At 34.8% G+C, this 59,204-nt stretch overlaps 11 protein-coding genes across 14 annotated transcripts; 6 read left to right on the plus strand and 5 right to left on the minus strand.

Annotated features, from left to right (window-relative positions):
• Positions 1-565: 565 nt before the first annotated feature.
• On the minus strand, positions 566-3,814 carry LOC126673720 (nucleolar protein 56-like). 2 transcript variants are annotated; one of them, XM_050367961.2, is made up of 8 exons: positions 3,506-3,814; positions 2,905-3,119; positions 2,634-2,791; positions 2,352-2,539; positions 2,015-2,267; positions 1,644-1,792; positions 1,415-1,549; positions 566-1,103 (listed from the first exon to the last, which is right to left on the minus strand). In XM_050367961.2, exons 1-8 carry the CDS (start codon positions 3,708-3,710, stop codon positions 772-774), a joined length of 1,635 nt encoding a protein of 544 aa, XP_050223918.1. In that variant the 5' UTR covers positions 3,711-3,814; the 3' UTR covers positions 566-771. The 2 variants fall into 2 exon arrangements, with proteins under 2 accessions (XP_050223918.1, XP_050223917.1); XM_050367960.2 differs by having other exon boundaries at positions 566-1,106; positions 3,506-3,813.
• Positions 3,815-4,020: 206 nt separating this feature from the next.
• Positions 4,021-7,577, plus strand: LOC126673721 (uncharacterized). Its single transcript, XM_050367962.2, has 2 exons — positions 4,021-5,664; positions 7,273-7,577. Exon 1 carries the CDS (start codon positions 4,154-4,156, stop codon positions 5,534-5,536), a length of 1,383 nt encoding a protein of 460 aa, XP_050223919.1. The 5' UTR covers positions 4,021-4,153; the 3' UTR covers positions 5,537-5,664; positions 7,273-7,577.
• A 997-nt stretch (positions 7,578-8,574) lies between these two features.
• On the plus strand, positions 8,575-12,950 carry LOC126673719 (probable inactive leucine-rich repeat receptor-like protein kinase At3g03770). The gene is made up of 7 exons (XM_050367959.2): positions 8,575-10,611; positions 10,712-10,845; positions 10,971-11,214; positions 11,599-11,810; positions 11,898-11,923; positions 12,280-12,394; positions 12,491-12,950. The coding sequence occupies exons 1-7, from the start codon at positions 9,252-9,254 to the stop codon at positions 12,698-12,700; spliced, it is 2,301 nt and encodes a 766-aa protein (XP_050223916.1). The 5' UTR covers positions 8,575-9,251; the 3' UTR covers positions 12,701-12,950.
• On the minus strand, positions 12,715-15,865 carry LOC126672928 (probable adenylate kinase 7, mitochondrial). Its single transcript, XM_050366878.1, has 7 exons — positions 15,796-15,865; positions 15,560-15,703; positions 14,363-14,787; positions 14,062-14,202; positions 13,838-13,919; positions 13,713-13,753; positions 12,715-13,049 (listed from the first exon to the last, which is right to left on the minus strand). The coding sequence occupies exons 1-7, from the start codon at positions 15,863-15,865 to the stop codon at positions 12,879-12,881; spliced, it is 1,074 nt and encodes a 357-aa protein (XP_050222835.1). The 3' UTR covers positions 12,715-12,878.
• On the minus strand, positions 15,722-18,544 carry LOC126673058 (protein ROOT INITIATION DEFECTIVE 3-like). Its single transcript, XM_050367017.2, has 8 exons — positions 18,197-18,544; positions 17,862-17,975; positions 17,519-17,652; positions 17,270-17,414; positions 16,971-17,173; positions 16,606-16,727; positions 16,227-16,456; positions 15,722-16,132 (listed from the first exon to the last, which is right to left on the minus strand). The coding sequence occupies exons 1-8, from the start codon at positions 18,419-18,421 to the stop codon at positions 15,884-15,886; spliced, it is 1,422 nt and encodes a 473-aa protein (XP_050222974.1). The 5' UTR covers positions 18,422-18,544; the 3' UTR covers positions 15,722-15,883.
• Positions 18,545-18,691: 147 nt separating this feature from the next.
• Positions 18,692-22,259, plus strand: LOC126673059 (cycloeucalenol cycloisomerase-like). Of its 2 annotated transcripts, none has more exons than XM_050367019.2 (8): positions 18,692-18,805; positions 18,885-19,027; positions 19,412-19,495; positions 19,631-19,672; positions 20,795-20,905; positions 20,982-21,173; positions 21,475-21,572; positions 21,885-22,259. In XM_050367019.2, the coding sequence occupies exons 1-8, from the start codon at positions 18,793-18,795 to the stop codon at positions 22,078-22,080; spliced, it is 879 nt and encodes a 292-aa protein (XP_050222976.1). In that variant the 5' UTR covers positions 18,692-18,792; the 3' UTR covers positions 22,081-22,259. The 2 variants fall into 2 exon arrangements, with proteins under 2 accessions (XP_050222976.1, XP_050222975.1); XM_050367018.2 differs by having other exon boundaries at positions 21,475-21,549.
• Positions 22,260-24,769: 2,510 nt separating this feature from the next.
• LOC126673060 (cycloeucalenol cycloisomerase-like) lies at positions 24,770-28,269 on the plus strand. Its single transcript, XM_050367020.2, has 8 exons — positions 24,770-24,940; positions 25,028-25,170; positions 25,440-25,523; positions 25,637-25,678; positions 26,426-26,536; positions 26,616-26,807; positions 27,168-27,265; positions 27,817-28,269. Exons 1-8 carry the CDS (start codon positions 24,934-24,936, stop codon positions 28,007-28,009), a joined length of 870 nt encoding a protein of 289 aa, XP_050222977.1. The 5' UTR covers positions 24,770-24,933; the 3' UTR covers positions 28,010-28,269.
• Positions 28,270-37,768: 9,499 nt separating this feature from the next.
• LOC126673107 (ribonuclease J) lies at positions 37,769-45,818 on the plus strand. Of its 2 annotated transcripts, XM_050367092.1 has the most exons (17): positions 37,769-38,144; positions 38,437-38,665; positions 39,034-39,157; positions 39,689-39,745; positions 40,051-40,242; positions 40,321-40,398; positions 41,060-41,242; positions 41,365-41,445; positions 41,896-41,961; positions 42,047-42,139; positions 42,659-42,784; positions 43,012-43,125; positions 43,497-43,592; positions 43,677-43,774; positions 43,857-44,305; positions 44,686-45,143; positions 45,398-45,818. In XM_050367092.1, exons 1-17 carry the CDS (start codon positions 37,988-37,990, stop codon positions 45,488-45,490), a joined length of 2,694 nt encoding a protein of 897 aa, XP_050223049.1. In that variant the 5' UTR covers positions 37,769-37,987; the 3' UTR covers positions 45,491-45,818. The 2 variants fall into 2 exon arrangements, with proteins under 2 accessions (XP_050223049.1, XP_050223050.1); XM_050367093.1 differs by lacking the exons at positions 37,769-38,144; positions 38,437-38,665 and having other exon boundaries at positions 39,040-39,143.
• A 436-nt stretch (positions 45,819-46,254) lies between these two features.
• Positions 46,255-47,127, plus strand: LOC126673108 (putative calcium-binding protein CML19). The gene has a single exon (XM_050367094.2). The coding sequence runs from the start codon at positions 46,579-46,581 to the stop codon at positions 46,999-47,001; it is 423 nt and encodes a 140-aa protein (XP_050223051.1). The 5' UTR covers positions 46,255-46,578; the 3' UTR covers positions 47,002-47,127.
• A 487-nt stretch (positions 47,128-47,614) lies between these two features.
• On the minus strand, positions 47,615-50,649 carry LOC126672929 (receptor-like protein EIX2). Its single transcript, XM_050366879.1, has 2 exons — positions 48,008-50,649; positions 47,615-47,705 (listed from the first exon to the last, which is right to left on the minus strand). Exons 1-2 carry the CDS (start codon positions 50,647-50,649, stop codon positions 47,615-47,617), a joined length of 2,733 nt encoding a protein of 910 aa, XP_050222836.1.
• A 1,983-nt stretch (positions 50,650-52,632) lies between these two features.
• LOC126673917 (conserved oligomeric Golgi complex subunit 2) lies at positions 52,633-57,785 on the minus strand. The gene is made up of 12 exons (XM_050368234.2): positions 57,284-57,785; positions 56,731-56,937; positions 56,282-56,618; positions 55,661-55,822; positions 55,412-55,511; positions 55,117-55,332; positions 54,936-55,044; positions 54,629-54,829; positions 54,321-54,425; positions 53,275-53,400; positions 53,057-53,191; positions 52,633-52,967 (listed from the first exon to the last, which is right to left on the minus strand). The coding sequence occupies exons 1-12, from the start codon at positions 57,740-57,742 to the stop codon at positions 52,854-52,856; spliced, it is 2,271 nt and encodes a 756-aa protein (XP_050224191.1). The 5' UTR covers positions 57,743-57,785; the 3' UTR covers positions 52,633-52,853.
• Positions 57,786-59,204: the final 1,419 nt, after the last annotated feature.

Raw genomic sequence — 59,204 nt, forward strand, 5'->3', positions numbered from 1 at the left:
GAGATACTTTACTTACTTTAATTTGTTTATCTAATAACTTTTTTTAAAATTTCTCAAAAGAATAAAAAAGTCATAATTTGATGGTATTTTAACTTACATTTTATGAATTAAGGTTAGTATTACCTCAAATAAATCATCAATTGTTATATATTTCTTTAAAAAAATCTCTCTAATAATTAATATTCATGTAGAATATATTTTAAATTTTATTAATTATTAAATAATAGAATTATTAATTATCCGACGTGGAACGAAGTTGGTTCTCTCAATTTTCTATTAATTATTAGAATTATTAATTTATAAAATATTAACTATTAGAGGGTCGACTGTAGTCAGTTTAACAGCCCAATAATAGTGCATTAGTTTAATACAAAAACGGAGTTAGGAGTGCGCATTAGTTTTCAGTAGTCAAGCTTCGATATAACATTTGGTTGTTGAGAGTGTAAACCTACCACCAACATCCTCTACCTGCCACTAAATAATGATAATGCAACGGTTATCATATGCCATTCATGGCACCATAATCCACACAGCCCTATGTTGTGGATCAAAAAGCACATCAAGATTTGCTAGGAATGCTTCCAACAATAATTTATAGCAATCGGAGAATAAATTAAACAGTCGGCAACATTTTACAGTTCTTAAAAGATACCCTAACCTTTTCATCATATCGTACTAAACATATAACATAAAAACACAGCTTCTACAATCAAAATTCTGCTCCGCAAAACAGTTTTTACTGCAGCTAACTCGGATACATCGAGTCATGTTTCACTCGTCGTCTTCGGTTTTCGACTTCTTCTTTTTCTTCTTCTTGATTTCACTAGCGGGCTGCACATCCTCGACTTCTTCGTCTTTGCTCTTCTTCTTTTTCTTTGTACCATTTGACTTCTCCACCGTCTGCTCTTGCTCCAATTTCCTCTTCTCTTTCTTCTTCTTTTTCTCCGACTTAGCATCCTCAATATCATCTCCTCCATTTGTAGTAACTGTCAACTTATCCTCGGCCATTGCTTCACCATCCTCTGCAGCTTCTGATCTAGCTTTCTTTTTCTTGCTTTTCTTTGCTGAAGGCGCAGGAGTTGCTTCTTCTGTTTCCATATCATCATCTGCAGCAGAAAACAAGACTATTTAAACAAAAAGAAAGAACCATCAAGTTAGGTAGCACAGACTGACACAGGGAAATGGGACAATTGGACACAGAATACAGTTTTATTTTAAGGTTTACTTTGTTAGAATGAAGTTTCTAGTCCAAAATGTCAAATTTCCAGCACATTTCCAAAACAAGAAACATTGATTGAAATAAGTGCCGGTGCATTTAATGCAACAAAACTATCTGCTTCACATAATAACCAAGCTACTCGGGTTTGAATGGAAAGATAAAGAACCATAATCATTTTCACTAGTGTGCACAAACCTTTAGCTGCAGCACCTTCAATTGCAGCTTTCATCACATCAATGTTTTTACGAGGTGCAACTCCCTTGTCATAGAAATCCAGTCGTTCCTCAACTTGTTCTCTCAGCTTTTCTCCAAAAATTGTACTGCCACTGTCTGCAGAAATATCAAAGAAAATTCTAAATCCTTAAGGCTAATGAAGAGAATTGAAAGTAAAAAAGACAGACTAACAAACAAGTTGAGGAAATACCAGCAAAACAATCAATTCGAGATGCCATGGAACATTTGTTTGCAAGATATCGAGCCATACGTCCCTTGTTGCGAGCAGATGCTCTTCCAATAAAGGATGAATGGAAGATCAAACCATATTTTGGTGTGTTTCCTCGGGTTTTCAAAGCCCTAAAGACAAAATCGAAGAAATGAATCTGTAAGCTCAAAAGAATATATAGAGGAATAGATAGGGAGGGGGGGGGTTCATAAGGACACCCATAAATACAACAAGCCTAATGATATGAACACGAGACAATTTTCTGATGAACAGTGGATGCATGAGAGACTCTAAAATATATAAGCTATCAAGAAAAGTTCTTCTTAGTTGCAAGTAAACCGATGCCAACGCACCTGAACAATGCCTTTTCTGCACCGAGGATTTGTAGTGTAGAAGAAGGGCATTTAGCAAGGTTTGTGAGACTACCAGCATGAGAAATCAAACGAGCCCCAACAACTTCGCCAATCAAGGAAGCCAAATTGGGTGCAATGTCATTCATTTTAGTAACCAGATAATCATACAGATTCTTCCTATATTGAGCGAGATCCATTACCCTCTGAGCAAACTGTTGGACATTAATCAAATCAATTGGAGACAAATCCTGACCTGAAAGTAGGAAAGGAAATAAATGAAAAATTGAAGTAAAGATCAAGAAGCAGTCAAAAGGTAAATAGAGATTTAAGAACATACCCATTGATGCTTTGGCAGCTTCTACAACTTCTTTTGCCTTATCTTCATCTCCAAGTATTTCTGTTAACTCGGGAACATTCTCTTCAGACAACTTTGACTTGTCCTCTATGAATTTGGCAAGTTTTGCATAGAGATAGTTGTCATTGACAATCTTCACCAACTCGGGGAAATGCCAAGAGTACCATTCTCTGCAATAAGAGAGGAATTGCAGGAATTCAGAGCAAATTACAATTTTAATATTAGTTCTAATAGCACATGCATGCATAAAAAACCTCAACAGACCTGACCCTCATAGAGAAAGAATTGACGTCCTTGTCAAGAGTATCAAGAAGAAAGATTGCTTGAATAACCATATTATCAACTCGGTTGACATTGAACTTGACCTTTGCCCTGCTGTAACTGTGTCCCAGACCAAGTTGGGCTTTCTCCAGATCACCAGGCTATGAAACAATAGAATTGTATAAAATATCCATGCCATTTTTTCAAAAAACACTATAGATCTAAATTAAATGAACTTTTTTCAAAATAACAAAACTAGTGAATAAATGCAAACCTTGAGGTCCTTGATGAACCTTTCAAAATGCAGACGCACACCACGAATAATCTCAAGAACAAATTCATTGCTTTGGCAAGGTATTTTAGTAACTTCAAAAATATGTGATCCCAACTTAGGCTCAGATACTCCTAAACTGAACTTTGCCTTCTTACCCTCTTTGACTTTTGGAAGATTAAGCTCTAAGAAGTTTCTCAACTCATCGGTCATGAGCCCTGAAAACCCAAATAGATAAATACTGCATTAAGCCAAAGCTCATAACTAAATGTTAATTAAGTAAACACACCGCCTAATCAACAAAGTAGGTAATCAATCAACCATTTTAAAGAATGCAACAACTAACATTTTCATAAGATAGAAACGAATAAAAAACCACGTACGCCATAACAAAATCCCATTTTTTCACTTCAACAGCTCAGAAAGTAATTAAACCCTAAACCCTAAATTCTAAACATACCCTCTATAAAATTAGATAAATTTAGATTAAATTTAAAATGCATCACTAACTTTACAAATGAAAACACAAAACACATAGAAGAAATGAATTATATAGTAAACTCAAATATCTAACACTCAAATATATAATGAGCAAATATATTACCTTCAGTGAGCGAGTTACACTGAGTGAGCGCATCTAAAGAAGACTCAAAAGGAACAAAGGCGGTTAACTGCACCACTTTACCGAAACGGTTAAGATCAGAGATAGAGTTACGAACAGCTTCAGTGTTCTGCCCAATTTCATCGATACCGTTAGCTAGAAACAGACCGTAACCAGACGCCGACTCGTACAATAAATACAGCGCCATGGCTCCACTTTTACTTAGACAATTTTGGTGCTGTTCAGCTGTAATTTATCGGCTGAAGGAGAATGAGTAGAAAGGAGGAACTGGGGGAAGGGTTTTGGCGTTAGGGTTTTATAATATAGCGATTTTATTTTATTATAATTTTGTTGAATTAGGGTTCAGGTTTTGGATTTTGGATGATGGATCAAGTTGGCCCGGTGTATCCCCAATAGATTTCAGGCCTAATCTTTCAAGAGGGCTACGGCCCATACACGAGCAGTGAGCCCAGTCCAGTTTTTCATTTCCTCATTAGGGAAATAATGAAATCGATCAAAATTCAAAACAAATAAAAAAGGCAGAGAGACAGAAGCCATAGCTAGAACTGAATCAAACTCAATCCTCAACAACAAATCCAGGTAACCCTTCATTTCTCTGCTCCCCATTAATCTCTTTACTTCCCCAGTTCAATGATTCGATTATCTTATAAAAAACTGTCACAATTAAGACACTACAAACCCTCACTAACTACACTAACCAATGCTTATTTATATCCAACACAATCATCAAGATTCATCACCAACTTCTCTGATTCCAACTCCTCACGGTCTCTTACACTTTCCTACCTCCAAAAATCATGTGGGCTGTCCTTAGAATCAGCAATTACAGCTTCTAAGAAGCTACACTTAGACTCCACAGAGAACCCTGACTTGGTCCTAAAATTGCTTCGAAACTACGGTCTGAATCAAATTCATATTAAACATATAATCTCTACTCGCCCATTGTTGCTTTTAGCTGATATAAACAATACCCTTAAGTCTAATTTGGAGGTTTTTAAGTCTTTGGGGATTTCTGGTACGACTCTTGCTAAAGTAACAAGCAAGGAACCGAGAGTGCTCGATGTCGATGCTAGGGCAGTGGCCGAGTTCTTTAGAGAGAATGGTTTTAGTGATGAGCAGATTGTTACTTTGACTATGAAGCGGCCGGTTTTGTATTTGTATCATGCTCATAAGACTTTTAAGCCTAAGTTGGATTTTTTCAAGTCTTTGGGGTTTTCGGAGTTTGATATTGCGCATATTTTGTCATCGGAGCCTTACATTTTAGAGCGGAGTCTTGAAAAGAAAATTATGCCCTGTGTTCAGGTTATTAGGCGTGTTGTTGGGCACAATTTAAATGTTATGAAAGCTATCAAGGCTAACTATCGGATTCTAGAATCTAATGTGGAAAAGGTGCTCGAGCCTAACATGTTGTTAATGGCAAACCATGGGGTGCCGGACTCATTGATATTGAAGATATTCTTGCTTCAGCCAAAATCCTTGCTGCTGAAGACTGAGCAACTTAGTGAGATAATTGTTGAAGTTAAAAGAATGGGGTTTGATCCAACGAATTTGCTCTTTGTATTAGCTATTCGTAGCATGGCAGTAATGAACAAAGCACTTTGGGAGCTTAAGTTGGAGGCCTACAGAAGTTTTGGTTTGTCAAATGATGAGATTCTTACTGCATTTAAGATGCAACCCATGTGTATGACTACCTCAGTTAAGAAAATAAGTAAAGTATTGAACTTCTTTATGAACAAATTAAACTTTAGTCCTTCTAAGATATCCAAAAATCCAAATCTTATGCTTCTTAGTCTAGAGAAAAGAATTTTACCTAGATGTTCAGTTCTGAATATTTTGATGTCCAAGGAATTGATAAAGGAAGATGTTAACCTTCTCCGTATGTTTACAATGACGGAGGAGATGTTCCTGAAGAAGGTACTGACTAAGTATCAGGATATGGTTCCTGAAATTGTTGAGGCCCATCAAGGCAGGATAGAATTTCAAGGCTTTTCAAGAGATCTAAAATCTAATTGATTATTGATCCTGTTGATTGAGTAGGAGCACCGAAGGATTCTTAAATTGCACATATCATTTGAAGGCAATGGACATGACTATCAGGCATCGGATCTGATATCAGTATAGATGGCGTCAATATTTTAAAGGTATGAGCTTATTTAATTGTGCTTTGGTGGTCAAGTGTTTTTGTTAGTATATTGAGAAACCTTCAATACTTCTGAATGCGAATTGTCATGACTCTGGTATAGAACTAGGTCACGTCGAATGAGTTCAATCTCTTTCTCAGTTAAATAAATTGGTTGGGAGGCTGTCTTTCTTCGTTACACATATTCACTTGAAGTCTATTGACGATGAGTATTTTGTGAGTCTTACAGATTCTAAGAACTATCATGAAGTGCTTAGCTAATCTATTTCAGATGGTCAAAGCATCAGGTCGGTTCAGGTCCTTTAGATCTTCATAGTATTTGGTAATTTACTAAGAAATTAGATTATTAGTGTCAGACATTGTTTGGTCAAGGTTTTAATGTTAGTGTTAGTCTTTTATTTCTTCATATTAGGACCATTTATTGAAGATAGAATATTATTATTAGATTATAACCTTTAATGTGTCTGTTGGCATTCCTTTGGTTTCTTGGTATAGTAATTATAGAGTTGGGTTCTTGTACTGTAGAAAGAATTTAAGGTACTACTTAAGCAATGTGTTAGTATTGCCTTTCAGCCCTTCACAATCCTCCTTGCAAGCTGCAGCTGACAAAGAATGCAACTTAGAATTGTCAGCTCAGCAGCATCTCAAATTAGGGGTGTACAAAACCAACACGAAGTAATAAACTCAGTTTGATTTGACACTATGAAAATATTATCTTTCCATTTGGTTTTAAAAGTAAAAAATTGTCAGTTTAGTTTTGAACCAAACCAAACTAAATTCTTTGGTTTTGGAAAAAAAATCAAAATTTCCGTTGGGTTCGGTCCGGTTAAAATCAAATGCACACCCCTACCTTCAATATTCAGACTCATTATAAGATAATTTATAGCTTTAGCATATAGGTATGGAAATTTATTGTTTCAGCACATTTTTAATTCGAGTTCCATCAAAAGACAATGCCACTTTGAGTTAATATATTGATGTATGTATAGCATCCAATCTAAAGCAGTTAGTGGAATGGATTGTTGGCTTAACTGTCTTTAAAATGTCTTTAAATACCTTGGTCAGTCATTGTATCCCTATTAGACTGTAGTCATGTTATCAGCTTATTGATCTGGACATTACAACCTCCTGTGCATATTTAAAATGTCCTCAAATGCTTTGTAGATGCTGGCTGGGCTGGGCTGCTTTTCTATAAAAATTCGTTGTTTTTAGGGGTAATGTCATATAGATTCACCAACTATACACGTTTTCTCAATTTAATCATGATTTATAAAACGTTTCAAATATATGCACAAACTTCCATTTTGTGTCAAATTGATACATTGGTTTACAATCCGGTGTAATTTGCTGAGGTGGCAGCCGAAAAATGACTTTCACCTTAGCAAATTACACCGGAGAATGACTTTGACCTCAGCAAACTACGCCGGGTTATGAACAAGTGTATTAATTTGATACAAAATGAAAGTTGGTGTAGTCGGTGAACTTATATGAAATTATCCCTTGTTTTTTTGTGTATTTCCTTGTGGATTATTTATGATAATCTGTGACTAAAACTACTTGGCTACTTTCTGTACATGCTTTGTAGTAGTTAATTGTTCTTTGATTACAGGTTTAGTGATGCTCGGGCACAAGAGGGCATGCATGAATTATGGATGCAGAGTGCCAAATCATTGTCATGAGGGTCCTGCCAAATCATCAATTTTGACATTTGATCTCAATATTAGGTTTTCTATATTAACTTTATGTTAAATTTAAAAAGATAATGCTACTGGTATGCTTTCATAATGTGAATCTGATTCTATTGCATGAGTCATTTTGACAAGGACATGCCATGATAAGCAATGAATTTGTAGGCCCTTCTATATACTATGCCAAAAGGAAAGGGCAATGATCTCTGGAATTCCTTTTCTTTAATCTTTGGTTATATGATTGGGATATAAATAAAGCACCTGAATTAAAAAACAATTTATCACTAGACTGAGAGGGGTAAGATATTTTTTTTTTTCAAAGTTAGAATTCATCGAAGAATGTTAAAATAAAAATATAATAAGTGAAAGTTGTATTACAAGATGTAAATATATGACAAATACTAAGAAACACCAAAAATACAAGCAAAATGTAAATTTATGAAAGTAAAAAATATGTGATTTATTTACCCTATTAGACATAAATTATAGGAATCAATTATACATTAAGAAGATATTATTAATTATATGCATTGCATTTAATTTAAAAAGAACATAATAAAAAATGATCAAGTGGCACATATGCTAAACAAATCAGACAGTGAGTTGTAGGACCATTATGCTGTGACCACTGACCATATTGCATTTTGATTCAGAGTTGTTGCAACTTCATTGTAATATTAAATGATGTTTGCATTATTAACTTAACCTTAGTCGGTGGTCAAATTAACCCGAGAAATCAGGGTTACTCTACAACAAGTAGTCATAAATTATACTAGTCTTTAGTCCCAGTCATTGTTACAGTACAGATTTTTTTTCCTGCAGGTAGAATTTAATTACGTCAGCCGTTAGTAGTTAGATGTCAAATTGGTTTTAAACCAATCAATCCTACTGATATTCGAAACTGAGACTTTAAAAATACAATCCGAGGACCTAGCACTTCGGCTAGGCCTCACCGGCTTTCTGTTAATTGTGGAGCTTTCATATGTTTTTCTCATTCGTAGTTGTCAGCAATCTTTATACTACAAAGCTACAATCTTTCTTTCTTTTTGCAAAGCAAGAATCCGTGTCTAAAGTAAGACATCAACTTCATACTCTTAAATTTGTTAATCAATCACTTAACTTTAATTCTAATTATGATCTCATCAGTGTCTTAATGCATCAAATATTGTCTTCTATGCCACAATTTTCAACTTTTCAATTTCCTTTATGTTTACACAGATTTCGCAAAATTTAAGAGATTTAGGTTTAAAATATTCCAAATTGCCAATACCTAGAAGCTGGGTCTATCAGTAAACAGGTTGCCCACACTTAAATTATTGCACTACACAATTGCATGCCCAATTGGGTATTTAATAATATTGCAGACAGGCTGTCCACTTTATAAGCAAATTCCAAAGACATTGCATTATTAACATTCTTACACTTCATTCCCTAGTCGCAAATGAGTCTCATTTGGTAAGACGTTCTTTTAATTTAAATAGAGTTACGGTTTCAAATTGTATTCATGCACTCAGCTGTTTAAAAATTGGAGTTAGAGCTTCACTCGGTACTCTCGAATGAACATTGATCTAAATATAAAAAGTTTAAAAATATGTCTTATAGTTTAGAGTCTTTAGACTCATTTAGAACATACTCATACTCATGCACAATATATAAAAGAAAACACTCTGCTCTTTTCACTTCTGTAGTAAAAATATTTCAACTTTCAACTACCAACTGTACTATTGACTGAAACTCTTTCCATTAATGTTGGACAAAGTTCACATCTACTGTTGACTCAACTCAACCCTCTTCTGTTTTTTTGTTTCTGCATAATGGGCTGTTCTTAACTTTTTCAGCAGATCAACTTCACTTCAGGTATTTGCTGCAAACTTTCTAAGATCAAAGATAGTTTTTTTTCATGGGTTATTGTAGCTGGTTTCTGCTTTCATGTCTTACATGGAGTTTTTTGATCTTGGGTACATTTCAACTACAATCTTCACAAACACAAGTTCTTGTTCAACTGAGGAAGCACTTAGAATATCCTTTTGAACTAGAGATTTGGAATGATCATACTGTAGATTTTTGCTATTTATCTTCATCCACTCAAGTGAATGTGACCTGTCAGGACAATGTTGTCACTGAGCTGAGAATTATAGGAGACAAGCCATCCCATGTTGTTGATAATAACTTTGTTGGGTATGCAATTTCAACTCAAACTTTATCAGAAAATTTCTCTATGGATTCTTTTGTTGTCACTCTTGCTAGGTTAGGTAACTTGAGAGTCCTTAGTCTTGTGTCTCTTGGCATTTGGGGTCCACTGCCAGACAAAATTCATAGATTGTCTTCACTTGAGTTCCTGGATTTAAGTTCAAATTATCTCTATGGTTCTGTTCCTCCCAAGATTTCAACAATGGTGAAGCTTCAAACTCTTGTTCTTGATCACAATTTCTTTAATGACACGGTTCCTAATTGGTTCGATTCGCTGTCTAATCTTACAGTTCTAAGATTGAGTAACAACAAATTGAAAGGTTCATTTCCATCTTCAATTTCAAAAGTTGTTACTCTTACTGATCTTGTTTTGTCTAGCAATGAAATATCTGGGAAGTTACCAAGTCTTGATACCTTAACTAAATTACATGTACTGGATTTGAGTAACAACAATTTAGATTCTAATCTGCCATCAAGCCCTAAAGGATTGGTCATGGCATTCCTAGGTAACAACTCGTTTTCAGGTGAGATTCCGCGTAAGTATAGCCAGCTAAGCGATCTTCAACACCTTGATCTTTCATTCAATGAACTAAGTGGAACACCTCCTGCTGCTCTTTTCTCACTGCCAAACATCACTTACTTGAATTTGGCATCGAATATGTTCACCGGTTCTGTTGCAGATCATCTAAGCTGTGGCAGCAAACTTCAGTTTGTTGATATTTCGAATAATAGTTTTACTGGGAAACTGCCTTATTGTTTGAGTACTGACTCGGGTGATAGAGTGGTTAAGTTTGGTGGAAACTGCTTATCCATTGATTTACATCGCCAGCGTGCGGAATCATCTTGTGTGAACTTACCTCTGGCAGTAAAAAATAAAGAAGCAGGAGGCAGAAATGTGGGAGTATTAGTAGGTGTGGCTGCCGGTACGCTTATTGTTGTGGTGATTCTGGCTTTTGGTTTTCTCATAGTGTGTAAAAAGTCGCGAGGAATATCTGAGCAGCATTTGTTGCACAAAGCAGTGCAAGAAACTTCAGCGCCAGGATTCTCCTCTGAGATACTCACAAATGCAAGTAGGTCATCTACTAGCAAGAAATCGTAGGCAGACACTGAAATTCTGAGTGTTAGTCTTGAGAATCATGTGTGGTGACACTTTTCTAATTTGCATTTCAGGGTATATTTCTGAAGCTGCAAAGCTGGGAACTCAAGGTCTCCCAGCTTGTCGGCCATTCACGTTAGAAGAGCTAAAAGAAGCTACAAGAAACTTCGATGATGCTATCGTTTTGGGTGAAGGTTATTATGGAAAGGTACTGTCTAAAACTTGAGAAGATCCTAAATCTTTTCATGAATAAAATTTGGTGAGAAAACAATGGTGATGCATCTAGATGTTAATCGCCTGTTGAATCGTTTGTGCTTTCCTTTGTTTTTTCAGCTTTACAAAGGAAGATTACAAGATGGGACTCAAGTTGCTATAAGGTGTTTACCTTCTTCAAAGAAATATACAACTCGAAATCTTAAGCTCAGATTGGATTTGCTTTCAAGGCTTCGTCACCCGCACTTGGTTTGCCTGCTGGGACACTGCATTGATGGTGGTGGACAAGATGATTACAGAGTGAACAAAGTGTTCCTTGTATATGAATTTGTTTCAAATGGGAAGCTTCAAGCTCATCTATATGGTAATTGTGAAACATTTTTGGAGCAATTTTATTTGATTCTTCTTATTATAGGTCTTGTAGACGAGTGAATATCATGATTGCAAAAACATAATGCATTTTGGATAGACTCACACTTCTTGGTGATCTTCTATGCATATATATACCAAACTTTCTTGGAAATTGCTTCTGGAGTACCTCAAGTATGTGATCGCTTGTTCATTGATTTACATCGTTTCTAATGCTTCTCGAAAACTATACAATTATAATCTATTTTTGCAATATGATCTAGGTCATCATGCACATGCATCATGCATGAACATTTTGTCATTCGTCCATGCATGAATATTCTGTCTGAATATGATTGTTCATTCTGGGTATCGGCTTATAGCTATGTCTTATGTGTAGATGACAGCCAAGGCAATGTCCTAAATTGGCCAGAGAGGTTGACAGTGGTAATTAGTATTGCAAAAGCTGTGCATTTTCTTCATACTGGAGTAATTCCTGGTTTCTTCAACAATCAGTTGAAAACTAATAATATCCTGCTCAATGAACACGGGATAGCAAAACTAAGCGACTATGGTCTGTCAATTATCTCGGACGAAATAGGAAACTTTCGGGTAAGGATTCCTATCTATCGATAAGATGTTTTACTGTAAGGCCTTTGTTCCATAGGTTTGTGATGTGTATGTCTTATTTGTTTGCAGGAAGGTGGAGAAGCCCTTAAAGAACGGTAAGGATTCCTTATTTTTATCTGCAAATAGGGTTATAATTTGATACACACCATAAACAAATTTCATTTACCTTGAATGATTACAGACTGACAGATTAACTTTTAACAAATTCCTAAATTTTATGTGGTTCGATGTAACTTGCCTATTTGCAGTCGTGATAATGGAAATTTAACGAGTTGTGCATTTTGATGTTTCAATATTTTTTTGAAAATACTTTTAAAACTGATAAATTTGATATAGTATATTAGGTCAAACAAATTGTTTCAGCGGTTTTCCATTTCAACAGTTTTCATTTCCGTGCAACTCCATAGATATAAATGAGTAGAAAATGAATTGATTTGTATCTGTGTTTCAGGCAAATGGTAAGATTAGAGGATGATGTTTATAGTTTTGGCTTCATACTACTCGAATCACTCCTTGGTCGCTCAGTATCTGCCAGAAGAGACAGGCTTTTAGTGGATGAATATTTGGTATGCTCTGAACTTTGAATTATTATTAGCAGAACAATTGCCAAAGCTCATTATTGTTTGATGTCATCCTAATGCTTTAAGATTGCACTTTTACAGGCATCTTGTAACAGTCAGGAGAGCTATAGAAAAATAATAAACCCGGTGGTGCTTGCGACGAGCACACAAGAATCTTTATCAATTATTATGTCCATAACGAGTAAATGTATTTCTTGTGAATCATGGAGCCGCCCGTCATTCGAGGACATTTTATGGAACTTGCAATATGCAGTTCAAGTTCAAGCAACAGCAGACGGTATGAAGATTTGAGGTAAGTAAACCAATTAGCAGATCCACAAAAGGGATATTCTATTTAGAAACTTAGCATTCTGTATTTATTCTAATCATAGATATTAGTGAAGAGAAAACTGTTATCATCTGAGTTTGTTACTATTAGCAAATATTAACATTTGATAACTGTACTGTACTATCGTCCGAATACGGAATGTTAAAGCAATGTATATGATCCACCGGTGAGTTTGTTTGAGCAATAAAGAGCATCTACATGTTGCAACTGTAATGCAGCTAAAAGCCTCTGCCATGTCTCTCCAGGTGCATTGCCTACTTGAAAATCAAGAAGCTTTTTCTGTTTCCTGTAATAATCTTCTAGTGGCTTGCTCTGAGGACAAAAATGGAAACTTAAGTATTAGTTATCACTGTCAACCTACTCATCACTCAGATTCAAACTCAATCAAGTTTTATTTCAGGAGCTCGAGTAGAATAATTGAGAATCTGAGTTCGAGTCAATTATATGTATAATGGTTTTAAATTTTGTTTTCAGTATAAAAATAAGAAAATTACTTGTCATGGACATAATTTAACAAATACTCGAATAGGCTAGCGAGCTTGTCGAGTCGGGTATTTGATGCTCAAACTTGATTTGGCCATTTACTCAAGTAGCTAACTCAAACTCGAACTTGATTTGGCAATTGACCCAAGTAGCTAACTCAAACTCGAACTTGATTTGGCAATTGACCCAAGTAACTCAAACTCGAACTTGATTTGGCAATTGACCCAAGTAGCTAACTCAAACTTGACTCGATGCATCAAGTTAGTTTTAGGTATTTTTTTTTTGTCAACCCTGAATGATTTGTGAGTTGATTCGACTCGAACTTGATTTGGCAATTGACTCAAGTAGCTAACTCAAACTCGAGTCAACACATCAAGTTGGTTTCAGTATTTTTCGAGTCAACTCTGAATGATCTGTGAGTTGACTGGACTCGGTTAAACCCCCAAGATTTAGTATAACTACACAACACAAGCAATGCAGTTATAACTTTACCTGTTCAACATAGGCTTGGAGCTTGCTTTTCCAGGCAGCTTCTGCAACGACAATGGGAGATTCTGCATAATGATTTACTAGATAGTTGATCATTTATTTAACTATTTAAATGAACATAGATATACCTTCTTGGTGCTGTATCAAGAAATCATCAGTGCATTTGACATTCACAACCAAATCAATCTCTACAAGTTCATCAAGAACCTCCTGCATAGATTCGCACGAAAACAAACAAATCAATCTCTACAAGTTCATCAAGAACCTCCTGCAAAGATTTGCACGAAAACAAACAGATCATTGAGCTAAAACGGCATTGACCTAATGAATAAACGGCTGTAAAAGAACTTACAGCTTGTAATCGGGAACGAGGAATTCCATCGAGAATAAAACCAGTTTCACCTCTGTAATATCCATCTTCCAATCTCTTTGAAAGCAAACCAAATATTATATCCTCCGGAACAATTTGCCCTCTGTTCACAGCATTTGCAATCTAATCATAATCAAACCAAACCAAACCAAACCAAACCTTAATTAATAACAATCCCACATTATACAGCAATTCAATTGAAAATCAATACAAACCCTAGCAAGCAAAGACTTCAAAAATCAGAAACTAAAAAAAAAAAACTGAAAACTGAGGGTTTTATTACTTGTTTGTAGAGTGAGGTACCAGGGTTAAGCTCTTGACGAACAAGAGTAGCCATGGAAATGTACGGAACTTCTAGAAGCTTCGAGAGTGTCTCGACGTACACGCGTCTCTTGACACGTGGATATCCAATAAACGCCCACTGTACTCCTCTTCTTGGAACCGAACTTTCCGTTTCAGCCATTGGATAACTGCTGTTGCTGTCATTGCAATCGCTGTAGTAGTCGAGGTCTAGCTGCGGTTGAGCTGCACCGGAGGTGGTGAAGAGTTGCCGGTATGCGGTTGGCCTAGCTGTAACGGCGGCATAGGCCGTCATTTGACGGCCTAGCGAGATCATCAGATCAGAGTAGCAAGAAAATAAAAATGATGGCCGTACTCGATTGTGTCCGTGAAAATGGACATCATCAGTGGCTGCATGCCACGTAGCTCCTAGCAGTTTATATTGTATGGGAATTAACCCTTTAACAATAATTTAAGCTATTTTTTTAGAAAGCTTTAATGAATTTTAATTTTTAATGAGAATCAAATTTAAAATTCTTTTTAATTCAATAACTTTGTATTAATATTTTACCTCAATTGACATGAGAACATTTAGGGGTGGGCATGGACCGGTTAACCGGTCCACGAGGGTAATATGTAAACCGGTCCATAGTAGTCCGGTTTTTAAAATTAAAAACCTAAATCTAAAATTTTAAACGGTTAACCATTAAATCGGTTAACCATTTAAAACGGTTCGGTTTTTCAGTTTTGCGGTTTTTAACCATGAAACCATTAAAAAAATTAGATATAAAAAAGATAAAATTTATAGATAAAAATTTAAATATAGTCTGATAATTAAACTTTAATTTTTATTCTATTTAATTATTAATATATAAATTTTATTTATTTTTATTTCAATTAGGTATATAAATATTTTATTAAGAAAAATAAAGTTCTTTATAATTTTTATATATATATATACTCCTAAAATAAAAATATATTGATAAATAAAATATTTTTTAAATATTTTTTTTTGTTTAGAATTTTTATATGTGTAGATGTAAAATATATTTTATTTGAATAATTAAAAACATATGTATGTATGTATATATAATCTATAAAAATATATGTTATTTATAAACCGGTTAACCGATTAACCGCGGTTTTTAAAATTCCAAAACCTAAACCTAAACCATTAACCATAAAAATCAAAAATTAAAACCTAAACCTAAACTCTTGAACCGGTTAACCATATTTTCTGGTTTGATTTTACAGTTTCGGTTCGGTTTTGCAGTTTGACCGGGTTTTTTGCCCACCCCTAGAACATTATGTACTGTTGTTAAATATAAAATCAAGTTTTGTGAATCTGTGTCCAACAAGTATGTAGCACCAAAATAATAATGCAGAAATGGAAAATCAGGTGAATTTTTTTAGATGTTATAAATGTAGAATTTTAACATTTAGAGGCATGAAGAAATTTCGGATAACTGTTGTATATCATACGATGCGAAAGGCCTCCAAATATCATTTCAAATAACAGTTTTCTTCAGTTCCGAGCCTGCAATGGCTTTTCTTCCTCAAGTGGAGTTTCAATTTTAACTCTCTTGTTCTTTCTTGTAGTGTTTGCGTCATCATCTTCAGTATCACGTAGTAATCGAATCTGCATTAAATCTAGCAAACGGGATTGCAAATGCTTGTTCATTTCCATGACATGTCTCGTCATGCTTGCAGCCCATATCCGGTGGTCTATGTTTGTTTCTACTTTCATTTGCAAGGCTGCAGGTGTGTATCCTTCCTGGTTGCATACCAACAGACGCATACATAAGGATAAATCTGAATGCCGGGAAATAATTTTTGAATGTAAAGATAAATGGTTCAGAACAAGAGACCTCCATCTCATTTATGTGCCGGTCCATGGAAATGGTTCCGAAACTGAGAGAATTTTGATCATCCTTGAAGGGAGAACATTGGCGAAGGATAATGGTTGTTCCGTTGGAAGAGTTGGCTGGCTGAGGACACTTATCCAATGAAGAAAAGCGGAACTGATTCAGAACTCTCTGATAATTTGATGAAGGAAGCAGAGAAAAGTACGGAACCACTACAACATTAGTTACTGCCCCTGTTTAAAAATGAACACACAATTTTGTAACAACTTACTTGTCATGCAGTAGAACTATATATAACTAAATCAGAACCCTGGCGTTTACGGAAACAATAACGACAGCTAAGTTTTTCTTTGAACATCCATATATGAAAACCAGCAGTTACCTTTTCGGTAGTTAAATCTTCGTATAGCCATCCAAGTAATAGCATCCCAGAGGCAGATAGTACAATCTTCGGATGCTGATATCAGACCCAATGTACAGAAGGTCAATGCCGTTATTGATCCTCTGCAGCGGAAAAAAGGCATTCACAAATAATGTTGTTGTGTTCAGCCAAGTGCAATATCTATCCAGAAAATTTCCAAAGCCTACGAGGCAAATTTCTAATGCTCAATTCATTTCAGAAAGTTAAAAAATAATTTGAACATTTCATTCTTTCCACAATTTGTAGACGACTACTATTCATCATATATATATATAAATGCTTTATCATATCGCAAGAAATTTTATGCATCATACATTAGGCATTACTTGTGTCCTTCTAGCACAACCGGTTGAGCTTCATCAATAACTAAGGGATCGTCCACTAGTCCAACGTTAAGCATGCTAACAAAGATTCTTCCATCAATACTTCCGGCAAACAGGAACTGCTCTGCTGGATGAAGGTCGATTGCAGTAATTGCTAGTGGATATTCCTGAGTTTGTATAAGACTACCTGAGACCAAGTTCCACGCCTACAAAAGGGAAAAGTACGCTGTTTGCACAAAGAAATTTTCATTGTTCTCAAGATATAGTTTACAAGAATGCGAAGTGTATATATATCGACTCACCTTGCACGTGGCATCAAGAGAGCTTGATATAAACGTCGAGTTTGAACTAGTTGATATTATTACCAGACCACTTACGGACGACTTATGCTCTAATGAATAGTGTAGCAATGAAGACGAGCTTCCGGGATTCTCAGTATCTAATAGACTTGCATGCAATTGGTGGTATTAGAAATATGTCATTTATACCGTTTGATCTGAAATTATCTCTAGAAGACATAAAAGTCGGTGCGAGGGAAATTCAATTCTTACCTAAGCATAGACCATACACAGATCATGCCATCATCTGAGCCAGAAACAAGAAGAGACTCGTCATTAGAAAATACCATGCACTTTATAGACGAATGATGGGCGCGCCATGTCTTGAGTAATCTACCATTTGCAACCTACAATCAATCTCAATCTTATTACAACTTATTCTTCAGATTATCAGATAGAATTTAGCCTTTCTAAACTGAAATAGTAAAATCATCAATGAGCTAAAATGAACCATATCAAAACAACAGTCTTTCTAATTGTACAATTTTACGGAACATCACCATGTTTAGTGTTTCCTTCTGATTAAACTGACGAGGAAGTATTGAAAGCAACTGACCTCCCATATATAAGCATTTCCAGAAGGAGAGCCGCCTGCAAGATACACTCCATCCATGGTACAAGCAATCGGGCCGATAGCTTCAATTGGATAGCTTCGAATTGGTGATTGAGGCTAAAATTGGAGCATGAAATGGAACAGAATTTTCACCAACAGATTCAGTTTTCAGATCTTATGAATTGGTTACTGACTAAAAGTTTGTTTGACTCATTTTGGTAAACCTCAAACCACGAACCTCTAAAAATAACAACTTACAGAACAGAAAAGAAACAAAAAAAGAGCACCATTTTTGAAATCTGCTGGGACAAAAAAAAAACCCAGATAAAAGAAGCTACCTTGATCAATGGCCAAGTAAAAATAGCACCACCACCGACCGATCCATGCTTATTAACCTGAGAAGCTACAAGAAACTGATCGTTCAAGCACAGCAAACCATGAGAAGGAGAACCACAAGTTGGTAAATTCATTACACGGTCTCCACTTTCTAAATCCCAAATTACCATTCCTGTCCCCATGTTCCTATCACTGCATGCCACCAACGCCTCTCTTCCCCGTCCCATCTCTTACCCGCCCCGTCCCATCTAACACGAATACATATTTATATAAAGAGTGAAGCTGTAGATAATTACATACGTTTTGGTTATTCATGAGCGTAAAATGCAGGGCCTATGAATGCCAATGGAAGATTTGGGTCCACTGGATAATGACAAAAGGTGACTACTTGTAATTCATGCACGAGTTTGGTAACTTGTGATGACCGCTTCTGAATTGTACTTCGGTTTTTGGTCCGATTCAATTCGGTTTTTTTAGTCCGGTTCGATTTTTAAGCTGCAATATCAGTGAGAGAGTGACAATTTGCAGTCTCATGCGCATTCTCTCTATCAATCCAGATCCTAAATATCTCATCAAATTTTAAACCCATTTCATAAAAATGGGAGTGAGAGGTATTCAATTTTGCTTTATTATCTTGTTTGTCTCTGTATTATTTACATGTTAGTGTTCTAATTGGCTATGACATTACAGGTGGTGAATCGGGTTCCTGTACACTGAGTTTATGGTTGGCTCCAAACCCGAGCAAGAGATGGGGCGATCTTTTCTTTCTCTACTATACTCCTTTCTGGCTTTTTCTCTGTTTGGGCATTGTTGTTCCCTACAAGCTTTATGAGGTAATTTATGTCTATCTCTGGAAATTTCATATTTCTTGGTAAACATAGCTTCTTCATTTTTGCAAATTGAGTACTTTGTAGTATATATGAATATATTTGGTACAAATAGTTCGTTTCTATTATAAGATGGAGTTAGATCATAGCACGAACACTTCATTCAGCCTTCTGCAATTTTTCAAACACGAAACTTCATTTTTTCATAGGAAACCTTAATATATTACGGTTTCTCCGTGTCTGTGTCCGTGCTACCTAGGATCAATGTGGTAGTAATGTCAGGTTGCTGTTTTAAAATTAAGATTATGGCAGTTATGCTCCTTTGTATTTATGGCTGCTTTTGTAGTTCAAGTAATTTTTATTGTAAAGCTGCCATTCTTGTCACTGCAGAGTTTTACGGAGTTGGAGTATTTGCTTCTAGCTATGATTTCAGCTGTTCCCTCTTTCTTAATTCCAGTTCTGTTTGTTGGAAAGGTAATTTCCTCTTATAACTTTATTTTTCTTTTTCTTCTAGACAGTTTAAGAATCCGAATTCCAATTAAAGATGTCATTTTTCTTTTTTGAGGATTTTGATTTGCTTCTCTTAATCATTTTTTTCTTCTTCTGCAGGCCGATAGAGACTTGAAATTTAAGGACCGTTATTGGGTAAAGGCAAGTGATTTTGATGTTGCGTTTTTTATATGATAACATGGAGAGATTACGTAGCCATGTATTCCTAATCTTTTGAGAATCTTCTTATTGACTAATAACATTATGAAAATGTCCGTCGATCTCTTAAGTTTTGTTCAGGTTCTTAAGTATCTTATATCTCCATCTCTTTTGAGGAAGCTTGAAGCACTTGCTAGTTTGCTATCATTGTTTTTTCAATTACTGTATGAAGATTTATTGAGCTTCAATAGTGTGAATCAACTTCCATTCCGCATTTAACTGTAGCAAAACTACTCAATTTAACTGTAGTAAAACTACTCAATTCTCTGTACCCCTAAAGTCGAAGGCGCATTTTGATTGACTTTAGATACAAATTAAAGCACATGTCGAAACTGGCTTGAGAATGATTTAATTTTAGATGACACAAATATATGGTTTTTTACTGACTTGAGTTTATAATGACCTGTAATAGTATCATTTACACTGTCTTGCTTCCTCTTTGTTATTATAGTAAATTTGCTTCTTAAATTACAATGCTGCAAAATCCTATGATAAACATAATTGAAGAGAAAACTCCATTGTTAGGTCTTGAATACATCATTTTCTTTTGATAAGGAAGCTTGTACCAGTTGGTAATTTTCTCACTGTTTTTTCAATTATTATATGAAGTTTATTGAGTTTCAGTGCACACTAGTTTGTAGCAATATCCATCTCCCATTCTGCTGTAGTAGAACTACTCAATCCTCCGTGACCTGAAGGTGAAAATTCATTTAGATTGGTCGAATATGCAAGTTTATGGCACGTATAAATATGGCTTCAGAATTATTTGTTTAGGTGATACAATTCTATTAGTTTTTTGTCAGGACAAATGCTGCTTCTATTTACATGACCTGTGACAGTATCATTTACTATGTCTTGCTTTCTTCTTGTGAATATTTAATCTGCTTTTTAATTCACAATGGTGCAAAATCCTTTGATGAACACATTTGAAAAAGTTCATTTTTATACTGTAGATTTCTAATTTTCTTTTTTATTGTAGACTATTATAGCAGTTCTGTACATTTATAATTTTACGAGTTCAGAGAAATGTCATTGACCTTAATTGTGAACTTCATGTTGCGGCAGGCTAGCCTTTGGATAATCATTTTCAGCTACGTCGGTAATTACTTTTGGACGCATTACTTCTTTACAGTTTTGGGAGCTTCTTATACATTTCCATCGTGGAAGATGAATGATGTAAGTTACAAAGCAAGAAACACTATTAATCTATGTATGTCCGTCCTTTTTCACGTTGTTCTATTATTCTGTGCAGGTACCACACACAACTTTCCTTTTAAGTCATGTATGCTTCCTGTTTTACCATGTCGCCTCAAATATGACACTTCGCAGACTACGGCATGCTATTGCTGACTTGCCCGAAAAACTTCAGTGGGCTATCGAGTCAGCATGGATCTTGGCTCTTGCATATTTCATAGCGTACCTGGAGACTTTAGCCATCTCTAGTGTATGTGGTAAATTGGTCTTTCTGTACATTGTTAATCAAGAACTTTTTATCTAATTATAAAACATTTCAAGTGCCGGCTTATAAATAAATTAGCCAATGCAAAATGAGATCTGTTTCATGTAATTCTATGATTCGTCATTTCCTTTTGAAATTTAGGTTTGCATGAGCTTAGAGTGACATCTATGCTATGCAAAACTTTTGGCGTCAGTTTAATTCATATTATTTTCTTCTTTTTAATATTTTTCCATTTATCTGTGAATTTTTAGTCAGTAATAACAGATTATGTTTTGAACCCGTGCAGTTCCCTTATTATGAGTTTGTTGACCGATCTTCAATGTATAAAGTCGGATCCTTATTTTATGCCATGTACTTCATGGTAAGCTTCCCAATGTTTCTGAGGTAAGAAGTAAACAAATCAACAATTGATACTTAATGTTAGACCAGTTGTTTTGCTTGTGAATGCATTAGGCATATGGAAATTGTGGATTCATATTCTGAGCTCTGCATATTTCAGCTCAGAAGAAATTTTGCAGCTCATTTTAATTTTGCTGTCATTAATTTTATATGGTGTCTTTTTTGGTTTAGTTCATTAAATCGGAAAAGTTAAAAAGAAAACCAAAATGGTAGAAGTACATATATGCATATACGTGACTCGTGGATTGTGCTTCTGTATATGAAAGGTATATACTGACTCTCTGTTCGGTTTCACAGGATCGACGAGAAACCTGGCGATTTATGGGACTTACCAAGAGTAACTGTAGATGCTCTAGGTGCAGCAATGCTGGTAACCATACTACTCGATTTATGGCGCATCTTCCTCGGACCTGTCGTTCCAATGCCAGATACAAAACAATGCTCTCAACCTGCCGGACTGCCCTGGATTCATACACCAGCCAATGGAACTTAGGGCGCCTTCGATATGTTTTGAGGTATGAAACGACAATTTGGTATGACATCAATGCCAATGGGAATAGAAGAGAATGGAACATGTATATTCTGAAATTTTGTCTGGCTGTATGTATAAGAAATAAAAATAGAAATGGAAGTATGTTTATAATTAATTAATTTATTAAATTATTTTTTCAATAGGGTGTAGAATAAGTAGTTTCTTGAATGCCACTGTCCATTGATTTGTTTATTAAATTATTTTAGTTTGATTTGATTTTCATTGAATGCCACTGTCCATTGATGGTCCCATGCTAAGGGAAATAGGAACCATCCCATGATCAGTGTTCATTTTTGTCTCCTGCATTTCGTTGTGGCTGTGGATGTTGTATGAGCTGTTGAACCTTCGGTAATTTCCAGTATTTAAAATTTTAATATTTTATTCTTTCAAAAAAAAAACAATTTAATATTTTAATAATATACTAGTACAATTTTACTATCTACCAACAAGGTATTTATGGTATAAGAGCTGGACAACAAACTGTTGGGTCGTGAGTTCAAATTTTTCCATTAGCGTTTTCTCTTTTCTAATTATCAAAAAAAATTAATATCTTAATAGAAGATGCAATTAATTTTTAAATTATTTATACTTTTAGCTTTTTATGGAAATTTATTTTGTCTTTTTCCGTAAAAACTATGAAGAGCTTCATTTCATTATTCTAGCGGGGGGGGTAGAAAAAACGATCAAACCGATTAATCAAACTGAAATTTAAAAAATCATACCGAAAAATATGTTTTCAAGAGTTTAGGTTTACTATTTTAAACATTTATTTTATATAATGTTTTAATTTTAGAATTTAAGTTTTAAAAACTACGGTTAATCGATTAATCGGCTTATAAGTAATTTACATTTTTTTTATAAATTGATTTTTTATATTAATTTTTTTTTCTTCTATTTAATACTCTTGTGTTGTCTCTTTCATATTACCTACATATAAAATTTGATTTTATAGACTTTAATTTTTAAAAAGTTCGCCTATTTATGGTTAAAAGGTTAAGAACCACAAAACCAGAAATTCAAACAATTCAAACTGGTTAACCGGTTAAATGGTTAACCATTTTAAAAACTTTGATTTATGTTTTTAATTTTATAAATTGATGTTTTTAATTTTAAAAACTTTGATTTATGTTTTTCATTTTATAAATTCAAACAGACAAAAATTTTGTGCAAGATTCCTCCTCCACCATGAAAGCTCCCGTTCAACCCTTTTTGTGGGCAAGAGCCATGGTTATATCCAGATAATAAATAAAAATGATGAATGATCTAACTGATAAAAATAAAATATTTTGTAGCCTCTTATCTTATTTTTGTGGTAAATTAGACCATAATTAAAGAAAAAAATACTTACATTCTAATTTTATAAAATTCATCTACTATCATAAAAAAAATTATTCACATATGTGAACAAATTTATCATATAAAAAAGGTGTAATATTAAACTGTATCAAATTATTATTAATTAAATTCTTTAATTTTTTGTATACAATTGCTTGCGAAATAAACGGATCAAATAGTTAAAATATTTTTGAAAAATATTTTTCTCTTTCTAATAAAAGATATAGATATATGAATAAAGCAGAAGATTATTCTGAAAATAAAGCAAAAACAGCAGCTAAGAGACGAAACTGGGAGAGAATTAGTACTATAACTAAAATTATAGTACTAGCAGTAAAGCTTTATAGTGTAAGACTAAAATGGAAATTAGGATTTGAATGAAAAGTTACCTATAAAAACAGACATACCTATATACCACTATCTCTACCAACAACACTATTACACTAATAAACTCTTTAGTTTTTGTCTTTTCAATATGAATTTCATAATTACGTTTCTTCATCTTTTAAATCTTTGTCATCTTTATTATGTCATCACAATTAATCATATGGAAGAACCGAACTAAGCTGAATAAATAAACCGAGCTGATAAATTTGATCTGCGACAATATGAAAAAATTGATAATTTAGTTCGGTTCGGTTTAAATATAAAAAATTTAATCAAAATTTAAACCAATTTAAAAAACTAAAGTATCAATTAGATCAGATTATTGTTTTCATAGTATTTTTTTTTAAAAAAAAAATTATTCGGTTCGGTTTATTTTAAACTGAACAAACACTCCTAAATTAAAAATGGGCCAACTAAACCACATGTAGGGGTGTGTAGTTAGAGGTGAAAACAGAACGAGCCGAACCCGATTTAGGCCACACTATATATTATTAATTATTAAGATTTATAATATTTGATTCATTTTTTTTGCTATAAAATATTGTATTTTGCGAATTAAAATGATGTACATTAAAATTTAATGATATAAAAAAATAATATAATAAAATAAAATTATTATTTTTATGTGTTTGTGACTCGTTTAGGCTCGCGAGTTTCACGAACCTCCTTAACTAATACTCGAACTCGGCTCGAGATGAAACTCGAGTAGCTCAAGCCGAGCTCAACTTGAATTTTTCGAGTCGATTTCGAGTAACTGGCGAGTAACCCAACTTGTTTACACCCCTTATATGTAGTATTTAGACAAAACCGAATTAACCAACCAAAACAAATCATAATTTTTATTTAACTCGGTTTTCGATTAGTTTAATTAATTTGGTTTGGTTCGGTTCGGCTCGGCAATCATAATTCGAGGGCTTAAAGAATATAGCTTTGATCCAAATTACAATGCGGACAAAACCAAAAGCTGGCAGTGCAGTATTATAGTGTAGACTCCATCGCAAGTGCGGAGCTACTTGACCATCAAAGACTTAAACTTTTCTGGCTCAACGCACTCCCCAGATTTCATATATATCGGCTAACAATTTCATACAAATGGGCGGTCGGTACTTTTAATTTCTACTTGGTTTATTGTTTTGTTTTGGATTGGCTTGTTTTATTGTTAATTGGGTGTGAAATGATACTACAGGGTCTGAATCGGATTCGTGTACACCGAGTTTATGGTTGGCTCCGAACCCGAGCAAGAGATGGGGCGAGCTTTTCTTTCTCTGCTACACTCCGTTTTGGCTTACTCTCTGTCTGGGCATTGTTGTCCCTTACAAACTCTATGAGGTAACTAACTTTCTGTTTGCTTCCCGAGAAAATTTTGCTTTAGCCTTTGAATTTCATGTCTTTTGGTAAATATAAGGCCGTTCACTCCTGCATGTTAATGAATCTGTTTTGTAAAATGGAGTTAGATCAATGTGGCATTACTGGTCCAGTTGCTTAGTCTAAAATAAAGCTGAATTTATGGTAGTTATGTTCAGTTATATAAATTTGGATATTCTTAACTGTGTTGCTGTTCAGTTTTAGTCTAAAGGTGTGATTGTTGTTACTGCCAGAGCTTTACGGAGTTGGAGTATTTTCTTCTAGCTATGATATCAGCTGTTCCTTCTTTCTTAATTCCGGTTTTATTTGTCGGAAAGGTAAGTTCTTCTCGTACCTATCCATTTTTTTCGTAGATAGTTATCGTAAAAAGGAATTCTTTAGTCTTTCTCCGTAAAGTTTAATTTGCTTTTGTTTACAAATTTTTTGGCAGGCTGACAGGAACTTGAGTTTTAAGGACCGGTATTGGGTCAAGGCAAGTACTCTTAGTGCATTAGATTTTACTTATGATTTTCCTTGAGAGATAATGTAGCTACGGGTCTTGATTTTTTTGATCATGCATCATTTTGTTCATGTGCTTCGTTTATCAAATATTTGATCAGATATGCATACCTCTGCTGAATTTCTTAATCTTTTGCTAATCTTCTTTTTGGCTAATAATATAGTAAACATGTTCTATCAACTTTTAATATATGTGCAAGTCCTTAATTATATTGTATGTATCTTTTGAAGAAGTTTTTACATGTTGGAAAGTTGCTCACTGTTTCTTCAATTTCTGTAGGAAAGTTTATTGAGCTTCAGTGTACAGTAGTATGAATCTATTTGTATTTCCCATTGTGCTGTAGTAGAACTATTCAGTTATTTGCGACCTTAAAGCTAAAAATGCATTTGAATCGGCCAGACATGCGAGTTAATAGCACGTATCAATTTGTTTAGGTGATACAATTATGAATCCTTTACTAGGAAAATGCCGACTTTCAATTTATATGACATGTTATAGTGTCCTTCACACCGTCTTGCTTTCTTTTTTCTTATTAATTTACAATTGGTGTGAAATCCTTAAGATGACCATGATTGAAGAGAAACATTTATTATTAGGTTTTGGATTCCTAATTTTCTTTTTATCGTTGATCATTATTGTAGTTCAATACATATTAACTTTTAAGAGTTTATTTCTAGAGAAAGGTCATTGACCTTAATTGTAAACTTCATGTTGTGGCAGGCTAGCCTTTGGATAATCATTTTCAGCTATGTTGGTAATTACTTTTGGACGCATTACTTCTTTACAGTTTTGGGAGCTTCTTATACATTTCCATCATGGAAAATGAATGATGTAAGTTCCAAAGCAAGAAACACTCTTGTTAACCTACATACATCTGTCCATTTTCACATTGCTCTATTACTTTGTGCAGGTACCTCACACAACTTTCCTTCTGACTCATGTGTGCTTCCTGTTTTACCATGTCACCTCAAATATGACACTTCGCAGGCTGCGGTATGCTACCGCTGACATGCCAGTAAACCTTCAATGGGCTTTTGAGGCAGCATGGATCTTGGCTCTTGCATATTTTATAGCCTACCTGGAGACATTAGCCATATCTAATGTATGTACCATTCTGTTTTATTTTATCCAAAATCCAGGATTTTCCTTTTAGCAAAAATGCCTTTTTAAATATTTTTTTGAGAGTTTATGGTCTAAGATATGAGCTTATAGCGATTACGATCCCCTTATTTAATATTTGATTTTTGGTAAGGAGGAGATTTCCAATCTTTATTAGAGAGAGTCATCTCGCATGTCTATGCGGCTAGGCTAGGCAAAGTGTTTCGTGGTCGCATCGGTTCATTATTATTATCATCTTGTTTTCTGTAGAATGACTTGTGATGAAAATATCTTAACGTAACTATTTTGCATTTATGTGTGAATTAAAGGCACTGATAACGAGTTATGTTTTGAATTTATGCAGTTCCCTTATTATGAGTTTGTTGACCGATCTTCCATGTACAAAGTTGGGTCCTTGTTTTATGCCATCTACTTCGTTGTGAGCTTCCCGATGTTTTTGAGGTAAGAAGTAAATCGACCAATCATTTTTCTTGTTGGAGTACTTGTGCTTTAGCTTTTGATTGCATTAGGCACTTTAATACCTTATGAACTGTACTATATGGTTGGAAGTTGGTGACACACACTATCTGCAACATGTGGACATTGTGGAGTGATATTCTGAGCTCTATTTATTTCAGCATACGAAAGAATGTGCGAGTTATCTTAATTTTGCATTTGTACAGTTCATTGGTTTAAAAAAGGATATGTTGAAAATAGAAGTACCTTTGAGTCGAAAGAAAACCAAAATGATAGGAGTAATTACATATACTATGTAGCACGGAAACTGAAATGAAATGGTGAAAATAATGTTTTTTTTTTACAAGAATAGGTTATAAATATAGTGTTTCGTAGTTTCTAAAATGTTTCTGGAAATGGATACGAAACCTTGAAACGTTGGAGTTAAAAAGTTTCCGTGCAATATAGTTTATATATAAGATCCGGAAGGAAATAGGCTGTGCTTTCTTATATCACAAGGTATACTGACAGTGTGCGCTCTTCAATTATGAACACAGGATCGACGAGAAACCTAGCGACTCGTGGGACTTGCCGAGAGTGGCTGTAGATGCTCTGGGTGCAGCAATGCTGGTAACCATAAAACTCGACTTGTGGCGCATCTTTCTCGGACCTATAGTTCCAATATCAGATACAAAACAGTGCCTTCAATCTGGACTACCCTGGATTCATACACATGCCACTGAAATCTAGTGGCTGAATTTCACAATGGAAGTTTTCCATTGCTGTTGTAACATTAAAATAATTGTAATGTCCGTTAGGTCCCTGTTTTATTTCTCAAACATGATGCTTCATCTTCATCTGCAGCAAGACTTGTGATGATTTGATGTTGTGTCCAGTGCTTTAAGTTAGTTACTGTTTACAATCTTAACTTTTTTTTTCTTGAGAGGATTACATCTTAACTCAAAACATATGTGTTGCTTTGATTTTTTGTATATTAGTTGTTTTTTTAATTTTTAATGTTGTGCATAGTTGTGAAAATTATATCAAACGCTAACTAACGATTATTATTTACTAGTCGTAACTCCGCGCATTTGCGCGAAATCAAATTAAATGATAATTTTATTAAAAAAATATCAAAAAAATAATAATTAATATAAGGGTTAATTCCAATAAAATACCAAACGTTTGAGAATTTTGTCAGTTATAACCACCTTTCAAAATTTTTCTAGTTTAGCCAATTTTGGGATATTTAGAACCCTTTTTAACCATTTGCGAAAAAATCGAAATTTTTATCATTCGTGAATGGGCCAAACTAGCCGATTTTTATTGATATGGAATATTTGAAATATTTTTTAGCATAATCAATCAAAATCAGCTAGTTTAACTCATTAACGAATGACAATTTTTTTGACTTTTTTCGCGAATGGCTAGAAGAGGTTCTAAATATCCCAAAAATGGCTAAACTAGACAATTTTGAAAGGTTTGGTTATAACTGACAAAATTCGCAAACGTTTGGTATTTTATTGAGATTAACCCATAATATAATGTATATTTTTGTGTCAAATTTTGATTTTTTTTCTCTCTCCAATAATTTTTTATATTTTCTAAAAAATTTACCTACAATTACTTCTTGTAATGAATTATAAATCTGGTACTACAACTTTTAATACTTTGCATTATCCATCATATGTGCTCGTGAGATTTGTTTTGTTTTTACAATTCGTATTAAAATTTATATTCCTCTTTTATTATAAAAAGTCCACTCGATAATTTATATAGGCAATTATATATTTGTTTCTCCTTTATAAGACTACTTTCTATTACGAAGCCATTATACTGTTTTGCTTTAAAAAAAATGAAAATTAGGATTCTAGTTCTTTATATAATTTATATTTTGTTGCAATATAAAATTCGATTTAAATACAAACATATATACTTAATATATTTTAAGTGATTATGACATTATGATAATAATCATTTTGTATGAATTATCCTATATTTAGAATAAGTAGTTTTTATATATGATCGTATATTTACGGGATAAAAATAAAAATTAGAACAAAATTATAAAAAAAAAACAAAGATTGTAAAACTGTTTAATTTTATAGTTTGAATAACTACACATTTTATCAAACTCTTCTTATTCAACTAACTCGTACTTAAATTGTAATCCTATTGAAATTACACTCTTATTAATTATTAATTATTTACTTAGATAAATTGATAATTTATATCAATATATCTATTAATAATAAATTTATAAAATTAAATAAATAGTTTATCTACATTTGAAACTTATAAAAGTACTCTTTTGGATAGAGTCTACCATACATAAATTACCAAATCCATACATGATATATATCAATGTTATTTATCAATGATTATTTTAAAAAAATTAATGTTTTATTTAGGTGAAAAATTATAAAAGTTCCAAATAGTTAAACTTTCTTGCGAATAGGTCCATTCAATTATTGATGGATTCCGGCATCTCGGCGGCATTAATCCTGCAAAACAGTGTAGATGGCCAATCGGACGGTTTGTCCGATTAGCTCTCCGATGCTTAAGTCAGTTTAGGCTTAAGGGAGAATAATTGTATTTTTTATAAGTTATCTGTTTAGGCATACCTCAAGCTCCTTTTATAGTAGTCGAATGTATACCTTACAGAGTTGTAGTAGGAAAGTGATTCCTATTTAGTAGGGTTTGACCCTGATTAGGAGTGTCCTTCCTTATTCAGATATGAGTCCTATTTAGGAAAATATTCCTAAACAGCATCGTCTTCCTAAGTTGGAGGTTATCTTCCTAAGTCGGAATTTGTATCCAAATAGGACAGATACTCCGAATATGCGTAGATCTTGGAGATCTTATCCGAATCCCGGGGTCGACGTGCTTTGTCCGAGTCCTCAGGGATTCGGTCTTTATGACGTCGAATGATGTATTCCAGTCAAGGCGGATCCGGTGGATTCGTCCCTTTGGGCGGGAGTTTGGTGTCGTCTGAGAATAGATCTCCTGCGACTCGGCTCCATTATAAGTAGAATAGGATTCGGTATCCATCATTAGCCCCCCGCAAGTGAGCTGAAGTCATGGTATTTTATGCCTTGGAGTATTTCAGCTCTTATTTGAGGCGAGTCGTTTTGTATTTCGGCGTTCCTTTTTGCTTCTCGAGCAAGATTCCAGTTTTTCTCCTTTTTCGCCATGTGTCGCTCATCTATTCGTTATTTTTTGAAGGTAGGACATGTGTCCATTCGTTCTATCTTCCTTTGTCTTTAAACTGTTGTATTTGTTTCATTTTTCATCTTTTACTTTTGGTTGTTCGAAAGTAGCTTTGCCTCATCTTCAATCTTTAATTCTCGTGTTTGATTTCTTCTTTTGGCGAGACTCTTGGCGAATCTAGTTGATTTATTTTGATGCCTTATCTCCAGGTATTCCTTTGTTCATGTTTTGATTGTTTTTATGTTCTTTAAATTCCTTCAATTGTCTTCTAATTTCCAATCAATTTGTGATTCGATCCATCGGCCTTTTGAATTTTATTTGTTTACCCTTTTCCTCTTTGTTGAGATCCTTCTCGCCGATTCTTGATGTTCATTCTTCTTTTCTTGGTTTTCGGATTTCAACATTTCTGTGTTCTTTGTCTTTATCTTCATTACTCGAAGTCTTTTATTCCAGCTGATATTTACTCTTTTAATGAGTAATTGTTTCTTCGAGTTGACTCTTCTTACTTGCAATTCTTTTTCATTTTGTTCCTTTTGTTTTCTTCATTGGACAGATATGAGTCCTTCAAGCTCCTCCACAAATACACTGATCTCATAGGGTATTTATGCCCGTTTTGAGATAAGGTCATTCAATCTATTTCGTCGATTTTCCTTGATTTTAATTCTTTTCCGGTGGACTGCCTTCCATACTAAGATTTGTTCCTCTGATTTGGGCGAGTTGTTTGTGATTCGTTGATTTGGGCATGTAGCCTTATTTCTTTTGATTTGAATGAGTCTCCTTATTTTGGCAGTTGGCCTTATTTTTACCCGAATCATTTTAGACTCGGTCTTCTGTTTTGAGATCTTTCGCATTTCTTCTGTTGGCATTTTTCCTTTCTTTCGCATTTCTCTTATTTTTCGGCGTTTTTCTTTCTTTCGCATTCCTCTATTTCTTGGCATTTTTGTCTTTCGCTTTATTTTGCTTTATTTAGTTGATTCGCCTTTCGCTTTATTTTGCTTCGAGTTGATTTTGATCTTTGATATTTCGCTTTTAGAGTTAATCTAAACTCTGTTTTTGGCGTTTTGCTTTTTTTAGAGTAAATCTATACTCTGGTTTTTCGGCGTTTCGCCTTTATTTTAGAGTAAATCTATACTCTGGTTTTTTTGGCGTTTCGCCTTTATTTTAGAGTAAATCTATACTCTGGTTTTTCGGCGTTTCGCCTTTATTTATTCTGATTCCTGTCTGCTTTGCTGCGTTGTATGAATTAAAGATAGTTCGCACCAATGGGTATGACAAACGTCTATACTTGACAATGGGCGATTGGCACCGTCGGGTATGACAAAAGATCTATACTTGACGACGGGCGATTGACACCATCGGGTATGACCAAAAGTCTATACTTGATGATGGGCCTTTTGACTTCTATCTTATTCATCCTTCTTTCCCTCTTGGGGTTTTCTTCAAGGTTCAGACGAATCTATCTTTTTTGTTCCTCTTAGGGTTTTCCTTTGGATGAGTCTTTTTGGATGATTCATCTTTGTCAAATTTTATTTTCTTTTTTGTTGTTTTCTTGGCTCTTTTTGACCGAACCTTATTAAGGCGAGTCTCTTCTTGTTTAAGCTTTGGCTTATTCTTCTTTGGCGGAGCCTTCTTTGTTTATTCTTTTTGACCGAGCCTTATTAAGGCGAGTCTCTTCTTGTTTAAGCTTTGGCTTATTCTTCTTTGGCGGAGCCTTCTTTGTTTATTCTTTTTGACCGAGCCTTTTTAAGGCGAGTCTCTTCTTGTTTAAGCTTTGGCTTATTCTTCTTTGGCGGAGCCTTCTTTGTTTATTCATTCGTTTTGCCCGAGGTCTTTTCCTTCATTTTTACATCGCTTGGTTCTTCATGATCTCAAGTGGTGTTCTCTTTATTGATTTCTTTCTCCATCTTCATTATTGTTCTGGGTAAAATTCATTTGATTTCTTATTTCTTCTCTTCTTTCGGCCTTTATATTTATTTTTTCTTTTCTTGCCACCGATTTTTGTTATGTTTTCTATATTTTTTTACTCCTTGTAGGAGTTCTGTTGCCACCATCTCTCGCTTTATTTCTTTTTTCTGGATTTTTTCTTGTTTTTGTAATCATTAGATCTGAGTTATTTGATTCCGCTAATTGTTTGTCTTTTTTTCTTTTCTTGATCGCATTCTTCGTGGAATTTGTATCTTTTCCTTCAAGCTCCCCCACAAATACACCGATCTCAAAGGGTATTTATGCCCGTTTTTAGAGCATGTCTTCGTTTTTCGCCTCTTGGGCCGTTTTTCGTTCTTCCTTTTATTGCGTTGATAGGGGTGAGCACTTCAGTTTCACGTCGTCCAAGTCGAGTTCTTCAGTTTTGATGTTCTTTAGTGTCTTGACTATATTTTTTTGAACAAAGGATCACTTTACCCCCTGAACTTGGCACAAAGTATCAAAAACGTCCAAATTAGCAAAACGGGATCACTTTTACCCTGAACTTATCAAATTTAGTACAAAAACCCCCCTCCCCACTCTCACCCTAGAGAGTGTACCTCACTCTCCGGTTTTAATAGGGGTTTTGGTTTTCTAAGGTGGTTTTTGATTGAAAAAAGTTTAAAATAGTCCTAATTTTTTTTAAACATTTTAAATTAATACCTAATAATTTAAAAAAATAACAATTTCATCCTTTTAATTTCAAACTTAAAATTACAAATTAATCCTCCAACTTTTACTTATATTCCAAATTAATCCCCAAAAATTATATTTTTTAATAAAAAAATTAAAAAAATTTAAACATTAAATCAGACCCATGGGTCAAAAAATTGACCCATGGGTCTCAGAGGAGCTGCCGGCAGCAGCTCCTCCGTTCTTGCTCGTCTGAGACGAGCAAGCACCTTGCTCGTCTGAGACGAGCAAGAACCTGCTCGTCTGAGACGAGCAGAGACCTGCTCGTCTCAGACGAGCACGAACCTGCTCGTCTGAGACGAGCAGATCCTTGCTCGTCTCAGACGAGCACCACCTTGCTCGTCTCAGACGAGCACATCCTTGCTCGTCTCAGACGAGCAAGGTTCTGCTCGTCTGAGACGAGCACCGACATGCTCGTCTGAGACGAGCAGCAGGTTCCGGCGAGGAGGATCTCCTCCTCGCCGGAAATTGTAAAAAAAAATTCAATTTTTTTTGAAAAAAGTTCATAAAAGCCCCTGAATTAATTAAGATTAGTATTTTAGTATGATTAATGAGTATTTAATTAGAATTAATGAGTATTTAGAATCTCACTCTCCAATTAGGGTGCCACATCAGCATAGGGGTGTTTTTGAAACGGTTTTGCCAAGTTCGGGGTAAAAGTGATCCGGTTTCGCTAATTTGGACGTTTTTGATACTTTGCGCCAAGTTCGGGGGGTAAAGTGATCCTTTGTTCATATTTTTTTCCATAACTTCTTCCGCTACGTGTGTGTTTTTACTTCAATATGGAGATTCATAGGATTCGCCTTTGTCTTTTTTGTTGGAGTATTTTTCCTTTATTCTCTTCTTAAATTTGGTCTTCTCATGACTTCATTTTGGTTTTCACCTTTTCGGGTGGTATCTTTTTTATCTTCTCCGTTTTGACATTATTTTTGTTTTCTTCATTCCTTCCATCTTTCTTATTTCTCGTTGTTTTTAGGGGTGTTATGCTCTTCTTCATTATTTTCGGGTAGTATTCCCTTTATTTTGTTGATTTATTCTTTTCCTTTAACTTCCTGAGACATCTTGTCCTTTGGTCTTTAGATCGTTTCTTCAAGTTTTATTTTCGCCTTTACGGCGATTTCTTCCTTCAGCTTTTTAGGACATCTTGACCTTCGGTATTTGGACCGTTTTTGCTCCTAATCAAAACTTTCTCTTCATCAATATGTTTGTTTCGCCTTCGGTTTGTCTTTCGAACCATCTCTCTCTTTGCCTCTTGGGCCGCTTCACTTTTTGCCTCTCGATCCATTTCGTTCTTTATTTTTTGTTGGGCATTGTTCGCCTAGTTTTCTGGTATTTGGGACATCTCGTCTCTTCTTTCAGTATATTTTCCAGCATTTCTTCTTTTATTTTCTTCATCTTCTATGTCTGTATTTTATAAATTTTGACTGGTCCAATAATGGACTTCACGATATAATATAAATTTATCATATAGAGTTGTGTTCAAAATAGCAAGCGATCTTATATAAATTATGTAGGATATACTCCATCCTTACATTATAATTTTTTATTAAACGGTTTTCTTTTTCATGAAGATATTGTATATTCAAGTAGTAAATCTATTACTTGATAAAGGAAACTAATGATTACATATGCTACATTTGATTATTTCCTTCTTAACTAATTAGTCTTTTGTAGTCATGCAATATATTCTTTTCATATGATTTCCTAATTAGCAAAGATCTCATATATATATATATATATATATATATAGATATTTATACTCATATGCTAAAATATATTCAAGTTATTCATGTATATATATTTCCTAAAAAGAAAAGATCTCATATAGTCATACATATGTGCTTAGTTAAAGCATTGTAAATTTATTCATGTATAAATCTTTTCTAATAAGTAAAGATCTCAAATATTATACTAAGACAAAATATATATTTCGATAGATCTTATATTGTAATTTCGATTAATGTAAAAATAATTGCAAATTATATACATGATTAATCGATCAATTTAGATGAAATCATGCGAGAGGGGTAACATGCTGAAATCATAACACGATCAATTAATTTCACATGTAATAAAATATTTAATGAGTTTGAGAACTTATCGTGATTTAGCTCCCGTTGATAATAAGATAATATCGCCGATTCATTAATTCCGAATATAATTTTTGTGATGGTAGAAGCTCCTCATTCAAGTTCCTCAATTTATGAATAAAGTCCTTAATAGCCTATTTTCCCTTTGAACTTTGGCCAACCATAGAATGCTGTGATCTGCTTATTTCATTGTGCTTCCTTGCCTATATCTTTTCCTCAAGACCTGCCTTTTATTTGTTCTTTTCCCGCCATGAAATAATATGACCTGCTTGCATATATGCTTCCCTTTGACCACCAAATAAATAATGTGACCTGCTTCTATTTTGGTCTCCCGTACACGCTTCCTTAGCCACAATTCGGTAATTGCTTTCTTTTTCCTTGATCACATGCTCCTTTCTTCTTTTTTTGAATTTTCGGCCAATAATAATACATGACCAGTTCTTTCTCTTCTTTTTCACCCGATTATAATTAATCAATAATGATACTTGATATTTTCCACTCTTTCGATTTTGCAGATCTCTTATATTAATGTGTTTGTTCTTCAAATTAATCCCGTCAGATGCCATCCTTCAATGAAATTTTATTTGGTTCACAGAAAAGCTCCTTCGATTCGAAGTTTTTAAGCTTTTCCCACAGACGGCGCCAATTGATGGATTCCGGCATCTCGGCGGCATTAATCCTGCAAAACAGTGTAGATGGCCAATCGGACGGTTTGTCCGATTAGCTCTCCGATGCTTAAGTCAGTTTAGGCTTAAGGGAGAATAATTGTATTTTTTATAAGTTATCTGTTTAGGCATACCTCAAGCTCCTTTTATAGTAGTCGAATGTATACCTTACAGAGTTGTAGTAGGAAAGTGATTCCTATTTAGTAGGGTTTGACCCTGATTAGGAGTGTCCTTCCTTATTCAGATATGAGTCCTATTTAGGAAAATATTCCTAAACAGCATCGTCTTCCTAAGTTGGAGGTTATCTTCCTAAGTCGGAATTTGTATCCAAATAGGACAGATACTCCGAATATGCGTAGATCTTGGAGATCTTATCCGAATCCCGGGGTCGACGTGCTTTGTCCGAGTCCTCAGGGATTCGGTCTTTATGACGTCGAATGATGTATTCCAGTCAAGGCGGATCCGGTGGATTCGTCCCTTTGGGCGGGAGTTTGGTGTCGTCTGAGAATAGATCTCCTGCGACTCGGCTCCATTATAAGTAGAATAGGATTCGGTATCCATCAATTATATTATAAGTTTTACTAATATTCAAATCTCGTATAATATTTATTTGCGCTTACATGGAGGTTACAACGTCAAAATTGAATAATAAAATGAAACTCGTTAATTTGATTTAATTAAATTTAAAATTATAAAAAAAATGTGGTTTAGTTTTTTTGTTCGGTATTTCAGAATCAAAATCCATGAGTCAAAAGTGTAAAGAAATATAAAGATAATTATACAATACCTTTAAATCCAAGCTATAATTAGCTTCCACTTTTCTTATAAAGAGCGTTGCAACCTGATAACATATAAGAAAAGATAAATTTAAATTACAATAATTAGAATGAAGTAAATAAAATGTCTCAGAACTTGAAAAAATATTAGAGCAAATCGTTTCAGTATATGATTAACTAAAATAATAGAGCAAATCGTTTCAATATATGATTAACTAAAGAAACAATATCCATCATAACAAATCAATATAAAGACAAATTTAATGAGTAAAAACAAAACCCTAAATGCCAGACATTACAACGGAGAAGATAATATAGTATTTATATTGATAAATCAGGTAGTTCATTATAGGATGTTAAATTTTTTGATATGATTTAATTTAATTAAGTATTCTATGAAAAGTGGGAACTAATGTGAATTATCTGTGAATATTAATTTTTAAAATTTAAATAGATCTAAAGTAGTTTAGCAAAATTGGAGATTATGAGAATTCTTTATTTGATGAGAATTAGTGAGAGGGTTCCGTTAGTCCTCTCAATTATATAAGTGTATAGATTATATGAAGTACTTTCTAAGATTAATAGTATTTCTTATGTATTTTTTTAATTTAATTTAAATATAATAAATTCTTTAATTTGTAACTCTTAATAATGTTAAATTTTGTTTTTCTATTTCCATTTCTTTCTACTTAATTTATCTCATTTTTTATTTTCGAAAGAATATAATAAACATAGTTTCAAAATATAAACAATTAATTAATTTTAAAATAATCAGATATAAAGTAAAGTGAAGATTAAATCTCCAAATATTAGCTCTCTCGTTAAAGTATTATTTTATTGATAAACTTTTTACACAAAAGAATTTGACTATGCTATTGAGTATATTACAAATGCATGAAATATTAAATTTAAATTCAATATACTTTTTACTTTTTTTATAAATATTAAATAATTCTATTTTTTTTTAATTAATTTCAGTTTTTTTTATTCTGTTGAAATAAAAACGTTTTTTGAAAAAATAAAGCATAAAATTATTTGAAAAATTAATTGTTTTTAATAAATTTAATGTTTAAGAAGTCACGTGCGACTGTTTATCATTTTGCGTTGTTTGTCTGTAAAATGATAAGAAAGATATTTTAATCTCTCAACCTTACAAAACAAAAATCCTAAAACCTTCCCACTTCACAGTTCACTCATCCTCTCAGCTTCCCGCTCTACACTCAAAACAATCATTACTTGTATGGAAAAAATTCTAGGGTTTCAAGTAATTTGTCACCTTTAAGCTGTTGCTGGAGTTTTTAGAGAGTGTACACAAAGGAAAATAAGAGACACATGCAGTCAGGGTTTTTGGGAGGTTTATCCATTTCATTACACTTTCAAAAAATGGCTGCTTTTAGTGCTATCTCTCTTTGTCCTTACAGTCTTTTGCACCGTCCTCCTACTCAAATGTCTTACATTTCTTGCTCTGTTACCTCTCCTTCAACTATAGGTGTGTAATGTTTATTGTTATTATTACAATTGTATAAATGTTTATTGCATAGTTTACAATTAGTGAAGTTTTTCTTGTTTTAATGTTCGTTTAGTGTGTGAAGTGAGATGGATTTTTTTTTTCAGTTGAAAGATAGTTTACTGGCTTCTGTTAGAAAGCTTGTTTTGGTCTGATGGGGTTCGTAAAGTTGGGGTCTTTCGGGCTTTCAGGGTTTAAAGCGAGTGATTTTTTATTTTATGCTATTTGAGATTTTAACTTTTTTTAGTTGTTGTGTTTTGTTGTGTCATTCTAGGTACTCATGGGTCGAAAGCGCCCCGCAAAAGATCAGGAAGAATGGAAGGGGTTGGGAAAAGTATGGAGGATTCTGTTCAGCGCAAGATGGAACAGTTTTATGAAGGGTCTAGTGGTCCACCACTTCGCGTTGTTCCTATTGGTGGCCTTGGTGAAATTGGGATGAATTGTATGCTTGTTGGGAATTACGATCGCTATATACTAATCGATGCTGGTGTTATGTTTCCTGAGTGAGTTTTTGGCCATAGTTTGGTTTCCTGAGGATTTGACATTTGGTGTTTAGTGCATGGCAAACATCTCTGCTTAGTGTAGTATCGTTTATTAGGGGTACTCCATCAAGTTATTTTCATTATACAGCTTTTTGCATCATTACGAATTTAACAATTTTTAATGCATGATTAGACGAGAGGATTGAATATGTGAAATTAACTTAGTTATAGGGTATACAAAGGCATCAAATCACACCTCAAGAAATACAATTCTGTATGGAAATCACTGGAAACTGTAGTTTTCTTTTGCATAGATTTTAACAAACCATGTTGCTGAAAGTGTTGTCAACTGGATGTGCTGACTGTGTCATTTGTATCATATATTCCAGCTTTGATGAGCTTGGAGTCCAAAAGATTATACCTGATACGACATTTATAAAAAGATGGAGCCACAAAATTGAAGCTGTTATTATAACGCATGGGCATGAGGATCACATTGGTGCGTTGCCTTGGGTAAAGTTTCCTTCTACTCCTTGAAGATGACCCTTTAGTGCTCTGGAACTGCTAGATAAAATATCTTTTTTTAAGTTTCGACTGGGTGTGATCTTCTCATGCACTCTAATATTGATGATAAGTTGAGACACAGGGTTAACCGACTCTTTTTGATTAGTAGAATAGGATTCACAATTGTCCCTTGGCTGATGATGGCTGGGGGGCTGAGGATCACATTGGTGTGTTGCCTAAGGGATTTTTTTGGTGCAATTTATATTGGACTGTTATGGCGACGTTAATAAGTATAACTTGGCATTACTATCCTATTATATGGAGATATTAGTCTTCATTGCTGAATACATTCCCAAGACAGTTTTTTTTAGAGAAATGGTTCAAACCTTATTTTAAAATATTCCTATGACGGTATCTGCTGCACTGTCAAATTAGGTGTATTTCTTGGTATTGTGTATTTCTCAAATACTTATTTCCTTCTTTCAAATATGCTGCCCTTTATTTTTACCACTCACACCAATTCTCATCCTGTTCAAGCAGGTTATACCAGCTTTGGATGCTCGAACACCGATTTATGCTTCATCTTTTACAATGGAGGTATGTATTTGCTGCAACATGCATGCATGACTAGATGAATTGTTACTTAAACTACTTCACAGTTTTGGGATAGTTGCTGATGGACTAACTTGTACATTGATTTCGCTTAACAGTTGCTGAAAATCTAACTCAAATACTGTAGTTGACTTGTATTGTAATTTTGTGTCTATTGATAATAACTCAAATATGTTGTTAATGGTCCAACCATGTAAGCACTCCAAGTTGAAGTACCATGTCCAAATTATGAATTTGACATATTATCCCTCTCTTAAAGGTTATGATATACCTTTCCATATTTGCAACAGTTGATAAAAAAACGCCTCAAAGAGCATGGAATTTTTCTTCCATCTAGATTAAAGGTCTTTAAAACAAAGAAGAAATTTGCAGCTGGGCCTTTCGAAGTAGAGCCACTTAGGGTGACTCATTCTATTCCTGATTGTTGTGGACTCGTACTTCGTTGCTCTGATGGTACAATTCTTCATACTGGGGACTGGAAGGTAAGCTTTTCAATTAATACTTTATTTTTTCTGTTTCATTTGAGTTCATCATCTGGTTAAAGAAGTTTACATGTAAAGATAGATGAATCACCACTGGACGGCAAAGTCTTTGATCGTGAAGCATTGGAGGAACTCTCCAAAGAAGGAGTGACATTGGTAAGTTTCCTGGATTTATTTAGCATTTTGTAATCAGGTTATTATAATTACATGCTCTTAGGGAGCAGAGTTGGATTTACTCTGTGGAAGATTGAAATGTTCTGTGCAAGCTGCCAACAAGAGCTTCACCTTTGTATTTTTGATGATGTTAGATTAAATGTTGATTTTCATAAGTTAATAAGTTGGAATGGCATTTTTCTTCATACATGCTGACTGAGAAAAATCAAATGCATACGACTTTTTAATGCCATTATTGCTTTCAAGCAAATGCAAAGAAGATCATTCTTATTTCTTCTTATCTTGAAAACCACTATTTATATTTTAAGTAATATAATTCTTTTTTCGCTAGACCCAACAATTTTAGGGACATATTTATCCAGATACATGATATTTATTTGAAGTTTGAGGTTGAGAAGACTTGCACTGAATAGTTTACTTGATGTTTTATTTAGGCAGTCATTTGAGGTTAATAATGTTCTCAACCTTGTGCTTCCTCTTTATAATTAAAATTATGAATATTAATTGTTATTATGATGTGATTATAGGTAGAGGTGTTTTGTTTTCAGTTTTAGTGCAACTGGACTGTGAATTTAATTGATCCATAAAGTCATTCATAAATGACATGGAAAGTTGACATGTAAGAATGCATATTTGTATTCAGATGATGAGTGATTCAACTAATGTACTTTCACCTGGAAGGACACTTAGCGAAAGTGTAGTAGCAGATTCATTATTAAGACATATTTCAGCTGCAAAAGGAAGAGTCATCACTACCCAATTTGCATCAAACATACATCGCCTGGGAAGTGTAAAAGCTGCTGCTGACTTGACTGGCAGAAAGTTGGTATGCTTTCTTCAATTTTTTTTGTTCTCAATATTGTAATCACTGCTCAGTGTGCAATGCACTTTTGGTTTTCAGTGATAGAATACATACAGGCAGTCATGATGTTGTGATTTTTTTGTTAGGTCTTTGTTGGCATGTCCTTAAGAACATATCTGGATGCAGCTTGGAAGGATGGAAAAGCACCTATCGATCCATCCACTCTGGTAATAGTTGTTTAAAAAATTTGACCCTTGCTGTCTATTCTGCTAATACCTGGTGGTTGGATGCTAGGTTTTTTGGTTGGGAGGAAAAACAGCATGGTTATTTTCTATTGATCCTAAAGCAAAAGTAGAACGGAAAAAGTGTGAAACTACATGAGTGCAAACATTATTTTGCTAGATATAATGCTTAATGTTCATTCACTACAGGATATTTCAATTAAAAATCTACCTTGACTATTTTTGCTAAAAATTGATATATCAAGCTTGTGATCAATGAGAGAAAAGTAAAGTTTTTTCTGATCAATTTTAGCTCTGACATTTAAGTATTATTCGCATATTCCATTTGTTTGGCATATAATTCTGAGTTATGACGTGTCATTAATTGTTTGTAACACTATTTTCTAACGACATCTTGTCTTATTCTCATGATACCTTCTGTTTTGCATTAAATAGGTGAAAGTGGAAGATATCGACGCCTATGCTCCAAAAGATCTGCTGGTTGTAACAACTGGATCACAAGTAAGATGATCTAACTGCTGATTCAGTTCTCTATAGTTCCATTCCATTTAGCTAGCCATGTGACCATACAATGTTCTTGTGTCAGGCAGAGCCACGTGCTGCATTGAATCTTGCATCATATGGGAGTAGCCATTCCTTCAAATTGAACAAGAATGATGTAATTCTATATTCAGCAAAGGTACAGTAAATGCAATAAGCACTTAAACTTTACAATTTTAACCAAACTATGCCCATACATGAATTCTTTTTCCCTCTCCTATAACTGGATATATGTTCATAAATTGATGGTTCAGCTGATCATATAACACTTGATATATTCATGAGATCATCTTTGCTTCTTGTTATAGTTCTTCATTTTGCTGGATTGCCTTCTCGGTAAGGTCTAAACTAAGATGAGCTAAATCTCTAGGCACTGAAGAGTTTTACTTTAAATGTGTTAAAGCCATAAATGGTGGTACTGTCAAATTTTATATGCAATAATGGTAACGTTGTGTCAGTTGCTAAATAGAAAAATGGCCCGGGAGATCGAGATGATTTAAATCTTGTTCTGATTTCATTACCTGAGGTTTCAGTTCTTTTGTCCCTTTTTTCCCCTTACTTTTGAGGATTTAGAGAAATGGGTTTGACATAGCTGTGTCTATTATTTGTTTTTGAATTGAATTTATTTAGCTGTAGCTGTTCTGTATTTCACTTTCAGGTAATCCCTGGCAATGAATCTAGGGTGATGAAAATGATGAACCGTATCTCGGAGATTGGATCAACTCTGGTAATGGGTAAGAATGAGCTCCTGCACACATCTGGCCATGGCTATCGAGGAGAACTTGTAAGATTTCTTTACTTCTCAAGATTCATTTATAACTTTTTCACATAGAAATTCAATAGGTGAACTACATATGTGTTGTGTGTGCTGATGTCTTTTACCCAAATACTAACTCATAAAATTTATTTTTATTTGATATTCTATTTGCCTGTTTAATACATTGTATTGATTACTGCAAAGAAAGATATAGTCTCATGAGTTTTATCTGAGTATTAATCTGATTTCTTCAGGAGGAAGTTCTAAGGATCGTAAAACCACAACACTTTCTTCCAATTCATGGAGAACTCTTGTTTTTGAAAGAGCATGAATTGCTTGGGAAATCAACTGGCGTTCGACATACCACTGTGAGTTAACTTTCTATCTTTATTATTGGCTGGTAACTTTTACCAACTTATTTTGGTCAGAAAAAAAATAACCATATGAATATTGCAATGTGCTAATTCTGTTTTATCCTTAGTTACATGCTTGCTTCTTCATATTTCAACATGCATCAAGATTTGCTTATATATATAGTAGCATAAAATTGTCAGTTTGAAAAGCCAGTATATAACAGTGCACACTATTAGACCTTAGAATAGAGAGTCAAGTTCGGTGAAACTAAACATGCATAGAAAGGGTTTTTTATGTACATGACATTGTGCATGATTTTATTTTGGTGTTATTGTCTGAATTTATATAAATCATGATGTGGGTAGGATTCTTTACAATTCTTCAGGTTATTAAGAATGGAGAGATGCTTGGAGTTTCCCACTTAAGGAACAGAAGAGTTCTATCTAATGGTTTTATCTCCCTTGGGAAGGAAAATTTGCAGGTTGGTTATGCTTGAAATTTTAAGTTTCTCGGATACAAAGATTAAATTTTGGAGTCTGCTACTGATTGAAGTCTTATATTTCAGCTGATGTATAGTGACGGTGATAAAGCATTTGGCACATCTACTGAACTATGCATTGATGAGAGACTAAGGGTTGCAACAGATGGCATTATAGTTGCTAGGTATAGGATTCAAATTCTTCAAAATGATTCCATTAATCTTACTTCATTGTATTAATGACATCCTGGCATTTCTTTGTTGTAGCATGGAAATTTCACGCCCACAAAATGCAGATAGCCTCATTGACAATACAATAAAAGGAAAAATAAGAATCACAACACGGTGCTTGTGGCTAGATAAAGGGAAGCTTTTAGATGCTCTCCATAAAGCTGCCTATGCTGCACTTTCAAGCTGTCCTGTGAATTGTCCTTTATCACACATGGAAAAGACAGTGTCTGAAATTTTGAGGAAGATGGTTAGAAAGTACAGTGGTAAAAGGCCGGAAGTTATTGCCATTGCTATTGAAAATCCAGCTGGAGTTCTGTCTGATGAGCTGAAAAGAAAGATATCTGGTAACTCTCGCTTTGGTTTCGATAAATCAACCATAAAAAATGTGGTTGATGGACGTCCAAAGAAATATCAATCGGAAAAGGCCCAAGCAGAAAGCAGTGGCTATAGACAAGCAGATAATACATCGCAACATGAATTGGAAGGTCTCCTCTCTCTCTCTCTCTGTGACTATTTGTCCCTCTGTGTAACTGTGTGCTCATTTAGTTTAGGTGGGTGCGTGGAAGAGTGCCTGTACACATGTATGGGTGGTTTCCTAGACATTGCATGTCAGAAAATATATCCATCTATCTATTTTTGTGGTCTCATAAATCTTGTCTTAAGGCTAAGGGAATGTTGCTTGGCTCATGCCAATTAGTCCATGAAATTAGTGGTTGATCTGGTAGACCATAGTATAAATGGCAAGCCATGAGATGAGGATTGTCATTATGATTTATTTTAAATGCAATACATACTAGCTGGTGAATTTTATCGTGTCCTTATTTCTTCTAGATTGTGAACTAAATTGTCATTTCCTATTCTGCAGTTGATGATAGTGAAGTTGGAAGACTACAACCAGATGACAGGATCTCCCCTTCAACTTCCAGTTCAGTTGTCAGACTTCCCTCCGACTCTAAGGATGGAGATGATTTTTGGAAATCGTTTGTGTCACCATCTGATTTGGGTCCCACTAACAATACAGTTCCACAATTGGAACATATAGAAAAGTTGAAGGACGATGCCAGTATAAGCAGTGACGAGGAATCCATGGAAGTGCAGGATGATAAATCAAAACCTTCCAAGAAAGTGAGAAGGAACAAATGGAAACCTGAAGAGGTTAAGAAACTGATAAAAATGCGTGGGGAATTACATGATAGATTCCAAGTTGTCAAAGGGAGGATGGCTCTTTGGGAAGAGATATCTAATAACTTGATAATTGACGGTATTAATCGAAGTCCTGGGCAGTGCAAATCAATGTGGACGAATCTAGTTCAAAAATACGAGGTATGTTCTTCCTCCTTTTGTCTAGAATTATACTTCCAATTTGACAAGCTCCATGTGCTAGCAGAATGAATCCTTGTTTATGTGTTCATGTATGGTTTAAGTTTGTAGAGACCTGTGTTTTTATCCCCATTTTAACTAATTCTGTGAAGATGAATATTTGAATTATGTGTGTCCGTTGCACGGATCTTATAATAAACGTCCTCTAGTTTCCTTGTAATTTATTTCTTACTGATTAGAGTTGCTATTTTGCACAGGAAATCAAAAGCGACGAGGAAGGCCAAAAAAGCTGGACTCATTATAAAGACATGGATGAAATTTTATCTGCTTTTCCAGCAATAACAAAATGATTGGAAGATTGCATTAAATGTTTTGCAAGACTGCTCAACAGCCTAAGTATGTCAAATTATAGCTTCGAGCGTTACGAATCGGCTGATAAAATGAGCACAGCCACTTGATCAGGTATACACACAAGAATTAGGGCTAATATTGAAGGCTTATAGAGCCCACATTGGATTGTTTAATCAGATACACCTCTTGAATAACAAGAGAGAGAAATGATATTGACATTGTAGCCATTGGACCCTTCTATGAAATGGTCATCTGGTAGTATAGCATTTGATTATTGTGATTGTGGTTACTTCTTTATTACATTTATAAAATTTTGACCTTGTTTAACATCTTAGCTTATTTATCATTGGTATGGGTCAAAATGCAGTCACTGACTCACAGTTTCCAGATACATGCGAGTGAAGAACGATTCTTCTTGACTCGAAGCTGAGTAAAACAAAGTGTTTGATCCCTTCTTTGTTTCCATATTCCCGAACAGTCACTAAACTTTAACTCATATCCCAACTTCTCTTGAACTTTTTATTGAGTAAATTGGTTCTTTCTGCTGTTATTTCTGTCAATTTAATGCTGCAGGAACAACAAAATTATAAAAAATTAACTATATAAATTTAAGAACAACAAAATTATTAAATATAACTATATAAGTTTATGAACAATTTGGAGAAAGAGACGATAGTCTAGAAACCGGAGTGACTGATTTTTATAAAGATCTGTGATAGTAGTCAGTTTTTAGACTGTTGATTCACCAATCTAGCTAGAATTTAATATAATATTCTCACCTGTGTCTGTTCTTGCATGTTCAGTTGACATTGTCCTTATGCACTCTGTTTCTTCTTTATTTCCTCGTATCTACAGCCGTCCAGTTATTCCTTAACTTAGCATTTCTTCCATATGTGAATTAAAATAGGGTCAAAAAGACTCGTATTCCACACGACCTTAACACATATAAACACTGGATTTTACTACCATGCTATAGTATAAATCTCTGCTTACAATCAGTTCTTTCTTTTCATACCCAAAACAGCTTTGTTTCTTGATAGCAACAACAACAATTAAACATAAACTACCTGTGCTTTTTGTATCATAAATGGCAAGCGGAGGCGAATTCCAACTAATATTTCGCCATTTCGACAAAAATGGCGACGGGAAGATTTCGCCGTCGGAATTAAGTGATCATGTGAGCTTGATAGGAGGGAAGTCGTTCGCCAAAGAGGCGGAAATGGCGGTAGAGTTACTCGACTCGGACGGTGACGGATTGTTGGAATTGGAGGATCTTGTGAGGCTAATGGAAGGTGGAGGTGAAGAAGAGAAGCTGCGAGATTTGAAAGAAGCTTTTGCAATGTATGATGTAGATAATTGTGGGTATATCACTCCATTGAGCTTGAAAAAGATGCTTCAAAGACTTGGTGAGTCAAAATCTGTTGCTGAATGTGAGGTGATGATAAGTCAGTTTGACCTTGATGGTGATGGTGTTCTTAGCTTTCAAGAATTTAAGATTATGATGCACTAATCCCTAATTTCTATCTTTATGCATGCACTCATTTTTCATGTATGAAATCTGACAAACAGATCTCTCTCTCTCCTTTTCCTATGTAATCAAGATTTTTTAGTTGAATCTGAGAAATACTTTCATCAAGTTAAATCAATTGTGGTTACAAACGTAAGAATCGTAGAAAAACACTAATCATTTCCGTCAAGCTGACCAAGAACAAGATGCTTAGATAAAAATATACGTAGCATTGTTCGTAAATTGTCCTATAATTTTTTAAAAAAGGTGGCATAACAACATACTATTGTACAAGTAATAACAGTTTTAAAAAGGTGACACAACAACATACTATTGTACAAGTATTAACAGTATGAAACTTGTAAAAGTGTCATTTCTTTGATAAGAATGATCTAAGTTCATGGCTAAGAGTGCAGAAATCAGTAGTTTTGGTTTCATTTGCAGCTGGACAACACACTAAAAGACATTATTATATCCTTATTGTCAACTGTTATACGGCAAAACCCATGCATTTTCCCCAATTCAATATCTAATTTACTGTATCATTTTGTTCTTTGTATTCTTATATTGGTATTTTAGGCATATTCCTCTTATCCAAGCAAATACCAAAGCAGATTTATTGTTCATCATTTATTTCTTCTTTCATGTGCTCTATAAAGTTATGTATAAGACAATATGCTGAAGCTCTAACATGAAAGTACTGGAAGCTGTAATAATTAATTAAAAATCGTGTGTCATTGAGCAAAACGCCCGATTCACCTACGAGTCATCATGAGACGGTACTTTTAAAACATCGACAAATAAATAAAAGTGTAGATAATTTAGTGCTGTTTTAAAGTGCATATTGCACTAACAAGTCCACAGCTTGATTCACATGTTATCTTATAAAAACAAATTATTAAAGAGTTTCAATAATTACAAACAATCGCCAATAAAGATGGAAGTAAAGGATTATTAAACATTCATATGAATCAGTTACCAGCTTCTGTCAAAAAAAAAAATCAGTTACCAGCTAGCAGCTGGCCAGACCTGTGAAGCAACAGACTTTCCACAAACTATCCAAAATCCTGTAACGAACCCCACCGCCATGCTCACGTAAAATCCTGAGCTTATAATCTCATCTTCGTCTTCAACAACTTTGCCGCCTCCTTCGGTCGAGAGACGATCAGGCTCTTCACCAGGGCACTTCTTTAGAAGTGGTTTGCCACACAGCTCTCTGTTCCCCATGAAAAACTTCTCATCAAAGCTCTGTAGTTGAGTACTCCCCGGAATTTTTCCTGAGAAATTGTTATCTGACAAGTTTAGGTAGCTCAAAAAATTCAGATCACTAAGGCCCTCTGAAAGGCTACCGGACAGATGATTTGCTGATAGATCGAAAGATTCTATCAAACTCAATCGACCGATGGTGCGAGGAATAATTCCATTCAATTGATTGCGCGACAAATTTAGGGAAATCAGTCCTGCGAGGTCAGTAATTTCATCAGGAATTTTTCCGCTCAATATATTACTCGAAAGATCAATGCACCGAACAAGGCCAATAGTTTTTCCATACTCTACCTCTAGTCCTTTCCATACGACTCTAATAATTTCCGAATACGGCACCATTGCAATCCATCCATTTGGATTGAGATCATCCAAAGGATGCGAATACAAAGGATAGCGCCAAGGATCAATTGTGCCATTTTTTCTTGCCATGGCTGTGAGATTACTGAAGCACTGAGGTATGCTTCCTGATATAATGTTATCTGAGAGATCCAATATTTGAAGTGAAGCCAGATAACATAGTTCCAAAGGTATGCTTCCGTAGAAACGATTTGATCTTAGTCGAAGAACAATCAGATCTTTAAAATTGTTCCCTATCCATGCTGGAATTCTACCAGAGAATTGGTTATTTCCAAGGTCTACAAATTGTAAACTTGTCGAATTAGCAAGGGACGGAAACAGTTCACCGGAGAAGTTGTTGTTGCTGAAATGCAATGTTTCGAGCCCAAGTAATCCAAATGAGGGAGGGATAGCACCATACAATTTATTGTTTGCCAAATTGAGAATCATGGATTTCCAATTCTTCCAACAATCGGGAAGTTCTCCGGTTAGCATGTTATCAGAAAGGTCAAGGTATTCCAGTTTCTCACCTGATATTGAACATAGGTTGGATAGAGTTCCTGAGAACATGTTTTTGGAGAGATTCAATATTGTTGTATCAGGTGGCAGTTGAGGTATTGGGCCATGAAAGCAGTTAAAACTCAGGTCAATTGTATCAAGAATGAGTGGTAATTTATACACTTGACCTTTGATTAGATTGGAGGAAAGATTCAGGTATCTCAGTGTCGGAGGAAGTTCCCAGAATCGATCACTGATGTGATCGGAAATATTGGTGTTCGAAATATCAAGGTGAATGAGTTTCTTTTGTGTGTGCAGCCATTGCGGAAAACGGGGTCCCAGAATGCATGATCTCATTTTTAAGCTGATAAGCTGAAAAGGTGGAATCCAGTTAGAGCTTGAAGTAAAAGTATAAAAATTATCAGAAATGTCCAAGTACCACAACTTGGAGAGCCTTGAAAAATGGATGTCTGAGATAACACCAGACATGGAATTTAAAGAGAGATCCAAAACTTCAAGAAAGGAAAAGTTTCTTGGATTGGGAAAGTGTCCTGTTAGATTGTTTTCTGATAAATCAAGTTCTTTCAGATTGCAAAGATTCTCAAATGATCTCGGAATCTGACCTTCAAGATTATTAAAAGCAAGTTTGAGTTGTTTAAGCGAAATCATCGCCCCAAAAGCACATGGAATTGGGCCGCGTAGCACATTGTTTTCGAGGCATAGAGAAACGAGACTATTATTGAAGTTGAACAGCCAAGGGAAGATGGAGGATGATATGCTATTGTACCTAAGATCAATGACCGCAAGAAACTTGGAAGCATTGGCGAAAGATAGACGTGGAGGAATCAACACAGAGAGCCCACAATCCCTCAACTGCAAGCTGACCAGAGAAGGGAGCTTGTTGATTGCTTCCAACCAGTCTATTGCGCGGCTAAGATTGTTATGGCTCATGTCAAGATGTTTTAATGCAGGAAAATGAGAAAGAAACTGAAGGTTTTCAAGCTGGTCAAAATTATTATCTCTAATATCAAGAGAAACCAACCTGGAGAGGTTTCCGAGCCGATCAGCAAGTGTTCCGGTGAAGGAACTCCCCGACAAGTTCAAATACCTCAAGTTTATTAAAGAACCAATGAATTCTGGCAGGGATCTACATCTACTTGTGTCAAACAAACTCAAATCCAAGTATGTTAAATAACGCAGCTGAAGCAATGAAGAACTTATTTCTCCTCCAAAAGGCTTGTAATCGAATCCTGCGCCAGGTAGAAAAACATAAGGAGGGCGTAGGTCAAGGCCGTAAACATGGCCGGATTTTCGGTTGCACCAAACTCGTCTCCACTTGCAGCAATCTTCTTCTTCGGAACCCCAAGTCGAAAGCTGATTGAATGTATCCACAAGGCCATGTTTGAAGTTGAGAAGAGCTTGTTTCTCCCACTTTAGGCACTTGATGCTCTTAAACTCTGTCACACTACTGCTGTTTCCAACTGTACTTCTCATGCATAGTAAACATAAAACCAGAGAGACAAGAAAATATTGAGATCCATGTGCTTCCATTATGGTTAATTGAGTATTCGAATAGGCAGTGCCAGTAGTTTGCATGAGGTGAGTTTGGCTATATTAGTAGATTGCATGAGGTGAACTGTTATTCTGTTTGCATCGCATTTGGAATGTCCATGCAAAGACTATGAAATGGTCATCTGTGTTCAAGCCGACTCCGGTCTTGTCTAAACCTCGGCTGCTTTGGACCATTGAACTGCTTGAACGCTTTGTGGATGCTGTTACCCAACTTGGCGGCCCAGACAGCAGTTACTCTTGCATTTGTTGAATTAAAAACTCCTTCAATTCAGCCACTCCCGAGACCATTATTATGAGTCTTTAATTAAAGTTCTAACTGAAATGAATTATTGAATTGTAACATTAAAAACTTATACAGAATTTGGAATGATTTAAATTCTTTGCAAAATCATATAACTTGCCGTAGATGTGTTGCACGGATCTTGTGATAAATATCCTCTAATTTCCTTGTAATTTTATTTCTTACTGATTGGAATTGCTATTTTGCACAGGAAATCAGAAGTGACGAGAGGAAGGCCAAAAAAGCTGGATTCATTATAAAGACATGGATGAAATATTATCTGCTTTTCCCTTTAAATATAAGAGCCACTTGATCAGGTGTACACATAAGAATTGGGGCTAATATTGAAGGCTTATAGAGCCCACAATGAATTGTTTAATCAGATACATACACCTCTTGACTAACAAGAGAGAGAAATGATGTTGACATTGTAGCCACTGGTCTTTGAAATGCTCATCTGGTAGTATAGCATTTGATCATTATGATTTGTGGTTACTTCATCTGGGCTAATAATCACCCATGGCCCCTGACTTTAAGGGCTACGGGCGGATGTCTAAAAATGGGCGCTAAACCCCCTAATCTTTGTGGCGGCGCTCACAAAACTCCCCTAAGACCCAAAATCGCCGATTTTATTTAAAAAGGGTGACGTGGCAGCGATAAATGTCAGACTGAACAAATTCTGACTTCATGTCAGCCCATGTTAGGTGTCAGATGACACCTCACCAAAAACCCCAAAAATTCTAAAATACCCCAATAATACAATTAAAAAAAAATTAAAACAACCAAACCATTCAAACCAAACCCAAATAAATTTAACCAAACCACTTTACCCCTACCCTAACCGCCGGCCACCAACCTCCGGGCACCGCCGCCCCACGGCCGGATTCCGGCCACCACCTCTATTCTTCATCAAAGAACAGACCACCGTGGTCTGTTCTGAGGAAACGGCCGGAAAAAATATTCCGGCCGTGGGGCGGCGGCGGCGGTGGTCAAGGCCATAAACAATTATAGGGCGGAGGTCAAGGCCGTAAACATGGCCGGATTTTTCATTGCACCGAACTCGTCTCCACTTGCAGCAATCTTCTTCTTCGGAACCCAAGTGGAAAGCTGATTGAATGTAACCACAAGGCCAAGTTTTAACTTGAGAAGAGCCTGTTTCCCCCACTTTAAGCACTTGATGCTCTTAAACTCTGTGTCACACTGCTATTGTTTCCAACCGTACTTCTCATGCACAGTAAACATAAAACCAGCGAGACAAGAAAATATTGGAATCCATTTGCTTCCATTGTTTTGAGTAAAGAGAGATCAAATTAGATTGATTATCAATGTCCTCACCTATATCATTTCTTCTTCCTGTGGACTTTATTGCTCATTAATTCTTGCTTAGACTTGGAAGATAGACATGATTGGCCAGTAATGTTACCTTGTTGACTAAAACTAAGACTTTTTGGCTAGTGTATCAGTCGGTGTTTGGTCTTTTTCAAATACAAATCCACCAAGTTCTGATGTCATTGAGCATATAGTTTAAAAAATTAAAATTACTAACTAATTTCAAATTTTACCTACCAATATTGTTAACTAAGGGCACTTCTTTACAGGAAAAGTATTTAACCTAACCTCTACCAAGTCAATTAAATGTTACTAATACAAATCACTCCGAGTACAATAATCAAAAATACAACTCAGAACAAAATTCCAGGTTACATTTATTAGATGAATCAAAACATTTTAATACAAATTATAGCCTCTCCTACCACTCAACCAAAATATATGTATAAGCCAAGCATTCTGTCCAACAAATAGAAATATTTCATAGCAAACTCAGCTTATTCTAAGAGTATTTCGATTTTTAAAGTAAAAATAAAAATTAGGCATTTACAAGCTGCTTGCAGGTAATGCCTACTTAGAACCTGATCAAACTCTGTCTATCTGGAGGAGCAACACATTGCCACAAAGAACGATATGCTGGAATATTATCTGCCTCAACACCAAGTGCTGAGAGGTTGCGTCCATACTCCTGATAAAGTTATACACACGTTAACCATGTTGAATCATTTTCCACGGCACACTGCAGGCATGAGAGCGCAAGAGAAGACTGAGGATTACCTGGATATCAAGAAACAATTGCATGCATATCTTGTCTGAGTTGGAAACGCTACGATCTGTAGCATCTGAGCTTGCTGCACCTCGTTTTTGGGCACCCTGCCGTATTTTCTGCAGTGAAACTTCAGTTTTCCTAGCCTGGGCATGGCAAAAAATGATAGTGTCAAGAATGAAACTCAAGATAGAAAAGCAGTTTCACATTGAAAGAATCAGACACTAACCACGCTGACAGTCTCATCAGCTAATTCAAAATAACGACCAGTTATTTCTGTTGCTGCACCAACCAGTAATTCCCTCCTATTATCCTTGGTTAAATATGTCATTGCTCGCTCCCCATCCAGAAAAGCCTGCAAGGAATGAGGAACTTACTTCACTATAATATCAGACAACTTAAATCACATGGTAAAATTTCAAGTACAAAGCTTATGTCCATGTAAGACGAAGTCAGACCAAAATCATAGTCCATGTAGCATTTACAGAAAGTAAAAAAATGATACTCCCTCTGTTTTTTTTTAATTGTAGCCAAAATTGTAAATATTGAAGAAATGTTTTTTCAGACTTAAATTATAAACGTAAAAACTAATATAACCCTTTTAATTAAATTATTAGTTAATTAATGCTTTAATTCATAGAGTCATTTAGCTTTGTAAATTGAACCATAAAGTCATTTATTAGGAAGAGCAAATTTAGAAGATAATTGTTAAAATCGTCTTGAAATCCTAAAAGGTCTAGTAATTGTAGATAAATATATTTAGCTACATGGATAACTAAAAAAAAAGGAGTCAGAATCAAAGTAAAAATACCAGAGTAGTACTCCCTCCATTTATTTTTTAGTTGTCACTTTAGGCAAATGTATTTTATCATCAATAGCCTTTTTAGGAATTCAAATTATCTTCCAAATTTATCCCTCCCCTAATAAATGACTCTACGACTCAATTTATAAAAGCATTTATTATATAGTAGGGTTATATGAGTATTTACTCCCATAATTTAAGACAAAAACCCCACTTCCTTAATATGTACAATTTTAGCTAAATGGAACACTAAAAAAAATGGAGTATTAGATAACAAACTATCATTGTAGAGATAAATCAAACCATAATGTCTAGCTAGCCTTGAAATACAAGAGAGCAGATATACTTCATCAAAAAGTACTAGTACAAGATAACCAACTTTTATCTCAATCCTAAAACACAAGACTTCCTAGACCAAAGTAATAACTGGACTAACACATGACGGATCAAACTCACAAGCTCAGAAACATTACCTTTAAAGGTTGTAATACTCCCGAGACATAGGGTGAATGTCTCTGAGGAAGAGGCTTATTAGTCATCCTGTAAGTTGCAGATATTCCCTTCACTTGTCTCAAGTCCTACAGCATTTTCAAGTCAAAGCCTTATACAGGTCATTATTTTTGAAATCATGAATAACTGAATTAAATTATGAACCATATGTGATTTAGAAAAAATGCTCTCTGTAAGCACATTCACATAAAAAAAGCTGTGCAGGTTAATGAAAACCAGGAATCCTTGTCCTAAACACCATCAATTTAATCATTTCTAAAATGACACTTACCTCAACAGCCCTATTGACCAATGTCTCAATGATAGCATTAATAGCAAGAGGTGCTAAATCATTTAATGACTTTCCAGCTTGTAAAATGCTTTGTTTTACTAAATCAAGAATGTCCGCAGAACATGAAGAGAGAAGCTGAAGTATGTGCTCAAGATAGTCTCCACATACCACTGTGGCCAGACCAGTTATGTCGTGAATAATCTGCAAAACCAACATTCTCTATCAAGTGCTCATGGAACATTGATAAGGCTCAGCTTACAACAAAGTAAAATGAGTATGATATAACCATGATAAGGTTAATACTTACATAAATAAAATCATCAGGCATGGCTGAAATAGCCCATTCATATCCAGTATTGGAGCCTGAATTACCCATCTTCCTTGCAGCCAATCCAGACGATAACCAACTTGAGTATCTGTTGGACATTTGTTAAAGCCTGTGAATAATTGAAATATGCTGAAATTGTCCATTATATAATCAAACAAACCTTGTAAGAAGCTGTAAAGATAAGCGAAAAAACTTGTCTGAGAACGAGAGGATGAGAACATCTTCTCTCCAACAAGATCTCAAGCTCTCCAAGAGAGTGACACTTTGTTTTAATGTTAGGTCTTGCAAATTTGTTTGGCCAGAATGTAAGTTCTCAATTAGGACTAGACTATTTGCTGCAAGTGCAGAATCCAGAGCACCTGCTATTTCCTGAAATCTGCAATAGCTGGCAATATAAGTCCAACCTTCTTATGACATTTATATACAAGCAACTGTCTAATATTTTGGCTGCATACCTTAAGGAAAAATAAACCCCAACATTCCACTGTTTCAAGAATTCAACATAAACAGCTTCAGCTCGAAATTTAGCTACAGCAGATCTGGATGGACAATAGCCTTGCATGACAATTGGATGTTATAACTACAATGACCATCATAAAATTTTAATTTGATGTTTAGTATGTGTGTGTTATTGTTGGGGAGAGAGATAGAGGAAGCGGCTTAGTGTTGGAAACGTGGGAAGAGATATGTAAGCCATGTACTACCTTCTAGATGGGCCAAGAAATCCAGGCTTGATTTGTAATTTGTCAGAAATTCAGTTGGTCTTCCTGGTGAAAATGCACCTGGCTTTCCCTTTTGAATTGCTGAGAGAACCTCTTTCAAGATTGAGTTGGCCAGGAAGTCAAATGCATGGAGGCCCGAATTCTCTAAACCATAAAAATGAAAAACAAATAAAGAAGCAATTTAGTGCTATTTGAACATGGTGGGAATAAGATTAACAAGTGTAAAAAAGTGTATCTCCAAAGGGAGCAAACACAATATATTTGACTAATATTTCATCATTTTTATATGCTGATAGACATTGTATTCCTTCACAAGTTATTTTTTGGTAGATTACATTGTCTCCCGGCTTAATGTTAAAAACAGTTGTTGCTCCAACAAGCATGGTAAACACATGATAACCATCAGATTTGAAAGAAACTAATATAACAAGATAAATACATATTAGATATGTTAGTCTGGCCTAGATTAGTGAACAGATTCAACTCCAGCCTCGAAATAAAGCCACATCATGAAGTAATCTTTTTGCAGTTCAGCGAGGCTTTGTTTAATAACAGCAACAAAAAGGTACATGTCATGTATTAATGAAAGACATAAATATTTACCTTCAGAAGTTATTTCTAAAAGAAATTTACAGTCTTTCTCAATACATTGCTTGATTTGGTGATAGTCATTTTCGAGTCCATCTCCAGATACCCCAGCAACCATTCCTGATGATCCATGTGGAATAATTTTCTGTATTAGTGGCGCAACAATACTCGTGCGGAAAATTTCTTCTGCGCTACTAGTATTATCAATGGCAGCATATGCACGTAAACAATTGTAAATTGCATTTTCATCTCGGTGTTCCAATCCATCCACAAAACAATGTCCCAAACTTGCATCCAATAAACAACTCGCACTATAAATCCTCTTTTCCATGTTCTCAATAAAAGGAAGCTTCTGTACTGGCATAACAGAGAAATGAGATGAGCACGTCTATTGAATAAATTATTACATTTGTATAACTTATGCTAACAAAAACATAGTTATTAAAAGCCTGAGCAAAGGAGACCTGTGAATGAGCAATATAAAATTTGAGCCGATTCATCTCACTAGCAATCCTCTCGAGAAGCATACTTTGAGTCTCTCTCAAATTTGTTCCATTCTCAACTGATTGTAAGGAAGAGCCGTTACTTATAGCATTCTTTACAGTTGAGCTCACGTCTCCATTTGACCAGTCACCAGGCACACTTGGTAGCTCCTTTATAAGTTTCTCAACCTGAACATACATCACATACATACATTTTCAAAACAATAACATTCTCAACATAATTATAAAATCAAAACATAAACTAGAGTCGCTCGTTCAAATTTTACCAAACACATAACAGATACACAATTTCAAGATTTCTATTCTATTATTGAAACATTTATGTCAATTTCACGAAGTTAAAAGAACCGAATTCCAGCAACTGCTACTATGCAACATTTTCAAACTAGAATTAAGTAAAATTAAATCGAATTCTTAATATCTTAGACACTCCAAACACAGCATTATATACTACAAAATTCAAAGATCTACTGTAAAAAAAAATTAAAAATACACAGTATTCAAAAATAACTACCTTAGAAACAACGTGAAACGTATCCAAAAGTAACTCCAAAGCCTCTCTGGCAGAAGCAGCGTCCGATCTCTGTTGCAATCCATTCCTCAATGCCACCAGTGAACTTTCAACGCTTCCTCTAAATCCTTCGATCTTTTCTCTTAGTTCCAACAGCGGCGCGCGCATTCGCACCACCGCGGAGTCCACGTCGACAAGCTTAGTACTGAGATTAACGAAATCGGCATAATCGCGGTTAATGAGGTCGATGAGTTCGTGGTTAAGGGAGGAGAGATAGGACTGGAGCTCCGAGCGGAGAGTATCGAAGGGAACGAAAGTCCGGAGCTCCGAGATGTAGGATTCGGAGTCGAAATCAGGAGAGAGGAAGAGGTTAGGTTTGAACCAAAGCGGGTGGGTGTCGAGTGGATCCGAAAATAGATCCGTGGCGGATCTTGGTGGTGGAGGTGACAATGAATCCACCATTTGATTACTTTTTTTTTAGTAATGCTCTGTTTTGTCTTGCTGAGAATTATGCTGTGAGTTTTTTATGCACATAGCGGTCGGTTTTGGTAACATTAAATTTGCTTTTTTTAAAAAAAAATGGGATAATTCTATTAAAACAAATAGAAAGTAATTACAAACGTCAGCATAGTAAGACTTGACAAGAAACGGATGAATCGCACTAAAGAGTGTGCCGCCTAATTTTACAGATTTTCTTTAAAAAGAAAGTAAATTAGAGATTTATTTCGATAAATTCATACAATCTTTTTTTTTATAAAAGGTGGAAATCGGCTTTTTAAAGAGTCATGTTAGTTGTTAGTTACTGAGGCGTGTTTCGAACTCACAATCTCTCGATGCACTTAGAGACGCCTTAGCCATTCAGTCTAGACCCACATTGGCATTCATACAATCTTCAATCATCACTTTTGCTCCAATAAATTTGGATTTCTAAACTACAAAACAACATTTATAGCATTCGATCTGATAATGATGTTATCCAGCCCCTTACTCAGTGTTTCCCTAATTCTCATAATTTCGGTATTCCTTACTTTTTAAATTAATATTGTTAAGATATATATATATCTTAATATTCTTTATTTGAATGTGAAGTCCTGGTCCGATCAATATATTTTAAAGTATTTTCGGTTTACATTTTAAAAATTTCTTAATTTGATTAAGATCCTTAAACTTAAAGAAAGTTGAAAATCTTTTTAAAATTTATCTTGATGTTTGTTTAATGTTTATTTTTGATGGTTGTAGATGTTAGATCTATTTTCCGAATTCCTTTTAAAGATGAAGTTCATAAACTTATTATAGTAATAGGCTCCTCTCTCTTTTTAAAAATTGTTCCCCCTTCTTTTTAAAAAAGCTTTTTTCATCTTCATCTTCGTCTTGTTGGGAGTGGGAGAAGGTGATTTTTCCGGTTTAGTCGGAAAATCATCTTCTCTCCACCCATATTACTACTTTTAAAGTTTTATTTTGATTTCAATAAATCTTCTCTAGGATGTTTATTTTGATTTGGTCTTTTCTTTTAAATCTAATAAATCTTAAAAAGGTTTTATGCTTCTCCTTGATTTGATTTAAATCTACCAAGAACTCTTAGTGTTTGTTCGATCTTTAAAGTCAAGTGTTTATAGATTTAAAGTTCGGGAGGTTTGTGAATTTTATCTTTGTAGATCTAAATGAAAATGTTGGTTGAAAATATTACGCTTTAACGGATCAAGCGGATCTTCCGCCTTATCGGAAGAAAGAGATTGAAATCCTCGTCCAACAAAACTTGGTTTATCGTTGTGTTAAGTTTACGGGATCCATGACTAGATTTTTTTCTAATATTTGCTTGTATCTTGTGTTGTTGCCTTTTATTTGATTGTATCAACCTTGAAAGATCATATAGAAAACTCTTGTTATATGACTTTCATTAATCTTCGTCAATAGACTTACCTTT

Source organism: Mercurialis annua, linkage group LG3 (assembly GCF_937616625.2).
Source record: "Mercurialis annua linkage group LG3, ddMerAnnu1.2, whole genome shotgun sequence".
NCBI classification, from domain to species: Eukaryota; Viridiplantae; Streptophyta; class Magnoliopsida; order Malpighiales; family Euphorbiaceae; genus Mercurialis; species Mercurialis annua.

Bases quoted from the DNA above. Each gene is read 5' to 3' on its own strand.
- LOC126673720 (XM_050367960.2), bottom strand. From the start codon at position 3,710: ATGGCGCTGTATTTATTGTACGAGTCGGCGTCTGGTTACGGTCTGTTT. The intron at 1,793-2,014 runs GTGCGTTGGCAT...TTTTGTCTTTAG, and splicing joins GCAGAAAAGGCATTGTTCAG to GGCTTTGAAAACCCGAGGAA. The intron at 1,550-1,643 runs GTATTTCCTCAA...ATATTTCTGCAG, and splicing joins TCGAATTGATTGTTTTGCTG to ACAGTGGCAGTACAATTTTT.
- LOC126673721 (XM_050367962.2), top strand. From the start codon at position 4,154: ATGATTCGATTATCTTATAAAAAACTGTCACAATTAAGACACTACAAA.
- LOC126673719 (XM_050367959.2), top strand. From the start codon at position 9,252: ATGGGTTATTGTAGCTGGTTTCTGCTTTCATGTCTTACATGGAGTTTT. The intron at 10,846-10,970 runs GTACTGTCTAAA...TTGTTTTTTCAG, and splicing joins GTGAAGGTTATTATGGAAAG to CTTTACAAAGGAAGATTACA. The intron at 11,811-11,897 runs GTAAGGATTCCT...ATTTGTTTGCAG, and splicing joins ACGAAATAGGAAACTTTCGG to GAAGGTGGAGAAGCCCTTAA.
- LOC126672928 (XM_050366878.1), bottom strand. From the start codon at position 15,865: ATGATATTTGGAGGCCTTTCGCATCGTATGATATACAACAGTTATCCG. The intron at 13,920-14,061 runs GTAAGTTCTTTT...GAATCTATGCAG, and splicing joins CTCGTTCCCGATTACAAGCT to GAGGTTCTTGATGAACTTGT. The intron at 13,754-13,837 runs GTATATCTATGT...TTGTCGTTGCAG, and splicing joins CTTGATACAGCACCAAGAAG to AAGCTGCCTGGAAAAGCAAG.
- LOC126673058 (XM_050367017.2), bottom strand. From the start codon at position 18,421: ATGGGACGGGGAAGAGAGGCGTTGGTGGCATGCAGTGATAGGAACATG. The intron at 17,976-18,196 runs GTAGCTTCTTTT...CTCCAATTTTAG, and splicing joins TTACTTGGCCATTGATCAAG to CCTCAATCACCAATTCGAAG. The intron at 16,728-16,970 runs GTAATGCCTAAT...TTTCCGCTGCAG, and splicing joins GTTGTGCTAGAAGGACACAA to AGGATCAATAACGGCATTGA.
- LOC126673059 (XM_050367018.2), top strand. The intron at 19,496-19,630 runs GTAATTTCCTCT...CTTCTTCTGCAG, and splicing joins CAGTTCTGTTTGTTGGAAAG to GCCGATAGAGACTTGAAATT. The intron at 21,174-21,474 runs GTATGTGGTAAA...GAACCCGTGCAG, and splicing joins AGACTTTAGCCATCTCTAGT to TTCCCTTATTATGAGTTTGT.
- LOC126673060 (XM_050367020.2), top strand. The intron at 25,171-25,439 runs GTAACTAACTTT...TGTTACTGCCAG, and splicing joins TCCCTTACAAACTCTATGAG to AGCTTTACGGAGTTGGAGTA. The intron at 25,524-25,636 runs GTAAGTTCTTCT...ATTTTTTGGCAG, and splicing joins CGGTTTTATTTGTCGGAAAG to GCTGACAGGAACTTGAGTTT.
- LOC126673107 (XM_050367092.1), top strand. From the start codon at position 37,988: ATGCAGTCAGGGTTTTTGGGAGGTTTATCCATTTCATTACACTTTCAA. The intron at 41,446-41,895 runs GTAATAGTTGTT...TGCATTAAATAG, and splicing joins CTATCGATCCATCCACTCTG to GTGAAAGTGGAAGATATCGA. The intron at 42,785-43,011 runs GTAAGATTTCTT...TGATTTCTTCAG, and splicing joins ATGGCTATCGAGGAGAACTT to GAGGAAGTTCTAAGGATCGT.
- LOC126673108 (XM_050367094.2), top strand. From the start codon at position 46,579: ATGGCAAGCGGAGGCGAATTCCAACTAATATTTCGCCATTTCGACAAA.
- LOC126672929 (XM_050366879.1), bottom strand. From the start codon at position 50,649: ATGGAAGCACATGGATCTCAATATTTTCTTGTCTCTCTGGTTTTATGT. The intron at 47,706-48,007 runs GTAACTGATTTT...TAATTATTACAG, and splicing joins GTCTGGCCAGCTGCTAGCTG to CTTCCAGTACTTTCATGTTA.
- LOC126673917 (XM_050368234.2), bottom strand. From the start codon at position 57,742: ATGGTGGATTCATTGTCACCTCCACCACCAAGATCCGCCACGGATCTA. The intron at 56,938-57,283 runs GTAGTTATTTTT...ATGTATGTTCAG, and splicing joins CGTTTCACGTTGTTTCTAAG to GTTGAGAAACTTATAAAGGA. The intron at 53,401-54,320 runs GTAATGTTTCTG...CATTCCTTGCAG, and splicing joins GAGTATTACAACCTTTAAAG to GCTTTTCTGGATGGGGAGCG.